General features: G+C 38.2%; 2 protein-coding genes across 2 annotated transcripts; one reads left to right on the top strand and one right to left on the bottom strand.

Annotated features, from left to right (window-relative positions):
• Positions 1-1,761: 1,761 nt before the first annotated feature.
• LOC149012908 (trans-cinnamate:CoA ligase, peroxisomal-like) lies at positions 1,762-3,753 on the bottom strand. Its single transcript, XM_089158931.1, has one exon. The coding sequence runs from the start codon at positions 3,662-3,664 to the stop codon at positions 1,925-1,927; it is 1,740 nt and encodes a 579-aa protein (XP_089015057.1). The 5' UTR covers positions 3,665-3,753; the 3' UTR covers positions 1,762-1,924.
• An 18,955-nt stretch (positions 3,754-22,708) lies between these two features.
• ETL1 (SNF2 domain-containing protein / helicase domain-containing protein) lies at positions 22,709-57,291 on the top strand. Its single transcript, XM_089159878.1, has 12 exons — positions 22,709-23,477; positions 23,609-23,726; positions 36,951-36,991; positions 37,079-37,329; positions 37,410-37,590; positions 43,709-43,894; positions 43,980-44,153; positions 44,232-44,390; positions 44,971-45,048; positions 45,132-45,268; positions 56,241-56,459; positions 56,759-57,291. Exons 1-12 carry the CDS (start codon positions 22,971-22,973, stop codon positions 56,919-56,921), a joined length of 2,214 nt encoding a protein of 737 aa, XP_089016004.1. The 5' UTR covers positions 22,709-22,970; the 3' UTR covers positions 56,922-57,291.
• Positions 57,292-58,542: the final 1,251 nt, after the last annotated feature.

Here is a 58,542-nt window from a genome sequence, read left to right on the forward strand (position 1 = left end):
TCCAAAGGTTCAGATTAAATTAAAATTAAAAAAAAAAAAATTCTATTATCTAAATCTTACTTCAACTTTTAGATTTGACTGATGCCATGCGTCCTTCATTCAGAGATAAAATTCCGGCTTTTGATTGATCCGACCTTTCACCAAGACCTAACATCGCATGGTGCACGCAAAGTAATCTTCTATTCGTGTATGTGTATGTTAAAAATGTTACTATACTCAATAAATAATATGCCGATGGGTATCGGGAATTATATAGCTCTGGCTTGATTAGTCAGGCTTTTAGAATAAAATGAATCAAACTCAACACCAAACACTTAACGAAAATCCTTAACCAACTCAATAACCCTCTTGATGAGGGTGACAAGTATTTTTCAATGTTTATGAAAATGTTATGAACCAAGCATACCTTGTTTGTGCGTGTACCTCTTGGTTTATTGAAGGCCACCCACTTCTAAGAAGTAAAAAGTAAGGACGACATGATGGGTCAACAATTTCACTTAAAATCTAGCCCCTCATAGAAACATGCCTCATTATAAGTTAAAGATTATTTGATGGTGATAGGATATTTGTTTGGTAAATGGATCATCAACAAGATGGGTGGATAGGTCATGTTCCTTCTCTACATTAGAATACACTTAGAACCAATCACCAGTTCTGGTTCTATAACACCTTATCCTTTGAAAGGATTTTAGCTTGTAACTCATCAATCAAGGTGTGAGGGTCCGACTCCTATAATTCATTGTAGTTGGTTTTATAATTGTACAGTTTGAAAGTGCTGTGTTTTGTTGTTTTCGACTTTTCGGTCTTTATGATAGAAGATTGTGCTCTCGTCACTTTTTCGATCCATCGTATCAATAGTTAGTGATAGACCCTGTTGTATTCAAGTACATGTATTGTTTGAAAATACTACTTCATATCATATGGGGTTTTACTGTGGGGATTTGTGAGAGCAACTTTGATAATTGAGGTCAGATATTTTAGGCTTCTATAAGAGGATTGCTAATAAATAATGGAACATATGATTAGATTCAAGACCCACCAATTAACAGATCTATATATAGTATATCTTTCTTCTATTCCCATGGCTTTATAAAATAAAGAAATTAGCATTCGCACCTCTATGAGGCTAATCCGGATCATCGTCCTATTAGGAGAGCACTCTGTGCTCCTTGACGGCTTTACCACCACAAATCCTGTGGGACCCATAGGTAAAATAATAAAAAAAAGATCTCATCACTCAACCCCTGGGTCCCCCTGTATTTATGGTGGTAAAGCCGTCGGGGAGCACACTATGCTCCCTTGACAAGTAGCTGATCCAAACTCAATTGTTTCGGATTCTCAGAACAATGGAAAATTTATGTCAAAAATGGACCATTCATTTCCTTGTAGATGTGTGACATGTATCCAACATCACATCATCAAATGATTGAAATCCATTTATAAGACACATCAAAGAGTTCATTGATGTGATTTGTAAATAGATTTCCACTATTTGATGTGATGTTAGGACACATGTCACACATCTACAAAAAAATGCGCCATCCATTTTCTTGTATGAAATAGACCTAATAATATTGGTCCACAGTTTTGTGCCTCTTAGAATTTAGATGGTGGAGACATGATTTTTATACAAGGAAGTAATTTCGAAATATTCTCGATGCCATCACTAAACCCTAAGAATCTGAGGTGAACTCAAGGTCCAAAAAAGAATAACAACTTTGAAGATTAAGGTAAAATTTGCAGAAACAGTACTGGTAAAACTAAGTAAAATAATTTCTATTATTGCTTAGAAAAAGAAAGCAAACATAACACAGATCGATGTATCTGCATGGTATCTTTACATCTTATTTATCCTTAAAAGAGAAAGGCAACTTAGGAAGAAGAAGAAAAAAAAATTCAAAAATGAAAATCACCCAAAAGAGCTTCACAGACGAGACATAGCCATAACTGCATGTTCCATAGGCTTATGTTTTGGATATTGTGACCTTTGATTCCTGCTTTGTTGGGTCTTCTGGTTGGTATTGCTCTCTGAAACAGAAAACCCTTTTGCCTCTTCTCTTAATTCAAATTTCTTAATCTTACCTGTAGCAGTCTTTGGAAGCTCTTCCTTCATCACAACCTTCCTTGGAGCCATATACTTTGGGATATTGTCTCTACAGAACAAGATAATATCTTGCTCCTTCACTCTTGCTTTCTCGCCTTCCCGAAGTGTAACAAAAGCACAAGGTGTCTCTCCCCAGCGTGGATGAGGCATTGCAACAACAGCAGCTTCTAAAACACTTGGATGCTTATAGAGTGCTTCTTCCACTTCAACACTATTAATGTTCTCGCCGCCAGAGATGATGACATCCTTAGATCTGTCTTTGATCTCGATGTATCCGTCTTGGTGAATGACTCCCACATCGCCGGTGATAAACCATCCATCTTTGAAAGCCTTAGCAGTTGCTTCAGGATCTTTGAAATACCCTTTCATGATACTACTACCACGTAAAACAATCTCACCCACACATTTCCCATCTCTTGGAACACTGACCATGGTGTCCAAATCCTTCACATCAACCTCTGCCAGCGTGAGCACACTGATGCCTTGCCGAGCCTTCAGCTTGGCCTGTTTGTCACGCGGAAGCTGGTCCCACTTGGCTTGCCATTCACACACCAAAGCTGGTCCAGTGGCCTCTGTCAACCCATATGCATGGGTTACGTGGAAGCCTAAATCTTCTATTTTCTCAAGCAAGGCTGAAGGTGGTGGTGCGCCACCAGTGAGTATCTCAACTGTAGACACAAGACGGCGGCGCTCAGCTGGTTTCGCCTCTAGTAGGATGTTGAACACAATAGGTGCACAACACATGTGTGTCACCTTGTGTTCGACGATTGCCCGGTACATATCAGCTGCGCATGTGTTGCGAATGCACACGTTGGTACCGCCGCGCGCGGCGACCCCCCAAGTGAATGTCCATCCATTACAATGGAACATAGGAAGTGACCATAAGTAAATTGGCTCTTCCCCCATTTTCCACTGCAAAACAAGGCTGAGAGTGCTCAGGAAAGCCCCTCTATGGCTGTAAACCACTCCTTTAGGCTTCGATGTCGTGCCGGAAGTGTAATTCAGGGCGATCGCATCCCATTCATCTGCGAGCGGCTCCGGAGTGTACCTCGGATTACCATCATGAATGAGTTGCTCATATTCAAGCTCCCCTAGCCGAGCTCCGGTGGGGGAATCTATGTCATCGATGACAATTACAAATGGCATCTGAGCTTTGGCATCAACAAGTAGACGAAGTGCATCACAAGCCAATGGAACATACTCATAATCCACAAAGAAGAGTTTAGCTTCAGAATGCTTCAAGATGGTGGCAACGTTGTTTGCATCAAGCCTTGTGTTCACACTGTTGAGAACAGCTCCTGCCATGGGAACTGCAAAATGCATCTCATAAAGAGCTGGAATGTTTGGAGCAAGAACTGAGACAACATCATTCTTGACGATGTTAAGTGATCTGAGAGAGCTTGCAAGACGAAGACAACGTTGATAGGTTTCCCTCCAGGTGAATCTAGTTCTGCCATAGATTATAGAGTAGCGATCTCCATACACAGCTGCAGCTCTTGAGAGGAAGTTCATAGGAGAGAGTGGGACATAGTTGGCTGGACACTTGGGTAACATATCCATTTTCAGGTTCTGGGTTTGCAGTACTGATGGAGGAGGAGAAGCAGAAAAAGAAGAAAGGGAGAAAGGCAGAGATGGGTTTGAGTTGTTTATGAGAGATTTGAGGTACATGGAAGTGAAGCCAGGGTGAGCAAGGTATAAATAGAGGGGAGAGAGAGAGAGAATTGTGATTACACAGGAAATTAAGAGAAATTATTTGGAAATTTGGAGGGAAGGTTCAAAGATGTTATGAGGAAAATGTGCTATTCTGGTCTGAAAAGAAGACTATTGACCTTTCAAATATTTAATGTCTCTACATTGTTCACAACATTGTTCACATCTTGTAGGGCTTCTTTGTGCTTGAGTAACACATTCTCGTCCCTTTTTATATTGAATGCGATTTTCTTATAACTTCTACACAGTTCAACTTCCATGCTTTTGTCTTTTTGTAATTTTTTTTTTCCTGGTAACCACCTTTTTGGTTCTTGACTCTGGGACCTGACTCAATTCTTTTAAGCCCAACTGGATCAAGACTTTGAATCTTAGTCATATTGAATTTAGGTGAGTGAATTGGTATAAGTCCTTAATTCATGCCGGCTAGACCAAAGGCTGGACCAAAAATTTGGTCTTTTAATTTCTCTTGTTTTTGTTTTTTTAATTTTCATTGAGGGGTGGGGGAAAATTGTTTTTCATTGAGATATATTTATTAAATTAGTTTCATACACGAATTTAAAATATATTTCAAGATTTTAATATTGAAAAATAAAGTTCCATTTTAACTCAAAGATTTACATCACATTTAATTCCATGGATGGAAGAATTAATTTAAAATTTAAAGTCTAGTATTACTTTTATGCGGGTGGATAAAATAGATAATATTTTCTAAGAACTCCTTATTTATAAATTAAACCTCATTAGAGAATTATTTAGGTAGAAGACAACTAAGAACCCAAAAAGTGGGGTAGTTGATTGGTCTCTTTCAAATAATACTCCACTCCTTGTATAATTTCACGGTACTCCCAAGTTAGATATTTTTTTCTTCATAAACTTTGGCAAATTGATGGCATTTCATGTCCCTTTCAGATTCTTTCACTATCTTTTTTTTTTTTCAAGTAAAAGATGTTGTTCCATTGGCGTAAAATGAAGGTGTTGTCGATTGTTGGAAACCCCCCAGCCGGTAACTTAACCGGCTTCGGATGATAATCGGAAGTTATTTTCTTGAATAAATTATTCCAAATGGCAATGAATATAGATTGGATTTCGCACAATTAGATCTTTACCACTTTATTTGTAGGTTAGGTTTCAAATATAAGAATTTAACAACTTTGTAGTTATTTTAATAAAAATCTAGAAAGAATACTCACATATTTCAAGTAAAAAATATATAAAATAAGAAAAACAAATCCAAATAAGAACAATCGGATAATTTTATCGGACGGGTAAAAACCGGGAAGAAAGGGGGGCCACAACCCGCCCCCTTTTAATAAAGGGGGGGGGGGGGAGAACCCAAAAGGGGGGGGGGGGGGGGGGGGGGGTTTTAACTCAAGAATTCCGTTGGCCTAAATTGAGGGTCTCTGTCATTGTTGGCAACTTAAGGGCTTTGTATGGAAATTAGATTTGAGAGAAAGAACCAATCAATAAAGAAAACTCAAGAATTCCGTTTTTGAGGGCCCCGGCCAGCGTTGATCAACCCTTTCATCGGATGGTCATACAGTGTCCGATTGAACCGATTTTTGGAGGAGAGCTTCATGACTTCTTGATCTTCAAATCCAACGGTGGGATTGTTCATTGGAGATCTCTAATTTAGTCCGATTGGTACGTCAAAACACTCCTTGTTTAAGTCAGATAGGAACTCTGAGTTTGACTCAAACTCTGAGTCCAGTTTTGATCAACCTCTTCATCGGATGGTCATTCAGTGTCCGATTGAGCTGATTTTGGAGGAGAGCTTCACGACTTCTTGATCTTCAAATCCAACGGTGGGATTGTTCATTGGAGATCTCGAAGTTAGTCCGATTTGTACGTTAAAACACTCATTGTTTAAGTCGAGATAGGAACTCGAGTTTGATTCAAACTACGAGTTAAATTAATCTATAAAAGGAGAGCAAAAGAGGAGGACGTTTTGAGGAGCTTGGGAATAGCGTGGAGGTCGAACCAGAAGACGTTGGTTGGCTATGGAGATCTGAAGCATGGGAATAAGAAGTCTTTTGTTTTGCTGAACAAGAAAGAAAGTGAAAGAGAAGAAAAGAAAAGCAGTAGAAGGAAAGAAGGGAACATGGTTGTATGGCTTTTTTAAAGAGAGAAAACTGAAAAAGATTGAAAAGAAAAAAAAAAAAAGGAGTTGGAGAAAAAGAGAAACAAGTATTGTTACCATGCATCTTACACAAGTTGAGATAACCCGTATTCACAAGTGATTGTCTATTATTTTCGAGGTTATGTTTAGTGATGAAGAATCTATCTCATGAATGTAATTTGGGGAACTTGAATTATTGGTTTACATTGTGACCTAGCAAGTTGGAGCTTGTCTAGGGGGTTGGGGTTGGTGCCTTTGTCTGAATTGCATTTTGACTATAACAAGGATTGGTGTTCCTGGACTGTTGTAGCAGTCAAAATAATGTGACCTAGCAAGTTGGAGCTTGTCTAGGGGGTTGGGGTTGGTGCCCTTGTCTGAATTGCATTTTAGACTATAACAGGGATTGGTGTTCCTGGACTGTTGTAGCAGTCAAAATATCTAAAAGTGTATTGAGTAATATACGAAACCCTAGGTAGGGTATTATTCCGTGGATGTAGGCAATTTGGCCGAACCACGTAAACTCTGGTGCATTGCGTTTTTGTTTATTTTTCTTTGTTGCACATATTGGAGTGCCTTGATTGCAGAGTGGTGGTACATTGTCTGGTAGACCCAGCCACATTGTGGTGAATTTTTGAAGACACTGATTCACCCCCCTCTCAGTGTCAATCTAGGAATAACAAAAGATTCTCTCTATTTAGTTACTACATATGTGGCCAGTATTCTTATCTGTCTTTGTATATGTGGGCTCCTATTATGTACTGTGATTAGCTCATGGTACCTTGTATTGGCGATTATCGTCGACATGGGGTGATTTTTTGCCATGTCGCTAGGGGGTGACATGAAACATTGAAACCCCCTAGCGACACCGATTTGTCTAAATATCACGATATATTGTTAAAAGTCTCGATATATCTCGATAAATTCTCAAAATATCGAGAAAATTTAAAATTCAAATTTTGGAATTTTCGCATTAACTAGTCTCTCTCCTTATTAAAATATCTTTGCGACCTGGGAATCTGCGATCTCTTTTATTTCTTTCCTTTCTCTCATTTAAAATTCCTTTCTCGCATTAACTACTCTCTCTCATATTCTTTCCTTTCTCTTTCTCTGCGGGACGGAAGCTGCCCGGAAACCATGGCAGACAGACCTCTCATCCCTGCGATCTCTGATGACTGATCTCTCTATCTCTCGGTCTCTCCCACTACAAATCTCTCTCTCTCTTGACACTCTCACGAGTCATGACTCTCTCCTGCTCTCTTTTCTCAGATCTCTCATCTCTCTCGGTCTCTCCCACAGTCCCATTGCAGATCTCTCTCTCTCTCTCTCTCTCTCTCTCTCTCTCTCTCTCTCTCTCTCTCTCTCTCTCTCTCTCTCTCTCTCTCTACAACGCTCTTGGTCTCTCCCACTGCAGATCTAATCATAGATTTTGTTTGATTTATTCTCAAAAAGTCGATATAAATGTCGCCAGCTGTATCGCCTGTGTCGCTGGGCACCGACACGACGACACTCGGCGACATTTCGGTCCATGGATTAGCTATTGAGAAAAAAATACAAAGAACTATTTTCATAGTGTCCATTGGCATTTAAAGATTTTTTTTCTGATTGTTAGACCTAGTTAGAAGACAGATTCACTATACTCATTTGGAGAGAAAAAATCGATTTTATAAGTGACAAAATTTATTTTGGAAGTGTTCCTTGACCATTTCTATAATGGAATTTTTTTTGCTAATTGCGGACAAAAAATGGAAGTTCTTTTCTCAATCAACTTTTCAAGTGTTTTCCATCTCACAAAATGGATTATCTTTTTTTATATGGAACACCACGTGGTTTGTAGTACTTTTATGAGGTAAAAAGCATCATTATTAGGAATTCTTGGTGAAGAAAAGTTTTATGATGGACATTCAGATGGAGTCGCCTGTTCAATGGAGAAGTAATGATGTGGATTCAATTTTTCTTTCTATCTTTTGATACAAGATTAGTATTAGACCCCAACCTTATGCTGATTCTTCGCCACGTGGGAGTCACAAGAAAATAAAGTTACAAATTCATAGTGGGGTGAGAAATATTGGTAGTGAGGAAGAAACTATCCTCTCGTCCTCCCATCCTCTTACACTTACATAAGATCTGCCCAAAGTTTACAGACAGAAATTGTTGAATTCTTTGTTAATATCAGGAGTACGAGATAATAGCGTGAAAGCTGAAATTTACATAAGCTTCGCCCCTCACAAAAGGTGCTATGAGGTACCAATGAACCGTCTCCCAGGATACAAAGAACCCCAACTCAAAGTTGTTTTCCCTAAGTTTTGCAAAGCACAGACAAAATTTAAGAGCAGAGAAAACTTCGGATTTTTTTATTTACTTGCTGTTGAGAAACTAGAAGGTATTTATAGACAGTGGCGGAGCCACGTTGGGACCGGAGGGGGCCATGGCCCCCCGGATTTTTTGAAATTGTAAATATCGTTGTTTTTCTTCCTTATTTTTCTATCTTTAATTGTGAAATACCACTATTTGGCCCCCTCCAAAAATTAAAAATAAAAATTTAAGATAAAAATGATGGGTATAAATGTCATTCATAATCTTTATCTATTGGTTATCATTAAATCCCTAGTTTTAAGGAATAAAAAGTTAAATTCTAATTAAAAACTAGCTCATGATCCATGAATTTCTTCTTATATATTATCTCCTATTTTCATTTCTATTTATTCTCTCATGAATCTCCTCTTTTATTCCTATTTTTTCTCTTTTTTTTTTTTTTCTCACATGTCTCACAAAATATTGAAATAGTTAGCAAACTTTGGAATTTTCCTAAATCTTCTCCATATCAAGTATTCACTTTATCTCTCTCAAATTATTCCTTTCTCTCCCTCTCACGAATTTTCTATTAATTTACCTAATTTTTAATATAGACTCCACATTAAAATATAATAATATATTCTGAGATGGGACCTACAGTGGGTCCCACATTGGCCCACATACATTTGCCCCCCCAATGTTCAATCCTGGCTCCGCCCCTATTTATAGGTATTGAGGTGCCTCTATTGAACAGTTCATGACTCTGATCGTATGTGTGCACCTCTCTATAAGGATACAAATGCCAGCATTCAGATCTGAGCCGTTGGATCATTTGGCCACACGATCTAACGGTCCAGATTGAACCATTGAATATTTATGGGTCTACTTCCATCGCCCTAGATCTACTGTTAATCAAAATACACGGTTTAGATCTGATCTCGTTATGCAAGCATGCTAAGTGCATGCGCCATAAGCGCCTAAACAACCCACTACCCATGTCATGGGTGCTTGGACGGTACACTGTCCTCGCTCGTACACTACACACTCATTGGCGTGTCTTGTTATTATAAATTAAAGTTAATAGGCAGTATCTATTAATTAAATTGGATTCCGACATCTAGGTTTCCAATGTGGGACTATATAAAAAATAATTTCCTAAAATAAATAAAGGAAAGTTTTCCGTACTTATAAATCAAATACAATGAAATGTTTATTATTTTATTATATTAAAAAAATAATACAACAGAAACTTTATATCAAGGCTTATCTGAGTATAGAAGGATGGAAGAAATATTCGCTTAAGTAGAAATGATCTACACTTAGTAGAGAATGCGAGAAGTGTGGTGAGACTACATAAGAAAAAAATAATATGAGACGAAGAGAGAAATAGATTGAAAAATAATTTCTCCTCAAATAGCAAAGAGTATTTAGTTGGGACTGTTAGAATAAAAGGAAGGATTCTTCTTGATAAGTATTTCAAAATTTTCCTCTGGATTTCACCCCTTACCCATAAATCTACAGATTCACGTATTTAGTGTAAAAAGGTGAATCTCTAGATTTCATTAATCTAGAGATTTTTACAACCAAACGGGTATAATTCTCAGATTCATGAATCCAGATATTTGAAATCTCTAGATTCATGTAACCAAACAGGCCCTACATCCATGGATGGATTTTAGCGACTTTTTAATTTTTATCCAAACTAAGTGATTTATCAATGTCTATGTAACTTTATTTTATCCTCTTTCACTTTCCAACACTTTCTCTCATAATGTTTTCTTTTTACTTTCCTTAAATGTGACTTTCCCCACCTTTTCCGTACGTTAGCTCGTGTCTCGTGAATCGTGTTTAGAAAGAGTATTTGGAGAGTTGGAGTTTGGTATGAAAGATGTCTAAGAGTCCACCTTTGCCATTCCTACTCCAAATTGTCATTCCAAACACCCAATAACTACAGCTTCAAGGAAGTGCAATGATGTTTTAATGTTTACAAAAAAAAAAAAAAAAAAAAGAACCAAAACAGAAAAGGAAGTGCAATGATGAACCCTTGTTCTCAAGGTAGCTCTCATGGGAATCCGAATCATCACCCCCGACGGAGAGCACAGAGTGCTCCCCGACGGGTTTTCCATCACAAAAAAGGTGGACCCCACCATTGAAAATGTAAAAAAAAACCCTCTCATCACCACCCCGGCCCCCCCTGTTTTTTGTGGTTTAAAGCCGTTGGGGGAGCGCAAAGTGCTCTCCAGACGGGTCGCAGATCCGGACTCCTCTCATGGAATTTGCATCCTTCTATTTTAGGGTTAGGGATATAATTTCGTTTTATATTTGAATTATACGTCAAAGTTACCGTTTTTCTAAAGATATAGTCAAAGTATGCGTAAAACTCATTCAGAACAAACCTCAATTAGACAAATTACACACAAAATAAATAAATAAATAAAAATGCACCCCTAATAGTAATATCTGAAATTCAAAAAATAAAAGTCTATTTGATGAAAGAAATATTTTGATGATATACAAATATACCATTAGAAATATATTCATGTTTCTTGAAATTTTATCAAGTCTCTCTTTTACTTTCTTAACTTCTTCTTGTATTTAAATAGGACAACAAGTGGTATAGGAATTGTAGCAAGAGATTGAAATGGAAATCCACTAGTGGCAAAATTGATTCCAGCAGTGTTCGGTGAAGCCGAGGTTAGTGAGGCGATGAGAATTAGACAACGGCTCTGGTTAGCTGTTGAAGAAGGATGGCTTCATGTAGTCATGGAGATTGATTGTCTCTAGGTGGTGAGGCTACTCTTACACCCAAATATCTTGTCCCATTTCAGCTTCAAAATGTGATATCTGATATTAGATATCTGGCTATGGCCCCCCTTTCATGTGTTTTTTGTTTTACTCCGAGAGAAGCCAATTATGTGGCTAATTCCTTGGCCTAGGAAGCCCTAGTGCTTGAGACTGCACTGGTTTAGCAAAATTCCACTGTCTGGCTGAAGGAACCTGTATCTCCATCAATATAGTCTTGTTTTCTACCAAAAAATAAAATAAAAAATAAAAATCAGTGCTAGTTTGCAAGTTCTCTAAAGTATCCTCTAAAATATATTCCCCTTCATAATCGAAACCAAGTTCCTTTCTTTTATTGGTAATCGCCACATCCTATCTACATCGTTCTATGAATCCTATTCTATCAAACTCAACTAAGAGGTTTTTTTTTTTTTTTTGAATTGAGGTTTATTTGGGTTAGCCTAAGTGCACCTTTATTGCATCCTAGGAGGATAGTTTTATGTAATAAGACTTTGTCTTTAGCGCTAAAAATATCCAAACTCTTGACCTCATACTATAAAGCATTGGTCTTTCCCAACCAAACCAACCCTTTAAAATCTAAGCTAAGAGGTTAGCTAATTTAATTGTAGTTTCATATTATTTATTTTTTATGGTAAATCAATAAACCTTATATTAAACTAATTAAATATGTAAATGAATGTTTTATGTGTGGGGCCCACTTAATGCAATATATTATGTATGGGTCCCAACCAGATCCAACATTAAGTGTATTCAAATTTCAAATGTGAAGGGACTAAAATGGCCTTCAGATTATTTAATACATTGTGTTATTATATAATATATATTTTTAAAACCATATAATTAACGCTTATTGACCAATTATCTCTTTTTAAAATAATATATTAACACAATGTATTAAATATCTTGAGGGGCACTTTGATCCCTTCATATTTGAAATTTGAATATACTTAACAGTAGTTAATGATGTTAGTCTGATTGAGACTCAACACGTAATATATTACACTAAGAGGTCCTAACATTAGTTTATGATTCACTATAGAAACCACATGTAAAAAACTTTACCTAAAATTATCTTTTTTATTTTAGGAAAATTATAATTTGCTTGTGTAGAAGAATTTGGTTTTCTAAAAAAATTCCTTACCTTAAAAATAATAAATGCAGTTAGCCATAATGAAGATAAAATTGAAATTTTCGTTAACTTGAAAAGAATAAGGGTTTAGAAAGAGTTTTTTTTTTTGTGTGTACGAAAGAGTTTTATTAAGCCGGAGATGGAGATATTAATATGCCTCAGCGAAAGTTAAACCCACGACCTCTTCACTAAAAAATGTTGGTTTCAACTACTAGAATAGCTCTACGTCGGCAAGGTTTAAAAATAGATTGATGTGATGATTTGTAATTTTCTAGGTGGATATTGGATTAGTGGATCATAAAGAACTGTAGACCCCATGATTACTACCCACTGTATTGTCTGTATATGGAGATGAGGGACCATATTATTGTGAACCTCAACTTTTGTACAATGGTGATGTTGCTGACTTTTATTTGGCGATTTTTAGGTGCTTGATTAGCAAATGAAATATGACCACTAGTAAACATTACCCATATATGGTGGGAATCATATGGGCCATAGAAACTTTTGAGAAGCCAGTTAGCTCCATGTCCATTAGCCATCCAAAACCAACAACTGACCAATGTGGTGAGCCAAAATCGGTTTTGATACACATGTCACATCCAAAGGAAAAAGTTGTATCTTTGCTGGTTCAGACCTTAACAAGACCCTAATAATGAATACCTTAACCATTGCAGGTGGCGGTTCAGCGGTTTCAAGTTCACTTTTAAGTGGTTTGGTAATCCTTATGTCACAAGTTTGAATTCTTTCTATTATACTAGGCGTATGGTGGGGTTGTGCTTCAGTGCTGCACATTAAATACGTAGCACGGTGAAGCCAACGGTGGAGATCGAAATCTCGACCGAGATTTCGATCTCGACCGTTCAGCTGCATATGCTGCGCATTTAATGCACAGCATACAAGTCACAACGCGTATGGTGGAGCTACGTTGACGGGGCCATAGCGCAAGATGCTTGCATACTACTGCATCCTCCTTTTCGGATTACCCAAAAAAAGAATTATAATAAATAAATAATAAATCCCTAATATATATTGTTGACATTAACCCCTAATCTTAACTCTTCAGGATCAGATAGAGCTAAATATTTAATTCTAATTGTAATATTGTTTTGTCTAATTCTAATCATAATCCTAATCATGTACAAAACAAATAAATGGTTGTTATGCATTTATCATAAGATTTTCTATAAGATGGCAGGATAAGTTGGATCATGTCAGGTTGGACACACAATTTAGACCTAGGCCTATAATTTTGATCACAAATCCTGTTTAAAGTCTGGACGAGTAACCATCAAGGTCAAACTTACATCCCTTAATATTTTAAAAAAATTATAAAATACACACTTTAGTGGGGCTTAAATAATGGGTTGCATGCTTTAGTACCATAAATTACATATTGCACATTTTCAAAATTTTATGTTGCACACTCCTAACATTCCATTCAATATTCTATTAAATCATGAGTAAAATGATCATATTACCCTCATTGTATGATAATGACCAATCTACATTATTCTTTCCCCCCCCCCCTTCTTTCAAGAGGTTTGACCCCTCCCCCACTCAAAGACCTACCGGTTTAGGTGAATATCTTATGCGTTCCTTAACCGGAGAGGTCATTTTAGAGGAGAAACTATGTGCTTTTGGGATCTCTGTGCTCCCTGGTTGGAACCTCTAAAGGGTCCCCCACTTAAACCTTTCCATACCCAACCCTTAGATGGTTGAAGGAACTCATCTTCTACCTACACCTAGTCGGTAACTATCCACCTTCGCCGGAAATCACTCTCTCTCTCTCTCTCTCTCTCTCTCTCTCTCTCTCTCTCTCTCTCTCTCTCTCTCTCTCTCTCTCTCTCTCTCTCTCTCTCTCTCTCTCTCTCTCTCTCTCTCTCTCTCTCTCTCTCTCTCTCTCTCTCTCTCTCTCTCTCTCTCTCTCTCTCTCTCTCTCTCTCTCTCTCTCTCTCTCTCTCTCTCTCTCTCTCTCTCTCTCTCTCTCTCTCTCTCTCTCTCTCTCTCTCTCTCTCTCTCTCTCTCTCTCTCTCTCCTCTCTCTCTCTCTCTCTCTCTCTCTCTCTCTCTCTCTCTCTCTCTCTCAAAAGATAGCTTTCATTTAACCCTCTCTTCTTCTTCTTCTTCCTCATCAAGATGACTCAGAAACCTGCGTGGGTAACCTAGAGAACACGTTGCAAGAGCGTGGTAATTATCCCCCTCACGTTGCAAGAGCATGGTAATTACCCCCTTCTCTCTCTTTAAATTTCAAATCCAAGTAAATGATGAATGAAAAACAAAACCAGCAAGGAGGCAATGGTGGTCGATGTTATAATTGCGGTGAGAGGCATTTGGCCCAAGCATGTCAGCAAGGAGGCAGAAGGTACGACTATGGAGCTGGTGGTGGTTGTGGCTACTGGCTACTACAACTATGGGGAGCAAGGTCCTTTTGCGGGGGAATATCCTAGCAGTGGCTGTTCCAGAAATTGAATGAAGTAAAACCCCCTCTCTCTCTTTTTACTTTGTTTTTGTTTTTCTCTATTTCATTCTGGGTGAACCCAGTGTGACCGGATTTCTCTTGCACAGGGTTTTTTCATATTAGGTTACCTACGTTCTTCAAAAGTTTGCGGTCCAGTGATTTTTGGGAGAGACTGGTCTATAGTCAATCCCTTTGTTTGAAGATATGGGATTGAATTTTCTAATTTCCATACCTTCTCTCTCTTAGAGAGATGGAGGTCTTAATCTCTTTTGAGAAATTTTTTCTAGTAGGGGACAATGATTTCCAACAAAATAAGGTGGGCAGCTTCCATCATGGTGTAGGTAAAAGATCACTTCATCCACCTAAGGGTTGGGTAATAGAAGGATTAAATCAATGTGAATTTTTCATTATACTACAATGAGAGTAATATGGTCATTCTACTCATGATTTAACAGAATTTTGGATAGAATATTAAGTGTGCAATCTGTAATTTAGGGTATTAAAGCGTGCAACTTAGAGTTTAAACCATACTAAAGCGTGCAATGTATTCTTTTCTTTTTGTAGTGAAATATCTTAGCATCACCTCTATGGATGACCAATAAGTGTGTCACCTTGTTATGTTCCTATTTGTGACATTATCATATGTAACCAACCTTCCAGATTGTCATTATTGTTATTATTTTTTGAATGTAAACAAAATAATTATAGATTTCATATCCCTTTCAAGTCCACACAAGATGATTGAGAAAAACCAGTGGTGGAGCTTTCCCTGGGCCAATAGGATTAGCTTTTAAGGTATTGAACAAATTTATAGAAATCAAAATGTATAATTCACCACCACCAAGACCAAATAATGTATTCCGCCCCCCAAGCAAAACTCATTTGCATGACATGAAATCCCTCTAAGAATGAAAAACACTTTCAGTCCGATGCTCAGGGAACCTTCAGGTCCACCATTGGTAGAACAAAGGCAAATTTCTTTTCCTTGTTGGAATATGAGTTTCCTCTTTTCCAGAACTTCACCAAAAGCGTGAGGCATGCTTTGAGGGATTGAAAAGATGGACTTCAAAACTGGCTGGGAATTGTGATTTTACCAGACTAAATGTGTATTTTAGAGGCATTAGCCACATCAGAAGTCACTAGGTGTTCCCCATTTAAGAGGCAACCTTGCTCTATGGAAGGTGAGCTAATGTGAAAAGGACTAAGAACTTAAGAAGGCAACCTTCCCTGTATAGCCAGCCATGGAAGGTGAGCTAAACGTGAAAATGGCTTTAGTTACATATTGCTTGTAAAAAATTTGGATCATCAATCTAGTGTTTTCCCAATTCCTGTCATATAAACGTGCGGTGATATCACATCTAAAATTTGACAAGTTGATCTCATCAGATATAGAACGGTGGCCTTATATGAGAGGAAGAGAAAAGATGCCATGATATGTGTGAAAATGGTGAATCAACTAAAATGATATATTAAAGACAAGAAAGTCAGTAATGAATTATGAAGCTGCTTGTCCATCTCCAGCCTCCCAAACTTTGCAGAAATTGCTTCAGTCCTGCACATTTAATGCACAGGACTGTCAAGCAAATATGGATCATGGGATTCAAAATTATTTGCTTGACAGTCCTGCACATTTTGCTTGTGCAGAAGTTTTTAGCAAAGTTTAAAGTATATCACAATACCATACGATACATATCCATATTCGACCCAACCAATGCGATACATCTCTCCATTAAATTACACTAAAATATATTAGCCAGAGCGATACAATACTCGATAAAGGGCGATACGTCTCTTAAAATCACCTAACGATACTCGATACCGATACTTTAAACCTTGGTTTTCAGCATAAGATTTGTCTTTTTTTCTTTTCCTTTTATGTATTGAGATGTGGAAGTAACATGCCACACAAGTGAGTAGAGAATTTAAAACCATGGATTGATTAATTATGTTCATATTACAACTAAATCAATTTCATGATAAACCCAAGAAAAGTAAAAGCTATATCAATTTAATTCTGGTTAAAAGACAATTTCTGAGATCCCTCCGTCCATTTTAAAGTCACCAAGTCCTTACTTATTCTCAGGCAGTTCTTCAAAAGAAACGGAAAGAAAGTTTTCTCTATTGCCTTCTGATCTCTTTGTTTGGCCCTTAGTAATCTTCGTGTCTCAATCTTCTATTTGTGTGACAAACGTGATTCTGAAATGACTTTCAGTCTTTAATTAGTTTCCCAGTTTCTTCTTTTAATTTATGCAATAGTTTTCCATGTGAATTCCATGCATGGGACCAATATTGACTTAAATATTAAATGCATTTCCGTCTTCTGTCAAAATCATTTATTTTCTTTCTCTCGAGTACGTACTTGTTAGCTCAACAAACCTAAAACTTGCCTAGTTAGGTTCATAAGGAGTTTGAAGATTAATATGTTTGGTGACTAACATGTTTAATTGACTTTAGATTAAAGTTAAATAGTTCTGATTAATTTCTTAACTTGTTAGATTTTGTCAATGTGTGAGCAGGTAGAGATTGTCAGTTTGCTAATTGTCTATTCTTCATTCTATTCATCAAGTAGTATTTGTTCTACTTAGATAAAGAAGTTTGGATTCCTAAAATTAATTTTTCTGTTAAGTTATAAAATTGTTTTTAGTTGGTAGCTAATTTGCTTGTCTAGTTAGAAAAATAAACAACAATATAAAGGGGTCAAAGAAAAGCACAAAATATAGCTAATTTATTTTAAATGAGGAAATAATTATATATAGTGTTGACATGTTCTAATTTATTGATTATCTTTACATTACAATGATATCATTAATTTAAAAAAAATTAGGCCTTTTAATATTATATTTTGAGTAGTTAGAGAAAATCCAACTGTGAAGTCCCTTACAACATATAAATATAAAGTTTCCTGGCTTAAGTCAAATGTCAAATTTGATAAACCATCTAATCTTAGTTAATCTACAAGCCTTAATTAGCTCACACCAACTATTGAGACTTGGATAAGAGTATTCTTTTCATTAATTAGTCGGTTCCCAACTTTGACATCAATTTTAGTTGATAATCTAATGCCCTATTCTTGATTCTTGATGTGACCAAGTTTTTACAAAATACTAATTATCTAATTTATTTTCGAACAAAGTAACAAGTAATTTCCCTTCTTCACCTATTGTTAAAGGAAAATCCTTTGATCGACAGTTTATACTGTGTAGAAAGTATTAGAGAATACTATTAGGTGTCTATATATGGATTTTTTTTATTGATAGAATTGTAGACGAGTCAAGACATTTATACAATCAAATAAGTTTACTTTTCCAATGTTCAAGGTCAAGGAAAAATTTTGCTAGGAAAATATTATTCATACCCATATATTATTGGGTCCCTATTAAACAAAAATCTAAGATATGCAATGCATATGGACTCAAGCAACTATTTAATATGAGTTAGCTTGTCTAATAATGTGAAAAGAGAGAAATCTAAACACCTTCAATTTTGGTAAACAATTGCCATACTAGATTTGACTCATATCAAATTATTATATATTAATTGCTTTAGTGATTAAAACCAAGAGATTGGCTTAGTTGATAAAGACTAATATTTTTTTATAAATTGGAGGTTAAGAGTTCAAATCTTCTTCGAGCTGGGCTTTCTCCTGCTATATATCTTTGTAGGCGGATAATTTCCTACACCATAAAAAACTCCCCCTCCTCCACCCTCAAATAGTTTTTTTTTTTTTTTTGGTAAACGGATTTTTAATTAGAAGACGGATAAGAAAAGCCCAAGACATCCTGATTACAAAGACTAAGAAGCTAATGAGTGGAATTAGACCATACAGTCCGATTTGCCACGAAATGGGCCTTTCTAGCTAGGGAATCGGCTACACAATTAGCCCACCTAGATACGTACCGAACCGACCAAGACACTTGTGGCAAAATGCTTTTCACCACACAATTAAGACACTTGTGGCAGAATTTTCAACTTACTTCTCTAGTAAGCAAAAGAAAGAACTTTCAATATCTTTTCACGTCCATTTCATGGTTGTAACCTAACTTTCAAGCCAAAAGAATGGTGATTAAATTACACAGAAGTGATGGACAGCAAGAGACAAAGGGACTTCCATTATACTTCTTTTCAGCACGCCATGGTTTGTGAATTTAAGTAAGACTCTAAGACCATCTTCTTCTAGAGAGCTGCATATATTTCCATATTTTCCACAAAAAGCTGGTCTTGGAACAAGAAATTCATATTCAAGTATTCTTTTCTTTTTCCAAATTTCCTAGCAAATATAAGAATGTTTCTTGGCTTCTTCTGTTAATTTTTTGTGTTCCTTCTTCATAGTTGAGAGATTTGAACACTATATTGTTAGAAGGAACTTCCATGCATTTTCCACAAGGCCATGGTCAATTTGGTCCATGAATTTTGTTTTCGTTTTTATTTTAACTTAAGTGAGTTTCCAATGGGATTTTGAATTTTTTTGATAGAAAAATCTTGAGGATGATCTTTCATGGTTGTTGAATGTGAATTTCATCGAAGTTGAGAATTAGGAATAAAGTTGGATCTTGATTCAAGTCCAGAGTCATGTTTGAAGTGGGCTATTCTTCTTCCCAAGGATAGACATTGTATGGTGAACATCATTTTCCAAAGTGGGAGGCTGACCAGTTAGGTTGGACTAAGTTTGAATTCTTCAAAAATTGTTTTGAGTTTGGATCCGATCATATATGTTCCTCTCATACTTTTCCATCCCTCATTTAAGAGGAGAGGGTCCATTTTTAACCACTAACAAGATGGACCGCCTTCATAAATATATGATAGAGGGGTGTCACAGGAGTGGAATTTTCTACTGCTTGCCAATTATAAAGCATTCAAATGGGTTAAGGAAAATATTATAAAACAACCTTGAGTGAATTACAGATTGTACGATGTAATGAAGCTTAAACTCCACGTTGCACGTTTAAGTGCCGTAAATTATAGATTTAATACTCTCAAAATTACAAGTTGCATGCTCATCACTTTTCCATTCAAGATTCTGTTAAGTTATGAGTTAAATATTCATCTTACTCTCATTATGGTATAATAGTCAATCTAGCTGCTCCCATTTAAACCCTCTCATGCCCAATCCTTACGTGGGTAAAGGGAGAATCTCTTCACCCATCTTCTAACTACACCTCACTGAAAATTGTCCACCACCACCACCTGAAACCACCTCAACCCTTCCCTACCGAAGACCACTGCCCTCCTGCGCGTCCCTTGCTGGAAAATCTCTGATCTTTGGTGAAGGCATATCTCACAATCTTTGAGATCTCCATTTTAGACAATTTAATTAAATTGCCTTTTTTAATAAGATCAACCATATATTGAACCCCTTCCCGATTCCTCCCTTTTTGTGAGGTAGAAGTCGTTGCAGTCCAATCAAAAATTATTTTTTTTGGAGAAAAGGAGACTTTATATTAATAGAAATAAATAGAATATAAACAATAATACATGATTAGGTTCTAAAGAACCTATGACCCTGTCGCTCTTCTACAACATATTGAGAGGGCTGAGTAGACAAAGAAAGAGGATCCAACAAAATTTCTTGGTCCGACGTTGCCAATCCGGCTAAAAAAATCCTCGCACCTATTAGTCTCCCTAACACCATGCACCAAAATATACTCCTAAAACAAAGATCTCAAGTGAAGAATATCCTCAACAATGTGTAGTATCCCCCAATGTAGGCGGTAAGTACCCAGTAAAGTCCTAATTGCCACTTCGGAGTCTGAATGCACCAAAACCTTATTGCAGCCGTATTGCTGCGCAAATTGCAAGCATCTCAGCATGAAAAACACTCACATTAGCACAGCCACCAGAACAAAGCAAAAATAACATCACCTCTGCATATAAATCTTGGTCCTTCTACATATAAATTGTCCACACATTTCTTGAGGTTCAGAGGGTGTTGTTTTGCCCAGTCAATAATATGACCATAATCATAACCAACTTGAACATACTCTTCCTTATCTTTGTTGTTGCTCCTTGTACTAAGTTCTCAGACTGTTAGCTTTAGTTATGGCTTCATCGGCTTGACTAAACCAGTGTTTTGCATCATCTGATTCTTCAACACCTTGTTGCTTCTTGGCATCTAGCTTCCAGTTTTTCTCGTTCGTCATTTCTCTTGGCATCCAGCCTCTCTGTTTTCCTCCGTAATTCTTGAATATGATCCCTAACTCTAAGGTGTCGAAATCTTCGAAACCTAGCTTAGATGAGATCAATCACATAAGAAGAAACTAATCCAAGTATTGGGCTTACAAAATCCATACTTCACATAAGAGATGGAGGGATTTTTCGGTAGGGACAGTGAAGGGCGGTAGTCGCTAACAGGGGAGGGTTGGGGTGGTTTCCGGCGGTGATGGTGGACAATTTCCGATGAGGTGTAGGTAGAAGAGGGATTAAGAAATTCTCCTTTCACTCACCCAGGGGTTGGGTGTGAGAGGGTTTAAATGGGGGTATATTGGTCATTATACTATAATGAGGGTAAGATTGACATTTGACTTCTAACTTAACAGAAACCAAGGTGCGAAATATCGCCCTATTCTCCAGGTTCTCTACCCAGCGAACCGGGCGTTATGGCGAAATCTCGTCGATATTTCTGCGAGATTAATATCGACGAGATTTTGCCAAAAGATTGCCAAATTTTGATCCCAATTCGGGGTATTTTTGGTCATTTTGAGCTCAAATTTGATGCCTACCCTAATTTAATGCCAATATGTGGTAATTTGAATTATTTTCTATAAATTATTCCATTTAAATTCTCCTGTCTAGCCACATTTAACATGTTACATTCTAAGGCCTAAATCATTCGGACATAATTGAATGTTTACCCGTTCACTCTGAAGATTCTATTACAAAAACCCTTCATAATTTAAATTGTTTCCATAAATTATTTCATGTATATACTATTCCCTAACTATATTTGGCATCTTGACTTTTGAGGCATAAATCACTATAATATAATTGGTAAGCTTGCTCATTAATTTTTAAGATTTTGCTATAAAATGTTATCATAATTTGAATTATTTCCATAAATTATTATATGTAGATTCTCTTCCTAATTACATTTAGCACGTTACCCTTTGAGTCTTGAATCATTGGGATAGAATTGGTAAGATTGTCCACGTTGTTATAGAATTGCGAGAGAAATCGCCTAAAAATTGCAAGAAATAGCATAAAAATCCCCAAAAAAGGGGAAAATGTAGATATTTTCTTATATATCGTGATATATAACAAGAAATAACGAGCTGGATCGCATATTGGTGTTGGGTTTGTTTCGCCCAGCATCGAAATAGCCGAATTTTGGCAATATGTCGCCTAAATTTGGTGATTTTGCGCACAATGACTGAAACTGAATGGAAAGTGATGAACTTGCAACTTGTAATTTTGAGAGTGTGTAATTTGTAATTTATGGTACTAAAGCGTGCAACCTAGAGTTTAAGCCTCACTAAAGCATGCAATCTGTAATTCACTGAATAACTTTTTATAAATGAAATTATGCTAGTCTTGAAACCCAATAGGCCCAACAAAAGGTTGAGAAACTTGGGCTGGGCTCAGGTCCTTAATCGGATTCTTGGACAGGAAACAAGCTACTTTATGGGCCGGCCCAAGCTTACATTCCTATTTTGGTAGAGGGCCCAAGTCTATATTTCACTACTTGGACTAGTCTGTCTTTGCTGGAAGGCCAGTGGATCCACATCTTCTGAAGGTGAACCCATGGTCTGTAACCTTGGATTGGATTGACCAACATTGGCCGGAACGGATCGAAGCGTTATCGGCTGGAATCGGTCATGTACCAACCATGGTTAATCGGAAAGAAAACTGGAGCGTACGTTTCTTTTCAGTCCGATTCTGGGCAATATTTTCCCGAGACAAAACCGATCCGACCGGATACCGATATTTTAAGAAAGTGTCAACCCACAATTTTTCCATTTTCTTTTCACACCACGAAAATGAAAAAGCCACGGTTGGACAGCCCACAGGTGGCCCAGGCCCAATATGCTTTGACTGGACCGCTCTACTAAGCCCACACATTTCCAAACTTATGCGTTATACGCATCAGGAATACGTTAGCCGGTGTCCGGCGCCAAATATCCCCGCGCTAGATCCTGTTTAGCGCCCTTTTTACATCTGCTCTCTGCTTCAATTACTCAAATGTTGAAACTTGCAAGTCCACAACAGCTTTGTGATGAATTGCGCTTCGTTCTTCTCTTTTCTATCTAAAACCCTAATCTATCAACCCTTTAAGTTTTCTTTATCTGCAAATTTTAGGGTTTCTCATTTTCCGTTTCATCGATAAACCACAGAAGAGCTTTTAGAGTTTTACAGAGTATGACGAAATGAAGCGTACGTTCGAAGAAATCTCCGATGAGGAGTGGGATAATCACTCGTTTGATGCATCGCGAGTACTTAAGAAGGAAGTAGTTCCTCCTCCACGGATTGAATCTTTCAGTTATAAGTCGAGGAATCATGTGATTTCTGATGATAGTAGTAGTGATTGCGTGGAAATTAAGGAGAGTTTAGAAGACGATGACGTAGATGTTACAGAGGTAAAGCCTCAGAGTGGTCGTTCACGTAGGTTTGTTGTCGATGAGGATAGCGATGAGGATTTTGCAGATGTGTTTGATGTTCGGTCGACTGAGGAGAACCAGCCTGTGATTTTGGAAGACGACGTGGAGGAGGAGGAGGAGGAGGAGGAGGAGGAGGAGGAAGATGTTGTTGGTAAGGCTCTTCAGAAATGTTCAAAGATATCAGTGGAGCTGCGGAGAGAGCTTTATGGTTCTTCGACGACATCTTGTGATAGATATGCTGAGGTTGAAGCTCCTACTGTGAGGATTGTGACTCAGGTGCTTTTCTTTCTCCCTTTTTTCTCTCTTTCTTTTATATAGATATTTTATTTTTGGTTGTGCCGCCGGGGTTGGCGGTAAGGTGCTTGTTCTGTATTGCTCATTGGTTCAGTTACGTTGGGCTTCTGTAGGATGATATTGATGCCGCCTGTGACACTGAAGAGTCAGAATTTCAGCCTGTTCTTAAACCATACCAGCTTGTTGGGGTGAACTTTCTTCTGCTGTTGAATCGGAAGAATATTGGTGGAGGTATTGGCTTTTCGTCTCTTTACTCTTTGGTGTACTGTTGGCATCCAGTGTTTTAGTTAATGAATTATAAGTTTGCTTGCTGCACTGCGGATATTACTGATGAGGTATGAGCAATTTAGCTAATGCTAAAATTTACAGTGAAAGCGCATAATTTTAGTTTGTATTACACCAGCTGGTAAGGTGTTAGATGCTTTGTTGATAGTCCAAAAGCCCCATAGCTAATGGAACATGTAAAGCCAAGTCCTTTACTCCTATAATTGCTTTGGAGAATAAGGTTACTGTCATATTTAGGTAGCACTGGCTGGGGAACCTTTAAAGTTGAAAACTATTACATTAAGTATAATTTTTGAAGGGTATCTGCCTTGGGACCGAACTCTAGAACTCAAACTAGACACTACCTCCTTCTTGAAGAAAATCCTTAAAAAGGAATTTTGATGTTGACCTGAACTCAAAACTAAATTCAAGTTCAAAACTAAAATGACCATATAGATATTGCTACTAAGTACTAGTACAAATTGAAAAATTATAGAACTCCTATTTCTGGGTGCAAACAAGGGAAATTGAACTGAAGAATTATTGCTTCCACTTGTGCCTCGTATCGAAGTTTAATAATCTATTGAGCAAAGAGGCTAAAAGCTAAAACTTGCAAATGAGATCCACCAATGAACATGAGGCACTGAGGGAAGATGATCAACATGTGCTGCAACTTGCATCTTTGCTTGTAAAAGGGGTAAATTGTGTTTTTGGCCTTTGAGCTATTGTAAATTGCTGTATAGTGATTGTGTTCTGATCACAAAGTGATCAATTAGAGGGTTGATAATTTCTGGAAATTATTGTGTGGTTGATCATGGGGTGACCTTTGTGGTTGGGTTACTTGGGTACTTATCCTACCATACAAGGAGATTGGCTTACTGGGATCCCAAGCCAGCAAGGGCTTTGGAAGTGGATGTAGGCTGTCATTGTGGTAGTTCAATACCACCGTAAACCTTTGTGTTCACTCTCTTCTCTTCCCATACTCCTTTATGCATCTTATTGTGTATGTGTTTTACTAACCAGTCATTTGAGTTTTGAGATGATGTGATGGAAAAAAAAGGGAAAATTGGGCTAACATACGATGTTAACCAAATTCAGATAAGTACAAATCACTAAACACCATGGTAGGAGGGTGGTAATGACATTTGTTCTTTCATTTGGATTATATTCCTTTAGGCATTGTCTAGGCAATGCCATGGTATCTAGGTGCCTTAGATGTAACAACCCAAATATGAAGGGACCTAGTTGTCACGCAATTAAACATTTGAATTTTAGATTCTTTGAAGTAATGGAATTGCTTGACATATGGGTCTAGGTCTCGTGAGATCTTCATGATTTTGAAAGAGATTACATGTGATATCAAGACATTACACGGTGAGATCTCAGCACAATATCTCGTTTTTGTATAGATGGTATCAACTCACTTTGTATGAGTGAATAATGTTGAAGATTCTTCAAACCAGAACTTAGATGCAGAATGCCAATCTTTCTTAACAAACCCCCCCCCCCAAAAAAAAAAAAAAATCCCCAAAAAGGGTGGAAAAAACCCAAAAACCATAAAAAGCCAGTGGAGCACCTCAAAAAAAAACTACCAGGGCTTCACACTCCTAGGTGTTGTTCGGATCAAACACCAAACCCACCAACAAACTACCTGGATTCCTATTGCTAGGTGTCAATTTGATAAAAAATTGAACCTACCTGCCTTGATCAAACACAACAAAAATATGAGAAAGAGCAACCGAAGCTTTTCATTAACCAAATTTGTGTTCAGTGTTTGCCTCCTTCACAAACCTTATATTAAAGACTTAAAAAGTTTTACCAAAAAAAGAAAGACCTAAAAATTAGACTTCTGTACTAACATGGAAAGGCTTATCCAATCCTTAACCTATTAGGTGACTTAAAGTGACTAGGATAAAGAAATAAACTCAGAATCAAGTCCTAATCCAGCCCAACTGAACATTTGAAAGGAAAACTACAAAGTACTAAAGTCACTTAAATCAAACCACTGGTTCAGAACAACTTTGGATAGGTTCAGGTTTAAAACACACAAATAAATTTTAAGTTCAGGTTTAAAACACAAGAATAAAACTAATAAGTACTAAATATGAAACTAATACATCTAATCCTGAATGTAACCTAATTACGCATATTACAGGCCTATAAAAGGGGCCTAGCACATAGAAAACCCATGGGATCAGAGGTGCAACATGTATAGATCATTAGAACCCAACACTAGACTTTTTCACATTCAAATAAGCCTCTTTTGTTGATGTAACTTGCGTCATGGTGGGTTCTGAATGTGAATTCACAAAGACCCCCCAAATTCTGATGTTATCACTCATCATGCACAAGCAAGCCCAGAGCAGTGAATTTTTCCCCCCTGAATAAAAAGGAGGGTTTTGGTTGATAATGGAAATTTTATTCATATTGCTTGATAAACTGTTATATATGTGTTGAAGTAGTAAAGATTGTGTGTAAGATCACATATTTATAGTATTCACTACTATCCTATCACATATTTATAGTATTCACTACTATCCTAGGGTACTCAGTCAAACTACCATTTTTTTCTTCTTTCTTTAATGAAATAATAACTATTAAGGGTTCCACTATGTTTTTAGACCCTAATATGTTGGCTGTCCCGCAATTTTCATGACCTAGGAGGTCATATGGTCATCAAAACCTAGGGCTGATAGTTGACATGAGAAATTAATCAACTTAGCTGAGTTATTGAGTTTGCTCTTCTTTTTGGCTGACAGAAACCAGTTGAGAAACCGAAATTTTGAGCCTTGTAGCTTGAGTGGTTCGCCAACATAGTGACTGTACCAAAGAAAGATGACTGAGTACAGCTGTATGCTGACTTTAAAGAGCTAAAGAAGGGTAGTCCTCCCCCCGCCCCCCAAACACCAAACATCAATATACTACTCATCCTCAATACAGACAACCACCTCTTCTTTATAGACCATTTCCCAAGGTATGACTTGATCAAAATGGCACCTAAGGATATGTAAAAGACATATTTCCTCATTTATTAGGGAACATACTGTTATAAGGTGATGCAATTTGGGCTGAAAAAAATTGTAGGAGCAACATATAGGGCTTCCACCACTATCATGACTTAATGCATGACAAGGTGGAGGTCTAAGTAGATGACATGATTGTGAAATCTAGCATTTTAGAACAACACATAACAGCCATACGAAAATTTTTTTGTGAGGATAAAAGGATGACTTAAGGGTAAGTTCCCAATGTGTGTATTTTGAATAATTGCATGTAGGGTTCCTAGTTAGTCTCAAATGTATAGAAGTGGACTGTATAAAGGTAAAGGCAATCATGGAGATGTCACCACCAATAACCGGAAGAAATCAAAGGATTCATGGTAGGATCCAATATATTAGTCGGTTTATTGCTTGGTTAACCATGGGGATGTAGGGTTAAAGACATATGCTAGAAAAAAAAAAGAAGCTGGGTCACAAGGGTATGACACAAATCGGCCCATGGCTTTCATGGGCTAAGACTATTTTGGTGGGTTTAAGTTTGCCCACATGTTATGACCTTCATGGGCTAGACCTAAGCCTAAGTCTAGTCCTTGAGAAGTTCATCGAAGTCAATAAAAGGGGCTGGAGTTTGAAAATAAAGAACTCATTATTAGAAGGAGTTTTTCTTTGTCAAGAGTATGTAGTGGTTGATAGTGAGTGTTAGCTAGTGGCATGGTTGTCAAGGTGACCAAAATGATTGGGGCTCCGCCTAGGCGATTAGGCGACAAAGCGGCGCCTAGGCAGCAATAAGGCGACCAAAGCAGTTGTGTCAAAAATTTTCAATACAATTACTTTCTATAATAAGCTAAACAAACATTCAATAGTCACATTCATAAAAAAAAAAAAAAAAAAAAAAAAATCCAAGAATCACAATTAGAAAAATTATCCAAAAATAGAACACAAACATAATCTCATCAAGCATCATAATAGTGACTATGTACTATATCAATGTGAAAATGAAAGTAATAATTTTACATTTTTACTTACTCTATGATAGTGTGATGCCAAATAAGTGCCTTGTGCATATACCCTACGAGCATTCAACAAATGACCTCACTTCTCATTTGACCCTGTTAGTCTATACTTAACACTGGAGTTAATATAATCTAAAAGTAATAAGTAAGCAAAATAAACTAAACTAAAATGTCAAAAATTTGTATCTAGTAACCCTTAGACTTAAAACTTAAAAGTCTTAAACAACCAAATACTTAATAAAGAAAGAAAAGTCAAAATCACAAGTCCATGCTACTCCAAGTTCCAAAAGCAAATGCTAATTGTTTAGTTCACAAATCACAGCTTCAATAAAAAACTTCAATTTCAATCCCGCAAAGCGAAATCGTCATCTTTTTCCGCCTCTTGTTGTCTTGCAAGATTCTTTGGTCGCATGCCATAGTCATCCTCAACATAAAGATCATCATGCACATTTGGCATCATTTGTTGATCTTGTTCTTCATCATCTGAAGACTGCTCATCCCTAACCATATTCCTGTTAGTACTACGCCGTTGATAGGTAGTAAGGTTACATGCAAGTTGTGCAATTGCGGCCACTCCACTAGTTGACCTTTCTTGTCTCCTTAGTCTGTTATGCCCTTGGAATGAAGAACTTGCTCCACTTGCCATTTATACCATTCTCTAAGTGAGGTCATCCTTAGAATGAACTAATTCATCATCAGACTAACCAGTCATCCACTCACTAGTCCGACCTAACTCCTCAAGAACCAATGGATTATAATTTCTACCTTGTTCCCTTCTTTCTTGGTATCTTCTTTGAAGATGCCGATTAAATTGAATGTAAATAAGATCATTTAAATGCTGATGCTCTAAGCGGTTCCTCTTCTTGGTGTGAATCTAAAAAATAATAAACAAATAATAATATAAGTATTTTAAGTCTATTCTTTTCATAAAATTATATAAAATGAAAAAATAAAAAATATTAGTTTTGAAGTACTCACAAAGTCAAATGTACTCCAATTGCGCTCACAACCAGAAGATGAGCAATAAAGCCCAAGTAAACGCATTTCAATGCTTGTGAGTCAGGAGTAGAGGTTCCATGTAATTGCCACCAATCCACTATAATATATTTAAGGAAGGAAGAAAAAAATACAACGGTTATAAAAAATCAACAACTGAACTTATAAATTAGAATGTGAGAAAGTAAAAAACACAAGTACTTGCTAGGAGACAGTTTTTCCCTTTGTCTTACGGCCATCTCATGCCCAAAATTCAATTTAGGTGAAACATAGGCAAGCGTCTGCTCAATGATCTTATCTTGCAAGGCTACATCAGGCACCAACTTGGCAAGAATGTCTTTGAAGGCATCATTTGCTTTATCCGTCAAAGGGGGATAGAGACTGAGACCTGTACTTGAACTAGATTCTACATCCAATGCATAAACCTTAAAGAAATTGCTTGGATTTAGGAAAAATGAGGCTAAATATATAGGCCGCTCCATTTGATTTGTCCAACGCTTCCATTCTCAATGATCTTGATGATCTTCTTCCATTTTCTTTTTACCCCGTTAAAATTTGTTATGATGCTCTTCTTTGCCTCTTCCAGTGCTGAATATACCTCAGGCATTGCAGGCCTCTCATCACCATTTACTATCCTTAACACTTGAAAAAGAGGTAATGATGCCCTTAAGCAATCTTGCAGGCCATTCCAAAATTGTACAGCAAAGATGATTTCGACAACTTGCTTCCCTGCTTCTATGTGTGAGAACTTAGAAGAATCCCACTCATCACAGAGGAATAGTCACCTCAAAGCTTCCTTATGCTTCAATAAGCTCTGCAGCGTCAAAAACAAAGATGCAAATCTGGTAGCAACGGGCCTCACTAATTCTGCTCCTCCTGTCTTTACCCTCATAGCTTCAAGTACACGAACATGCTTATAAATGAAGCTTGTAATTTTTCTTGCCTTTAGGCCCTTTACAGTGATGGACTTGTATGACTTTATATTCCCTATCTTCTCCATCAAAAGACCTATGCAATGAGCTGCACATGGAGTCTAGAACAATTTCTTTCTCTTCTCCATCAACAATCTACAAGCAGCAGCATAGTTGGCAGCATTATCTGTTACCACTTGGATGACATTCTGCTCCCCAATTTCTTCCATCTTACTATCAAGTAGCTGAAATAAGAAATTAGCATAATGTCTTTCACTGGATGCATCAACAGACCTTAAGAAAAAAGTCCCTTATGGACAGTTGACACGAAAATTTATTAAATGCCTTCCTTTCTTATCTGTCCATCCATCAGACATTAGAGTGCAGCCATGCATCCTCCAATAAGTCCAATATTGCTTCTTCAAATCATCAGTTTTTTCCTTCTCGGACTTCAATAGGGGAACTTGTATATCATGGTATGAAGGGGGCTTCAAACCTGGCCCGTATTGCCCAATTGCCTCAACCATCACCTTGCCTTGGATGCATTGAAGGGAATACCGCATTCACAAGCCCAAGTAGCAATGTAAGCTCGGACTTTATTTCTTTCATCCTCGAATCTTATGTGGTTTTCCATGGTTGTTTGATAAGAACCTTTTAAGTGCTTCTGTGCAACTACATCTTCTAGAGTCTGCCTTGCATAAGCTGTTAGGTTTATCCTAGGCAATATATGGGCTTGGATTAATTGATGGGGGTCTCAACACATCGGGCACTACCATTAGGTTTGAGATGGGCCAAACCGGTCCATTGTGGAAGTGGACTAGGGTTTGGGATTGCTATTTAAATAGTTATGATGGGGTCCCTCCAATCTCTCAAGTTCTTTTGTTCTCTTCTCTCTCCACAAGAAAGAGGTATGGTAAGAAGACGAGGAGATTGAAGAAGGCTTTGTCACTCTGCATATTTGGCCTTCAAGGTTTACATCAATCTTCTTCAATATACTGTCTGGTGTAAGGTATGCCTAATACTTCCTAATATATTATTTCGCATTCTAGTTCTTGCATGGTTTTATTACTGTTTAGGGTTTTGAGGAAAATCCTAGAAGTTCTAATAATTGGCATCAGAGCCTTCCTTGCAAAATTAGAATCGATTGTTCGTATTTGGTTTGGATCCAATGGGAGAATCCATGGTTTAATTGAAACCTTAAATCATTAAGGAAGTAAATTCTGTTGATTTGATTTTCCATTGGGATCCAAAAGGGAGGATCGTAATATTTTGTGTGACTTGTTAATCCATGATTTTTATTATTTATTTATTTATTTATTATTATTATTATTATTTTAATGTGGGTTAATACATTATGATGTTTTGGGAAACATAATTTAGAAGTTTTTTATCACCCAAAGGTGAAAGGAATTTTGTAAAGTTATTGTTGTCCCGCGGTATTTGCAAGTTACATGTGAGATCTTGTATATTCTAACCCAAAGTTTGAAATATTACTTGGTCGGCTTATGTTGGCTAAGGTTTTTGCCTTTAGCATGTTTGGTATGGTGTGATTTTCATAAGTTTCTTATCATCCAAAGGTAAAGGAATTTTAGAAAGTCATTACTATCCCGCAGTATTTGCAAGATTACATGTGGGCCTTGTAAAGACAAGATAAGGGCAAGGCTTCCATGACCTACAACAACAACCCCTACTCAACCCACATTTTCTACCCGACAAGATAAGGGTAAGGACCCTATGACTAGTGGCAGCTAAGCACAATGTTTTCATTGTCAAGAGGTTGGACATTATGCTAAATATTGTCCACACAGTAAAAGATTAATGCAGTTTCTGAGATAGAAAAGTCAGCTGAGGAAGAAGATCCTGATCTATTCCCATACCCGCTTGATGATGACGACTATGATGGAGCTGCATATGATGAGGATGATGCTAATAGAGGTGATGCTTATGGCATTCATATAGTAAGCCGCATCTTGGTGGCTGAAACCAAAGGAGAGGACTGGCGGCGCAATTGTATCTTCTACAGCCGTATGAAGTCCGGAGATAATACTGCTTTGGTGATAGTTGATAGTGGGAGCTGCGTCAACGTTACTTCAAACACCTTTGCGAAGAAAGCAAACTTGAAGGTGGAGAAGCACCCTCAACCATATCGGGTATCCTTGCTAAATGGGAATACTCTGGAGGTAAATCAACGGTGTTCTGTACCATTGAAGCTCCATCGATATGAGGAAGAGGTATGGTGTGATGTAATCCATATGCATCTTACTGATGTTCTGTTTGGTCAACCATGGATGTATGACAATGATGTTATGGTCGGGGGGAAGAAAAACCAGTGTGTATTCAAGTTCAAAGGACTTCACACTGTCCTCCACCCAGTCAATGTCCCAGCTAATATGTGTCAACGGAGGTCCTTGAGGACCAACCAAAAGGGGACCAATGAAGCACAAAAGTTATTGTCCATACTGCAAAAGAAGTTGCTGGTTGTTCCTCACAAGGAGTTCATTCACACTAGCCATGATATAGGGCTAGTATTGGCTCTTGTTACAAGGGAAGTCACGCCTCCACCTGAGGTGACATTCCCTCCACTCATCAAAGAGTTACTTTTTGATTTTTTTGATGTGGTTTTTGATGAGTTGCCTAATGAGCGACCTCCTATGCGCGATATTCAACATGCCATTGATTTGGTACAGGGTTTGGTGTTACCAAACCTACCGGCTTATCGCCTTAGCCCAATAGAGCACAATGAACTCAAAAGACATGTGGATGAGTTGCTACATAAATGATTCATTCTGGAGAGCTTAAGTCCATGTGTTGTACCAGCACTACTGACTCCAAAGAAGGATGGTTCGTGGCGCATGTGTGTGGACAGTGGAGCAATCAACAAGATTACAATCAAGTATAGGTTTCTTATACCATGGCTTGATGACATGTTAGACATATTATCTGGGGCTAAGATCTTTTCTAAATTGACTCTTAGAAGTGGCTATCATCAGATTCATATTCGGCCTGGAGATGAGTGGAAGACTGCCTTCAAGACCAATGATGGACTATTCGAATGGAAAGTCATGCCTTTGGTCTGACAAATGCACCTAGTACATTCATGAGGGTGATGACACAGGTACTTGTCCTTTTATTGGTCGATTTTTGGTTGTATACTTTGATGATATATTGATCTACAACAAGCATCCAAATGATCACATCGATCATCTACGGCAAGTCTTGAGAGTGCTTCGCCATGAGAAGCTATACAACAATCTCAAGAAATGCTCCTTTATGCTGCCAAAGGTTGTGTTCCTTGGTTTTATTGTCTCATCAGATGGGGTTGAAGCTGATCCAGAGATGATAAAAAGTATAACAGATTGGGCTACACCAAAGACAATCACTGAGGTTCGTAGTTTTCATGAACTTGCATCGTTTTACAAGAGATTCATTCGGAACTTGAGTGCAGTCATGGCACCTATTACCGAGTGTTTGAAGCAAGACAAAGGTGAGTTCAAGTGGACATCAGCGACAATCAAAGCCTTTCATCTTATTAAGCAAAAGATGACAGAGGCTCCAATACTTCACCTGTCAGATTTTGACTGTATATTTGAGGTAGCAATTGATGCCTCACATATTGGTCTAGGAGGTGTATTGATGCAAGGAGGGCACCCCATCGCTTTCTATAGAGAGAAACTCGATGATGCCAAACGGCACTATTTGACATATGATTTGGAGCTCTATGCTATTGTCCAAGTGTTGCGCCATTGGAGACATTATCTCATCGGTAAAGAGTTTATTCTCTATACTAATCATGAGGTGCCGAAGTATTTACATTCACAAAAGTAGATCAGCAACAGGCACGCTAAATGGGTTGCTTATCTCCAAGAGTTTGCGTTCGCAATGAAGTACAAGGCATGAAAGGAGAATATAGTGGCTGATGCATTAAGCTGAAAAGTACTCACTCTTAGCACATTCTCAGCACATGTAGCTAGCATTGATTAGATACGTGATGAGTATGCATGCATCGACGAATATTTCAACATGCCATACAAGGAGTTATAGCAAGGCATGCAACATCATAAATACTCACTTCACGATGGGTATTTGTTTTTGGGAACTCGGTTATGCATTCCAAATTCTTCCCTACGACATCACATCATACGGGAGTTGCATGGCGGAGGTTTGGGAGGTCACATCGGCTGGGATAAAACTATCATACAAGTTACCGATTAGTATTATTGGCCTCATATTGCAAAGGATGTTGATAATGTAATCAAAAGATGCAAAGTCTGTCAGCTAGCCAAGGGAGCCAAGCAAAATACAGGTCTGTACTCACCATTACCAGTTCCTCATGCATCCTGGATTGATATTAGTATGGATTTCGTACTTGGGCTACCATCAACAAAAGAGCAATACGACTCCATCATGGTTGCGGTTGACCGATTCACAAAGATGGCTCACTTTATACCATGTCGCAAGACCTTTGATGCATCTCACATTGCAAAGATATTCTTTAAGGAAGTTGTACGACTACATGGGCTACTAAGTAGCATTGTCTCAGATCGTGACGTCAAGTTCATGAGCTACTTTTGGAAGACTGTGTGGCTGAAAAGTAACACAAAGTTGTAGTTTTCAACCACATTCCATCCACAAACTAACGGGCAAACAGAAGTGGTGAATCAAAGCTTGGGAAACTTACTGAGGTGTTTGGTTCGTGACTATGAGAAGATATGGCCATCCATACTCGACATAGCTGAGTTTGCTTACAACATCTTAGTTAATCGTACGACAGGTCGTACTCCTTTTGAGATTCTACTTGGAGTTCAACCTCGATGGTTTATAGACCTCATTCCACTACCACCACAAGCATGCGTGAGTATTGAGGCTACGAGGTTCTGCGCCATATTACAGAGGTACATGCTAATGTTCGCCAAAGAATAGCTCTCAGCAATGATGTCTACAAGGCTACAACAGATTGTCATCAACGATGTGTGGAGTTTCAACCGGGAGACATGGTGATGGTTCTGTGTCAACCCAGAAAGGTTCCAACATGGGGTCAACAACAAACTCCATCCAAAGAAGATGAGTCCATACAAGGTGTTGAAACGCACTGGACCAAATGCTTATGTACTCGAGCTACTAGAAGAAATGAACATAAGCAATGTCTTCAACGTGGCTGACTTACATCTTTATGTAGGACACCACTTTGATGATGGAGACACTGAACAAATGTTGAGGCTGCCCCAACTCAAGCCATCGATCACTGACATCATTGATGAGGTTTTGGATGACTCTTACAAAACCACTTGTCGTGGCACTAGATACCATGCTTTCCTTGTCAAATGGAAGAATCGTCCACAACATGATAGTACTTGGATTCATGCTAATGATTTTAAGAAACTTGATCCCAATTTGTATGAACGTTACATGTCATTCATTCATTCATTCGTTGGAGACGAATGTTTTCAAGCCGGGGAGAGTTGATGTAGAATTAAAGACATATTTGAGGAAGAAAAAACCCATTGGGTTAGGCCATCAAAGGCTTAAAGCTATCACTTGAATCAGCCCATGACTTTCATGGGCTAGGACTGTTTTAGTGGGTTAAAGTTAGTCCACATATGTTGAACTTTATAGTCTAGACCTAAGCCCAAGTCTAGTTTTTGAAAAGTCAATAAAAGGGGCTATGGTTTGAAAATATAAGAACTCATTGTCAAAAGAGTTTTCATTTGTCAAAGAGTTATGTTGTAGTTGAATTATTAATAGGTAGGTGGTGTTAGCTAGTGGTTGGATGTTACCATTAATGTTTATGTCTCTTTAGAATGCTATATAAAGAGACTTATGTAAGAGGTGAAGGCATAACTTATCTATTGAAATCAAATTGCTTTGTTAGCATTCCTTCTCTATGGAGACTCCTTGTGTTTGATACTTTGATCAATGTAGGTTGGTGTTCAATCCAATCGACCCACCTTGCGGTGTGAAGCCCGAGCGTTATATTATTATTTTCAACTCCCTTATATTGTCCTTTCAATTTCTTCATCATAGTTCTATCCTGTTTTGAAGATCTATTTAGCCCATTTTGTTATGCTATTATCCTTATAAAACCACTCTAGTTTCAGCCTTCTTTCACATCTAAATTTTGTTTCATCTCAAGTCTATCAAATCTAAACTTGATTCCCTGTGAAAGGTCCTATTTGGCTACTGTTTTGATCAAACAAATACAGTACTACATTACTAGCTGTAAGCTTGCTTGGAGTCACAATCAATTCATGGAATGAACAGTTTCAGTTGCATCTGGCATAAGCAATTACTATTTGATGAATCCTCTGGTGTTGACACCCGTCACACCCGTCACACCCCTTCAATACGGGGAAAACCAACTATACATATATTTCAATAATAGATAATGCCATGGGGGCTATGTCGGCACAACACCTAGATGATGAAAACTTGAAAAGACAGACAACAATTTAGTATCTGAGTAGAAACTTCCTCAGGTATACGTCACTTGAGAAGTTCTGTATGACACCAATATGGGCCACGGGATGTCTAAGACGCCTTGGTGACTATGGTTAGGCTTGTTGGATTTCAGCTTGTGGTGAAGTGGTCTCAACTCAAAGATGACCATTTATTAATTGTGTAAAGTATTACAGCCCTAACAGTATGACTACCTGTTTGTCAGTGGGTTCTGTCTCTGTCTGTCTACTATGACTTATCACACTAGTGTCATTAGTTTTGTGTAAAACGATCATGCTAGTTCCGTTAAAACCAATGTTATATAACTTGTCTTATTAATTTTTTTATTGGTATCAATGATTAATTTGAAGTTAAGAATTAGAATCCATATCTTGTATTTAGATAATAAGAAACTCAAACTTCTAACAAACAAATTCAGTTTGTCAAATGGGTGAGTCAAGTTATAAATGGTACCCTCAGAAGTTCAATTCCCTTCACTGAACTGTGTTTATTTTTTGTTGTAAAAGTCATATTGGGGAGTTTTAGCATCTTAAACTTTGTGGAATGGGTGTCCTCATACTGCCGCGATCAACAACCCCAACTAGGCTAAACTTACAAATTTATACTGTAACTGGTTCTTCCAGCCTCCTAGTTATGTCTAGTACAGTATTCCTGGAAAAACATGCCTTGAGATTCAAGTGGGTGACCATGTATGAATCACCCAAAAAACAAAAACAAAAAGATAAAAACAGACCAGTACTTCTTGTTCTTTAATTAATGCTTTGATCCGGAGATGATATTCATTCGGTTCCCCTGAATTAATTTTCTTATTTCTTGCAGCCATCTTGGCAGATGAGATGGGACTTGGTAAGACGATACAGGTATGTGGGCCTCGTGATCTTTGCTTGTGCATAGTGCTAGTTACTCCCTTGAATTTGTAGGTGATTGTAACCTTTTTATTCTCACAGGCTATCACATATTTGACGCTGCTAAACCACTTGGACAATGATCCAGGTCCGCATTTGGTTGTTTGCCCTGCTTCTCTTTTGGAGAACTGGGAAAGAGAGTTCAAAAGATGGTGCCCTTCATTTTCTGTACTCCTGTATCATGGGGCTGGACGGGCAGCCTATGGTAGGGAGCTAAGCTCTTTATCCAAGGCTGGTCTTCCACCTCCTTGTAATGTGCTTCTAGTGTGTTATTCACTTTTTGAAAGACACAGGTTTGCATGTTTCATCTCTAACATTTGCACTTGGTTACTTGTCTAAAATTAATATTTTTAGGCTAACACCATTCTTGCAGTATGCAGCAGAAAGATGACCGCAAGATCCTGAAGCGTTGGCGATGGAGCTGTGTGTTGATGGATGAGGCTCATGCTTTGAAGGATAAAAACAGCTATCGGTGGAAAAACCTAATGTCTGTTGCACAGAATGCAAAACAGCGTCTGATGCTGACAGGGACACCACTCCAAAATGATTTACATGTATACCTTTGAGTTATATCCTTTTTCTTAAATTCATATATAGTCATGTAAATCCAAATGAAGAAATTGTTGCTTCACCTTGTTGTTCTCCAGCATCATTACCTTGAATATTGTGAGGCAGAATTAGAACAGATGGGTGAAAATATTGGGCAATGTTATGAATATGAATCATTATATGGTTGGGCCTACCATCTGTATGTACGTAGCATATTAGTTGTCCTTTAGTAGTTTTTTTACGAAGTCAATCTCTGAGTACTTTTCAGTAACTCTGTAGTCTGTCTTTTGCATGGTGGGAGCGAGATGTTGCCACCTGGAAAATCCAAGGTCTCGACCAAGATGGTGAGATCTCAGTTGAGACATGCTATTTTTTTGGCATCAACTTGGTGGCCCATCATGGTGGGGTTTAGGGCCCAAATTGGGGTGGACCTTGGTATTTAGCATATTTAAGGTTTTTTGAACACACTGGTGGCCTTGGATTTGTGAGAAAATAACCTAAGTATGTCTTCTAAGTCGACCCTATGAGTGAAACTGAAATGTTGTGGAATGCAAGATTAGACAACATGTAATGTAGAACATTTAATGCATATAAGTGAAAAGCTAGTGTACTGTGTATCAACTTTCAAATACATCAAACTATTAAAGAACTTAAATGTCTCAAAATTTTACAACCATAAGAAGTTTTAGTAAGTAGTAACTAGTAAGTCATAAATCATAATCCATAAGTCATAAGTTCATAAGAGAACAAAACAATCATGGAATGGGAATATCAAATATGGCCATATGGGATCAAATCATAAAAATTCAATCAAGATCCTTAGCTCTAGCTGCTCGACCACCAACTCCAGGCTCTCTAACATCAGCTCCACCACCAGCTCCAGTAGCACCATGACCACGAGGTCCACAACCACAACATCCACCAATAGCTATATGTCGGCCCTCCATCTCCATGAGGTGGGCTACCATATATTCTCTCACAAGAGTAGGGACAACACAACACATGGGTGTATCACAACACCCACCATCCAAGTGTTTTATTGAATCTTCATTTTTCTCCATAGAGGGCTTTTCTGCAATAGTTGCATATGATCCTCTAGCCTCGTGAATCTGCGGGTACACTGTGTTGCCACACAACATTATTATCCTCCTGCCTATTAATAAAACTATAAGGCCACATCACATATTCAATTGAAATCAATGGTAAGGACCTAGAGTACTATATTAGATGTACACAAGTACACAACTGTACATATAAAAGTCTAAAGCTTGAATATTGAAACCTGATGACTGATTTACTGGTTGGTTACTTGGTATCACTCCGCATTCTCCATCAACTGATTTTGAACGGTGGCCCACATACGACTCCTAAGTCAACTCATAACTATCGTATGTCATATATCGGTTTATATGGCTCCGATATGTCTCCATGTCAGAATACTGGAGGAATAACACTATGGCGTAACCATAAATCATGGGTGGGTGAAAGAGCCATTGCTGCTCGTGTTGCTACTGAATATATGGGCAGGGGTTTCTAAACCAATCAATCAACAACCCACCTTCACTCCTATATGCATACCCTCTAGGTGCAGGGTCTTGAGGAATAGCATGATCTCCATAAGAAGAATACCTAGTGTAATCTGACTCGGTGGTGTGATCCCCATGTAAGTACTCCAATGACTGCCAATTGGCCAAACTTTCTTGTTGTGAACCATTGTGACTATAATCTATGCTCATGCTTCCCATGTTTAATACAAGATCCTGCATGCTCACATCATCATTCCTTTGTCCTTGGTTTGATCTGGTCTTCTTACTCCTAGTATAAGTCTTGGCAGCAGGGGAACCACGACCTCGTGTGTGTTGGATGACTCGGACCTGGTAGAGGTGACCCCCTTCGTTAACTAGCTTGACTTCCACTGGCAACACTACCAGCCTGATTGCCTCCATGACTCGAAGGCTGACTTGGAGGGATAGTATCATTGGCATCTTATGAACTCCCACTACTAAACCTCACCTCAGCTGTTTCAAGCAACCAAGTGGCTCCACAAATGGTACACTTGGTCTTCTTGATGCAACTACAACAGCCTAACCCTCATTAGAAGATATGTGCTCAGCCAAAGCATCTGAGCACATGGCAGCTACAATAGTAGGATACGGCTGCCTAGATCCCTAACCCACTGATATATGACATCATCCTTTACAGGTGGCTCAGGGAATATATTAGTTAACTCAATTGGTTCCTAACTTTCGTCATCCATGTCATCTTCTATGTGCCTTACTCATGTGCCTTACTCTCAACCTCATGTTGTAATGCGCATACATGAAGTCCTCGAGTCTTTTACTCTCCAATCTGTTTCTATGGATAAGTGAGAAAGTGCTTTAGTTCCTCTTGCAACCAGAGGATGAGCAAGTCTATGAGAGGACTTTAATTACTATGTCCCTGAGATTTGGTGAACTAGATCCATATAATTTCCATCAGTCAGCTGCTTAACCAAATATAAAAATGCATTAGACAAGTAAATCTTAATACTTTATACTTATATAACACTTATAGTAATGGACCATTTACCAAGATCATTTTTATGCTTAGTTGCAACTGCAAAAGGCTTTCCAAAACTCTCAAGAGGCATCCTCAAACTCCCTTATCTGTACACCATTTGTTCAATTATTGTATTGTATTGTATGCAAGAAGTTGAAACAATTGGATACGTTCTCTCCTCTTCATTAATTGTCCCCTGCATGACGGGATCTGGCACGAGCTTCTCCACCATGTCTTGGACTGCATTCATCAACCTTACGTTAAGCCCCAGATCATTGTTTTAGTGGTACTTTGGGTTGAGGTAGTAAGCTTGTATTGTGGAAATAAAACATTTGGTTAGTGACTTAGTTGTTTACTTGTGTATAACAATGTGAATTAAAGTATACAACAAAAACTTAAAGACTTAAAGTGACTCACCAACCAAATGCAAATGATGCATCAAGTTCAACTCCCATCTATCATCGATGATCTTGGCATAGGATTTGAAGGAGCCAGGGGCGGCAGCTCTAACCAACTCCTTCATTTACTGGAGAGCAGCATATATGTGGGCCATTATGAGCTTCTTTTCCGAACCCATCATCCTTAAAAAACAAAATAAATAGGCTTTAAAATCCCCACTATCCTATTCAACTGCCTCCAAAAGGAATAATTAACAATGGTTTGTTGGACTACTACTGCATTAAGATGGCTAGATCCAAGCCCACTAAACCACTCCTCCCTTGCAAACATGTGGCAAAGACCTACCACTTTCTTCTGGAAGCTTTTCAGAGCCACGTAATTGGTGGCAAATCTAGTCAATCCAGGTCTGACTAGAACACCTTTATAATGGTTCCTCATCATCTTCAGCACATAACCATGGTTCTAATTACTGACCCTTGTAGCCCTCTCAACCACAACACTAATTGACTTCCTCTTCCCGAAGTCCTTCAACGTGAGATCAGTTGTGTGTGCTGTACATGGTGTCCAAAAGAGGTGGATCCTGCTGCTCTTCTTCTTCATCAACATTTCACTAGTTTTTTTGAAGTTAGCACTGTTATCCATGACAACTTGGACAATGTTGCTTGGCCCTCCTCGAGGACCACCTGCCTAAGAAGCTTGTAAAGGTAGTCAACATCTTTGATTTTATTTGAAGCATCAACTGACTTAAGGAAGGTTGTCCATTGTAGTTCACCATGAAATTAATGATGGACTGTCTAGTAGGACTAGTCCATCCATCAACCATCACAGTAACACCATGTGTTTATAATTCCTTTAATAAACCAATGTATTCTTCCACCTCCTTCTTCACCTTTGGTAAATATTTGGTCATCACTTGCCAAGCTGTTGGGCCTTTAACCCTAACACCTGCCCTAGCAACTACATTCATTGATCATCCCCTGGTAGTATGGTGTTTTGGCTACATTGGCTGCAATGTTGTTGTTGAGCATGAATTTGTTGAATCGCCAACCTAGCTTTCTCCTTGTCTCGAGCAAACATATATGGGATGCTTCTTTAATAGGTGTCTTGATGCCTAAAGATGGAGGGGTCTTGGTCAAATGTGGCATCGTAACGTGCAATCTTCCTCCTTTCAGTCTTCTCACTTCCCCCACTTTGATGAAAACTATGTCTAGGTGGCATGGATTCCCCTGACCCTAAACCACCTGCTCCTCCTGTCTGTTCATATTGTCTCACATTCTCAAAATGTAAGGACTGTCTACTAGCTTCCATTGTAACCTTTATTTGTCTCCATTTAGACTGTAACTCAATACCTATATGCCTCCTCTCCTCATTGTCGTTTGACTCCTCATCAATGTTAAGAAGAGGTCTCTTTGTAGCACTGTATCCTCAAATTCCCTTTGCTTTTGTGCCATCTCATCCTTTTTGTCTCCTTCCCTTTAAAGTTACTACAACTGTTTGTTGCACTTCATAAGAAACCTTGGGGCACTTGGCAACATCTTTGTGGCCACCAACCAAGTGTTGGTATAATTTGGTTGAACCACCAGAATTCAAGGTCTTAAGGCAATACTTGCATCAGGATTTTTTCTTTTCGGCAGTTAATGGATCCCCATGGCTAAACAATGTCCTGGGTCCTACTATCAATGCGAGTCCCACTACTTTGAGCTACAAGCCTACAACACTCAAATACCTACATGAATGTTCCCAAATAATCATTAGAATAATTTTTAGATAATTAAAAAAATGTAAAAACAATTTATAAAACAAAAAAAAAATACACACTTTGTTCTTAGATAACATATATACAATGCTCAAAGAGACATGTTTGAATTTTTAAAATAAATTGCATAACATAAGCATCATTTAAAAAAAAATTCATTATGAAATCTAAAATAAATAAATACAAATACAACAAACATGATAATCAAAATATGACTGCATGAGGTTGTAGCCCTCTCAATGTCGTCCAACATAAGTTAGTATTTTTTTTATATTTTGTAATTTTAATTTTTTAGAAATTATTTTCTTTAAACACGAAAATTTATAAGATAAATTAATAGCAGAAAATTAAGTTTGTATCCACGAAAGTGTAGATTGAAGCTAGTAGATCAACATATATTTACATTACACTCACACACCGATTGTAGAACATGCTATTTGATAAAATTCAAATTTGGGAAAAAATCGTACCTTTGTTGAAGATCTAGTTGAAATAGGCTTGTGATGGTGTAGATGTGTTAAAGGTGCTTGGAAGTTGAAATCCAGCTGAATCTCCAAAAAATTCCTGCCGAAGTCAAATTTTCTGGCGAGATTGGTGGGTTGCAGCGAGAAAGAGGTGAGATATGCCTCTCTTGTACGAGATTGGGGGTTTTAAAACCCTTTAAACAAAGTGGTTGGACCACTATAGGAGAGATCTCGCAACGCTCCCATCTTGATCTCTATCTTGTCTCGGTTTCTTGAAAAACCGAGATATCTCTGCAATCTCTCCCACCATGGTCTTTTGAAGTTTGTGGGGTAGACTATCGGGTATAATAAAGCTGGAACCTGAGACATCTTCATTTTCTGGTTTGCTGCCTTCAAGAATAAAGGAACAATTCCTACTTGGTCTTAATTTCACAAGAAACTTCTTAATCTGGATCGGTCATTGTACTTCAATGTTGATTACACTAAGTAGTTATGGAGGTTGAAAAAAATTCTATTAAATATAAGGCAACTTCCTTTCTAGACTCTCTCTCTCTTTAGTGCTTGTTGATGCATTTTAAGCTCTAATATTTTAGGATTTGACTGTTGTTGGCTTTCTAACATTCTTATCGTCCACTTGTTAGTAACTTATTGACAAAAATAGTTTGTTGTCTGGGACCTTTGTTTCTTATGCCTTTGTAGTCTGCATTTTGGGTCATGTAGCATGCCTCAAGTATTGTTAGTGAAGGAGGAAGGATAGCTTAATTGATTGTTTGTAGCTTGAATATGTTCTCACATGCTCTTATATATCTTCCCAAATGAATATAAAACATTTTTGTTTATATTTTTCACTATTGATATTTTGGGCGATTGGTTGTGAGCATTTACATGTTGAGTTTGTATACCTTTGCATGCATATTGTTCAATATTTAGATGTCAACTCAATGGATCTAATCATTTTTCTTGCAGGAGCTCTGGTCATTGTTGGAATTTATGATGCCTGATATTTTCGCAACTGGGGATGTGGATCTCAAGAAACTATTAAATCCAGAAGATGTAGATTTAATTGCCCGTATAAAATCCATTTTAGGTCCATTTATATTGAGGCGTTTAAAATCTGACGTGATGCAGCAACTTGCCCCAAAAATACAGAAGGTGCGTCAGGCTGTTGTTTCCTGTTTCTATTTCATTTGCATCCTAAATCTACTTTTCCAAGAGAGCTAAGAAGTTGTTGCTTTAGGTTGAGTACGTATTCATGGGCAAGCAACAGGAAGATGCATATAAAGAAGCCATAGAAGAATATCGTGCAGCTTCTCGAGCTCGAGTTGCTAAACCTGTAGATATTAATTCAAATAGCATTGTAGGGACTCTTCCACAGCGCCAGATTTCTAACTATTTTGTTCAATTTCGCAAGGTGAGACCTTTTTCTTTATTATTCCTGCTGCTTTAGTAGACCCTTGAATCTCCTTACATTATTTGATGCTTCTGTCAGATTGCAAATCATCCGCTACTGGTGAGACGCATTTACAGTGATGAGGATGTTCTTCGTTTTGCTAGAATATTGCATCCAAAAGGTGCATTTGGCTATGAATGCAATTTGGATAGAGTTATTGAAGAGCTTAAGAGTTACAATGATTTTGCTATCCACAGGGTAAGTTTGATTTTATTCTGCATTATTTTGCCTTATTTGGTTCGATAGTTGGCTCAATGATAGATCTGAGCTCAAAATGCTATACCATTCATACTATTACTTGATGATTAATATACAATGTGATCATAGTTGTGAATGCTGAATCAAATTGTAGAATCCTAATGAAGTCTTTTTGACTAGTCTTGGGGTTTGAATGATGAATCATGGGAGTCATCCAGTTGGAGTTCTTCCCTTGGAGCCATCAGTTTGCAGGCATCGCCTTCTACTGTGGTCAGACACTGCCTTAGTGACGTTTTCTAGAATGGAAGATGAAACGGGAGCAGTAGAAAAGGCAATTCCTGTAGGAGAAATGGCATCATATGATACAAACTTGCTATAGGATAATGAGATTAGTACATGCTCTTTTCCCAAGGGTCAAAAGAGTTCATATTTTCTCTTTTTAAAATCTTAATTTAAAAGATCAAAACCACAAGGTGAGCTCTATGAGCTGTGAAAACTGTCAGTTTGAATCTGGCTTCTTGATACAGAGTCCTCTAAAATGCTTGTCCATATAATGACTCGTATATTTAACTTGTTGCAGCTTTTAGGTTTGTATTGTGGCACAAATGCAAGGGATATTCTTCAAGATAAGCAGGTTTTGACTTCAGCAAAATGCCGGGTATGCATATTGTTAGGTCCATTTAATATTTATGCTGTGGCCTTACCTAATTTTGCTATTTTTTGACAACTGCTGTGTTGCAGGCATTATCTGAGCTTCTCCCTAAACTGAAGAGAGATGGACATCGAGTTCTGATTTTCAGCCAGTGGACTTCAATGCTTGATATTCTGGAGTGGACTTTGGATGTCATTGGAGTCACGTACAGACGCCTTGATGGCAGGTTCTGTTATTTTCTATGTTCATTGTCATTAGTCTATGAATTTCTTGGCATAATTATAGTCCACATGCATAACAACATAATACAGGGGTGGAAGTCACCATTTTGCCTGATATGCACCCTACCAACATTGTGACCTGGTTGGGCCTTTGGAGTCATATCTTGGTCATAATGGTTCCTAGTTTTTCCAAAGTATTGTGGAAATTTCCACTAGAGAGCACCCTCTGAGTGAGGTTGGAGTCTTTGAGATGCTGGTCAACCCTGTGTTGGGAGGCAGCTCCATTCGTGTTCAAATTTTGTTGACATTTCATCATCAGCATCTGGATAGCCCTGTGTTAGGTGGTCCTTTAGTGCTTTATTGGCCCCTTAGGCATGCACGCTTGATTCCCCTTTTGAGATTGATCAGAGACCTTCCATCAAGCCAATTACCTATTGCTGGCAGTACCCCGTTTGGCTAGTTTTTTGCCCAAATTTGTTTCTGAAATTAGTCCAAATCTGATCATTGGATTCAGTTGATTTTCCAAGACCAAACACATGGCTCCCCTTGAATTCAATTGGAAGCATCAAACGGATGGCTACCTCCCCCATGGGTCTCTCTTGTGTCTGGCCTTCTCTCTTCACCACTCAACGCTTGCCCTCCAGCCACACCATTTGATTACCCAACTCGTCCTGGGTCGTCTCCTCTTTGGCCTGGAATCTCTCCCTTAATCCTGGCCATCTTGTCCCTTAGAGTCCTTTGGTTTGTGTTATTTTGAGAAAGAATAAGGGGAAGAATAAGGGAGAGGAGAAGAAGGAATCCACGATTTAGTTGTGGAGGCTCCCATCATACTTGTGAGCACTCCTCAAAATAATATCACTATATATAGGCTAATTTACAAATATATTCTATATAGGAAAGCATTAACCAATTTCGATTGGTATAAAACTCTTGATTACCGCCTCTTTTTCCTATCGAGAGTTAGTGCTACTCTCGATGGATCTATCATTTCCCAAATTGCCATTTCCTAACACTCCCCCTCAAGCTGGAGCATATATATTACTTATGCCCAGCTTGTTACAAATATAGGTAACTCTTGTATTCCCTAGAGCTTTGGTGAACAAATCTGCGAGTTGTTCTCCAGTCCTCACATGCTTGGGGGATATTATGCCTTGTAGTAACTTCTCACGAACAAAGTGGCAATCAACTTCAATATGCTTGGTACGTTCATGAAAAACTGGGTTTGATGCTATATGAATCGCAGCTTGATTATCACACCATAACTTCATTGGTGTGTCATCAATAATTCCTAATTCCTGGAGTAATTGTTTTATCCATACCATCTCACATGTTACCTGTGCCATAGCATGATACTCAAATTCTACGCTTGATCTTGCTACCACAGTTTGTTTCTTACTTTTCCATGATACAAGATTTCCTCCAACGAATGTGCAGTAGCCTGTAGTCGATCTTCTATCAATAGGTGATCCAACCCAATCAACATCAGAGAATCCTTCAACATTTCTATGCCCATGATTAGTGTAAAGAAGTCCACGTCCTGGTGCTTTCTTAAGATACCTCAGAATTCGTATAACTGCATCCCAATGTGATGTTCGTGGGGCAGACAAAAATTGACTCACAACACTGACTGGAAAGGCAATGTTAGGTCTAGTCACAGTAAGATAATTCAGCTTTCCAACAAGACTTCTGTACTTCTCTGGATCATCAAGAATGGTTCCATCTTCTGGCATTAACTTTAAGTTACATGCCATGGGAGCGTCTATGGGTTTTGATCCCAACATTCCTGTTTCAGAAAGCAAATCTAGTACATACTTCCGTTGAGATAAGAAGATGCCCTTTGTTGATTGGGCAACTTCTATTCCTAGAAAATACTTTAACTTGCCCAAGTCTTTGGTCTGAAATTTCTCTTGCAAATAGGTCTTTAACCTATCAATTCCTGAAGTGTCATTTCCTGTAATGACAATATCATCAACATAAACTACAAGAAAGATTTTGCCTGCATCAGAGTTTTTAAAGAATACAGAGTGATCACTTTCACAACGAGTCATCCCAAATTCTATTACAACAGTAGTGAATCGTCCAAACCATGCTCGAGGTGACTACTTGAGACCATATAATGATTTGCGGAGGCGACAAACCTTATTCTTCTCCCCCTGAGCAACAAACCCAGGTGGTTGCTCCATATACACTACCTCATGTAAATCTCCATGAAGGAAGGCATTCTTCACATCCAACTGAAACAAGGGCCACTTGTATGTAGCGGCAAGAGAGATTAAAATATGGATGGAAGTAAGCTTGGCAACAGACGAAAAAGTATCAACATAATCTATGCCATAAACTTGAGCATAGCCCTTGGCAACGAGACGAGCTTTTAGGCGAGCTAAAGAACCATCAGGATTAACTTTCACAGTGAATATCCACCTACAACCAATAGCTATCTTTCCTGAGGGTAAAGGCACAAGATCCCAAGTCTGATTGTCTTCTAAGGCTTGTAATTCTTCCTTCATTGCACTGACCCACCCAGGATTAGACAAGGCTTCAAGAACATTCTTAAGAATAGGATAAGTCTTGATAGTAGATAGAGCAGTAGAGAACCCAAGTGATAAAGTAGAATATGAAATAAAGTTAGAGATGGGATACTGAACACAAGAACGAGTACCTTTCCGAAGAGCAATGGGAATATCAAGGTCAGATTTGGCAGGAACGTCCACAGGATCAATAGTTGAAGTCGGCACAGAGGTAGAGACCATAGGTGCAGAGGGGGGAGCTGGTGGTTTTGGCCGGCGCATGTACACTTTGGTGATGTCTGGCAAAGGTGGAGGGGAAGGAACTGTACCCTGTGGAGACACACTTTGAAAAATACATAGATCATCATTTAGGTCAGTTAAACTATGAGATTCAGTGAAAAAAGGTGTTGACTCAAAAAATGACACATCTGCAGTAACAAAATATCTTCGTAAGTCAGAAGAATAACAACGATACCCCTTTTTGAGTGCGAGAGTACCCCACAAAAATACACTTAAGTGCACGAGGATCAAGTTTAGAGATCCCTGGGCGATGATTACGAATGTAACACACACAACCAAATACTCGAGGAGACAAAGTAAATAAGGGAGATGAAGGAAATAAGAGAGAATGAGGAATGCCACCTTTTAAGATAGATGAAGGCATCCTGTTAATAAGATAACAAGCAGTTGAAACTGCATCAGCCCAAAAGGATTTAGGAACCTTCATCTCAAATAAGAGAGAACGGGTGACCTCCAATAAGTGTCTATTTTTTCTTTCGGCAACCCCATTTTGTTGAGGAGTGTCGACACATGAGGATTGGTGAAGAATCCCATTAGACGCCATAAATTTACAAAAAGGATTAGAGAAATATTCTTTGGCATTATCACTACGAAAAGTACGAATTGGAACACCAAATTGAGTACAAATTTTCAATAATGAAATTGCAAAATATGTCAAATAATTTTGAACGATTTTTCATTAAATAAAGCCAAGTGACTCTTGAAAAATCATCCACAAATGTAACAAAGTATCTGTAACTTGAAGTAGAACTAACAGGATAGGGTCCCCACACATCAGAATGAACTAGAGAGAAAGGGTGGTCTGATCTGGTATTTATACGAGGAGGAAAACTCACACGATGAAGTTCTTACAAATTGACAAGACTCACAATCCAACTTTGACAGAAAATGAAAACTTTTATTTACCAATTTTAGGGTTTCCAGAGAGGGATGCCCCATCTGACAATGTATTTGATGGGGGATGGAAATACTAGAACAAGCAGTAGAGGATATCTCTTCGAATAGATACAACCCCCCCAGACATACGGCCTCTACCAAGCATCTTCTTCGTCGTAAGATCCTGAAATAAACAATATCCAGGAAAGAATTTCACCAAACAATTATTAGTGGAAGTAAATTTATGAACAGATAATAGGTTAAATGGCAAATTAGGTACGTAAAGAATTGAGGGTAGGGGAATGGATGGGGTGAGTTGAATTGTACCCACTCCTTTAACGTTGATATGAGAGCCATCAGCAAGTGTAACCAAAGAGGATGATGGAACAAAAGAGGAAAATATACATATAGCCCCGGTCATATGATCAGAAGCTCCTGAATCAATGATCCATGGGTGAGATGTGGTTGAAAGGCAAGCAATAGCATTACCTGTCTGAACCAAGGTGGCAGTGGCTGATTGTGGTTGAGTGGCCTGAAACTGAGTGAAACGAATATAATCTTCCTCAGTCATCTTTACAGTCTTACCCTCAGGATGAACTTTAGTAGTTGTAGACGCTGATTCAGAAGTGATAATTGCATTCGCCATGTGTGGGGGCTTCCCATGAAGCTTCCAACAGTATCGTTGAATATGTCCTGGGCGACCACAATGATGACAAGTCTTAACTTGTCATGGGCTATCAGTAGAGTTGTGTGAACCTGGATATCTTCCAGTATTATTTCCTCGAGTTCGTCCTATATTCTGTCCACCATAAGTGCCTCGAGAAACTGTTGCCAAAGATGGATTTTCTGTAGAATTATTGGTATTCTCCTTGCAACACGAAGAACTCTTGAAAATGTGTTAGCTAACGTGGGTACATGATCACTACCAAGAATCTATGCTCTAACTGCCTCAAACTCTTTTCCAAGACCTCCCAAGAAACCCATAACAGCTAATTGTTCTCTTTGATTTTGCATAGTTTTGACATCAAAGGAGATAGGTAGAATAGAGTTTAGTTCTTCATACATTCTTTTAAAATCTGCAAAATATTGGGTAATATCTCTGCCTTTTCTATCTACTTGATAAAATTCCTGGGACAATTCGTAGATTCTAGCAAGATTATTTTGACCAGAATACAACACATTCAAATACTCCCATAATTCCTTCACAGTTTATAAGTGAGTAACCAAATCTATAATATTATCGGCCAATGAATTAAACATCTGCCCAAGTATTCGTGCATCAACAATTGCCCAAGTATCATCATCTATGGGTACAATCTTAGTCAAATGATCTATCTATCCCTGTCCAGTAAGAACAATTTTAACTATAGCCCTCCATTGGTGGAAATTTGATCCACCCTCCAATTTCTTCTCAGTTAACCGATGAGAGGATGAAGAAATAATTTAAGTCATGGTGTTTTTACTTGAAGTTTCTCCCATATCCAACACAATTAAAATCAAATCCCAGAAATCAGAATCGGAAATCAGAAATCAGAAATAGAATTAGAATAAATTCCAGATTAATCCCAGAATCAGATTAATCTCATAACCATAAATAAACCAACTTGATTAATTTGGACCACTTGAACCAACCGAACCAGAAAACAAATTAAAACCAAGTGGAACCAACCGAACTAGAAAACAGATTCAAACCAAGTTCGATTACTCTTCTCTTTCACGAAGATGGTACCATACTCTTCTCTTTCACGAAGAGTCTCTCTCTCTCTCTCACTCTCTTTTCGATCTAAAGCACCGATCAGAAACCAAAAATCACACTGATCTAAAGCAGCGTCGCAGGTCACTCTTCTCTTTCTCTCTCACTCTCTCTCTCTCTCTGATCTCAAACAGCATCGGAAGCGAGAAGTCATAAACAAGAGAAGTCACACCAACCAGCAACTACTCCGGTGGCTTCTTCTTCTCCAAAGAATGGTTATTCAACAGATCGAGAGTGAGGAAGACTACAGACACTCTTCCTCAGCCCCAAATCAAAAAACAAAAAAATATCTAAAAGCGCAGTTTATTTGTACCTGAAAAAAATGCAGATCTGGGTATTATCTTGTATCGATCTTCAATACCAATCACCGATCTTCAATAAGGAGTTGCATCAAAATAAAAATCACCAACAAGTGCAGCGTAATTGCATCCTTTAATTTCTGGAAACGACTCTCACCCAGGTACGGTTTCTTTCCCTTCTATAGAACTGTTTGTACTAGTAATTCTTAGAATCGAAAGGAATAAGAGGACCTATGGCTCTGATACCATGTTATTTTGAGAAAGAATAAGGGGAAGAATGAGGGAGAGGAGAAGAAGGAAGCCACGATTTAGTTGTGGAGGCTCCCATCAAACTTGTGAGCACTCCTCAAAATAATATCACTATATATAGGCTAATTTACAAGTATATTCTAGGAAAGCATTAACCAATTTCGATTGGTATAAAACTCTTAATTACCGCCTCTTTTTCCTATCGAGAGTTAGTGCCTTGCACTAACTCTCGATGGATCTGTCATTTCCCAAATTGCCCTTTCCTAACAGTTTGGTTCAAAGGTTACGTTCCTTGCATGCCTTCACTGTTTGGAGAACAAGTAATGATTTACATTCGACGGTGACAAAATACAATGAAGCATCCTGCCTGAGTAAAGTCAAACTGGCTGAAGCAATAGGGGTGGCTGAATGCAAAGAAGCATCTGCCTGAGTACTGGTCCAACCTGATAAAGCGATGATGTTGGCAGAATGCTTCTTGGTAAATGTGGTCTTACCAGATTGACCAGTCGATGTTGGCTGCACGCGACAAACTCATTCTGGTTTGAAAGGTAGTGGAATTGGGCTGACCGGTGACGGTGAGAAAAGTTTGGGGACAAATTTTTATGGCTATTTTCTCGGGGATCTCATAAACTGCCTACAGGTCCATAAAAGAAATGCAAGGAGACAATGCACGAGAAAGAAAGAGAGTTTTGGAGTGGCTTGAGCAAGGAGGAGCTCCAAAGAAGGAACCTTGAATCCACTACCTACAATATTCCAGTGAGTTTTCAATTATTTGTGTAAAGGGTTGGTTATGTGCATTCAAGAAGGCATTTAAGGGTGCTGATAAAGAGGCTGTAGAGAAGAAAGATAAACCTAGGATTTTATGAGAAGCTTCAAGATTGTTCACGGGCGACTTGGTTGAAGCTCTAGTGGCAAAGAACGCTTAAAGAGATTGAGCTGCAAAATAAAGAAACAACATTGGTTTGATATGGCGATTTATACATAGGCAAATTTTGATGAAATTCCTTCAGTATTTTGTGCTTGTTACTGGGACTTTTTAGGCTTTCAACCCAATTGTTTGTAAGCATTGTGGCTACACTCGGGGCTTGGCAGAGGGATTGTAGCTTCTTTGTGGTGGGTGCCACATAAACATTTTTCTAGTAATCATTACATGGATCATGGTTGTACCCCCTCTCAAATAGGAGGCTGGAGCCACATAAACTAGCGATTTGGTGCTTCTTGGGGTGTGGCCATTGTTAAACATTTAATATTGGTAGGATCAGGGTTGTAGCCAAGTTACCATTTGTATCTGGATGTATGAAGAATGTAGAACCATGTGTGACTTGTCACTTTTTTGATTTATGGCTTTGTTGATATCTGTGAAGTGTTTTGTGGGGTGTTATGAGTGGTTGTGAATAAATGGTTGTGAGTGGGTGCAAGGTGTTTGCTAGTGAATCTCCATTGGTAATCTTTCCAGTGTTGGTATTGGTAGTAGGGGTGCAAGTTTTGCCCTGGCGGCCCTGACCCGCCCTAAGCCACGCCCTGAGCCCGAATAGGGCTTAGGCTAAAGATTTTGGCCCTAAGGGCGGGTTAGGGCCAAAATATTCTGGCCCTGAATTAGGGTCAAGGGCGGGCGTGGGATTACTCTTTGGCCCGCCTAGCCCATCCTGGCCCGACCCTAATTTTTGGCCCTGACCCAAGCCCTGATCTTGGCCCTAACCCAAGCCCTAATTTTGGCCCTGATTTTGGCCTTGATCTTGGCCTTGACCCAGGCCCTGATCCTAGCCCTGATCTTGGCCCTGACCCAGGCCCTGATCCTAGCCCTGATTTTGGCCCTGATCTTGGCCCCGACGACCCTGATCCGCCCGATTTTGGCCCCGATCTTGGCCCCGATTTTGGCCCCGATCTTGGCCCCGATTCTCGGCCCGATCTTGGCCCGATCCCGGCCCCGATCCTGGCCCCGATATTAGCCCCGATCCGACCCCCCCGATATTAGCCCCGATCCTGGCCCTGATTTGAGTCTAAAGACTTTGGACCCTCCACCCACATGGAGAGGAATTAATTGTAATACATATGGGTGGATACTTGACATGTGTCAAATTTTAAAAACATGATCATGTTTTGTAGAAAATTAATAAAATAAATTATAACCTCATTACCAATGTAATAAGCATCTATTTGATTTTGGCCCTATCCTAACTCTAATTTTGGCTCTAATCTTAATATTAATTTGACGATGATCATGTACTACAGTACTAGAATTTTACCTTGATCTTCATACTAACATTGATATGAGTCTTGATTTTGACATTTAGTCACTTTGATCATATTAGACTATAAATTCACTTTTTATATTATTTTTAAGGTAATTTTTATTTTTCCAACAAAGTCATTTTTAGTTAAATAAAATATTGATTTTGTTTTTTGACTAAGGCGAGATAATATATTATAAATAATAAAAACTATTACATAAAGAATTAATATCTAACAAATCTATACCCCAACTTTTCATCATGAATATCTAACAAATCTACTGTGATATTTCAAAAAAATTTATTAAAAACATATAGGTTTGTAACTAAAACATCATTTTCTTTAACTATGAAAAAAATACATTTTATTTTGTTGAATACTAAATTAACATCGATTTACTTGTTAACAAGGTTTTGAATATGAATCTTGTTGTATTGAATAAAGATATCAATTTATTGAACAGTTGTGAATGAAAACATACCTACCTACGGCTTAAGTTCTTGACTTTGAAGATAAAATTTTCATTTATCAGATTCCTTTTGAATTCTGAATCTCTGATGTTTCTAATTTTACAAAAAGAGTTTGTGTAACATTCTTTATAATTGATTTGACTTTCAAATATGCCTATTTAATTACAATTCTTCTCTGGCACCTATTTCAGGAATAATTGTAGACGAGAGAGAGAGAGAGAGGGGGGGGGAAAACCAAAGGAAATCTTTTTCTTTTTTCCCTTCGAGCTTACATATAATAACCATAATTTTCATCGAATAGCAAATTAAAAAACCCTAGAAATTTGGATTTCTCTATTTCTCTAAAATTTAAATGGGTATAAATAGTTAAATACATATTGAATGGGATCCCTTTCAATATCAAATATAGAATGTAAGTTTGATCCCTTTCTCTCAATAGATGTATCTGGTCTGATACGATCTAGTATAATACGAGACGATGGAATGCAATGGGATGAATGTGCCGCTTATTTATTGCTTCTTCGTTAGCTTATTTATTCCCTATCCTGCCTTTGTTGCCGGCTTATCCTGGACGGATGGCGGTCTCGGGGAGAGGGCTGCTGAATGATAGCAGTCACAATTGGATGAAGGAGATCATGTCTTCCTCACCCGCTTGAGTTTTGGATTATTTGTTGACATCTTTACTATTTTATTTTCCAGAACTGAGTTTGGAATTTAAGAATTTAATTACTTTAATATGTATTTTAATTACTACCTGTCTTACATTTGATATTTACGACCAAAGATATGGCCAATTAAAGCTAGGGACAAGGCCAATTAAAGCCTGGGCCAATCAGGGCCAATCAGGGCCAGGGACAATAATCATTGGCCCTGAACTAGGGCCAGGGCGGGAATGGGCTCAAATTATACCATATAGGGCTGGGCTTGGGATTGCAAAAGCCCGGCCCAACCCGGCCCAGTTGCAGCCCTAATTGGCAGTATCCTATGTTTTTCCCATGTGACTCCTATTAGTGGATTTTCTTCTAATGTGGGGATCACAAATAACTTTAAGGCTGAATTTTCTGGAGCTCTTTGAAAGAATTAAGATAGCAAAATGCAGAGTGCTGAAGAGATTATTGCTTGATTGTGATTCCAAAAAGGGTATGTAAACTGTAGATTGGCAAATTATGCATTTGCTTCAGAGAGGTGAACATGGTGGCTGAATATTCCTGCTAAAAGAGCTGCTTATTCTAGAGCATATTATTTTTGGGATTCCCCTTCTTATGTGCTTCATGAGATTGGGTAGGATGCAATGGACAACCTTGATATTGGTTTGATTGATTTTTATTTAGATGTTTTTAGTTGGTTCTCTTTTTGCTGATGCCAATGCTGAAGGTGGAATTAGGAATCAATTGCTTGCATTTTTTGTATATTCTGCTGTTCAGCAGTGCCTAAACGTTAATCCTGTGATTTCCTTTTCTCTTTTATAAATTCTGATATTCGCTAAGAAAAAACTAGTCAACATTGGTACAACAGCCAACAATATGGCTGTGGTTCAAAAGGACTTAATATTAGGATTAGGGGCCATGTCTGGTTGTTCTTTAGAGAAGGCCTCTTTGAGCTCATTTATGTATCTTAGTCTAGAAATATGGATGTAGTGAGCCTACTCAGACGTGATTAAATCCATAGGGTGTTCTTTTATGGTAGTCCACCAGATCATCAGGTACTGTTGGTTTGCAATTCCTTTGGACCCAAGAAAGCCGATATAGTGTCACATATGATTTGTGAAATGGACCAACCTCTGCCTGGCCAGGGATGTTTGCCAGGCTTCAATCTGATGCATCATGAGTTAATTCTCCAATGAGGGTTTCTTTTTCTTTTTTTTTTGGTTGGGGGGGGGGGGGGGGGGCGATGCTGTGTGAAGCAGGGGGCCAATCTCATGACAGTGACAACCTACTAAATATATGGTGACATTGTCATTGCTGGAAAGTGTTCTCAAAGTGGTTATGCATCTGTGAAAATTCTTAACATGCCTGTCTCAACCCTCAACCGTGCTTTCCACTGTTGCTGGCTTATCATCTCTACTTACCCTGTCACCATGCTTCTCCTTCCTCTGCCTTTGTGTCATAATTTCATTTATCAATGTGTATCTTTGACTCTGTGCAGAAGCCTTCAGTACTCGGTTAAAATGTGTATCTTGGACCATACCAGTGTCATCAAATTTTTCTTTCTTAAATATATTTGTTTAATGTGATGATTAATGTCATCATTTGGAATATGAATTTTATTTTTGTTTCCTTTTTGCATTCCAGTACTCGGGTGGCTGAAAGACAGACAATAGTAGACACATTCAACAATGATACTTCTATCTTTGCATGCTTGCTATCAACACGAGCTGGAGGACAGGGATTGAACTTGACTGGAGCTGATACTGTTATAATACATGACATGGATTTTAACCCACAAATTGACCGCCAAGCTGAAGACCGCTGCCATCGAATTGGCCAAGAGAAACTTGTGACCATATACAGGTACTTCCCCCCTCACACACCCCCACGCGCATGCATGTGAAGGACAAAAGAGGGTTCACATTTTAGTCTAGGGTGCATCCCTTCTTTGTTTGTCTAAGGTTTGGTGGGTTCAGTACCCTCTCATTTTTGTAAATTCCTCTCGTATCTGTTAGGTCTTCTCTCTTTCAAAACATTTTGATTGACGTTTGGCTAAAACCCACACAGAATAGTTCCAAATTTTTTTTTGTTTCCCTCTATCCTTGAGCTGCTGCAAAATGTACCTCGTCTTGAAACTATCTAAAATACTGAGTTCCTCACAGGCTTGTAACAAAGGGCACGGTAGATGAAAATGTTTATGAGATTGCAAAACGGAAGCTAGTTCTGGATGCTGCAGTGCTTGAGTCGGATGAGGAGCTGGATAATGATAGTGGCATTTCTGAGAGGACCATGGGAGAGATTTTATCAGCACTTCTGCTAGTTTAGTATACTCCAGTCACTGAACTGCCAAGGATAAACTTATGATGTTATTTCAGTCATCTCAAGGATGGAAGCCCCTATTCAAAGAATGAGTCGATGCTCCAAGATCAGAGGGCTTTGAATTGATTCTGCTTTTCATGAATAAAAGGTTGAGATCACAAGACATGAAGCAGGAGCTGTGAAAAGCTTCCTGGCAACTCAGCTGTTGTAACTTCTATTGTCATATTAGGCAGGATTGACTTAAATTTGCCTCCACTCTCCACTTTGCTGTTCAATCTGAGCTCTTGTACGCATAGTTTCATATGATTTACACGATTTTACTTGTACAATTTATTTTACAGGTGAAATAATAGGGTCCTTACGGTTTTTATAGAAATCTGAATTTCAATTGCACCTCGTTTTTTGTTCAGTTTGTGATTTCATGGAAATTTGTTTCAGTTTGTGGTTTCATAGAGATCCAACTTGACATGAGTCTGGATTGCTTGGTTGTGATGACAGTCGTTGTGGTTGTAGTTCTCCTGATGGTCCAGGGGTGGAATATGGATGTAGATTGGTAAAATGTGTCTTTTGAGGTCATCAAATTTGGGCCAATCCCATCTTGATTAGGTCAGTTTCATTTCATATGTTCTCCTGATGGTCCAGGGATGGAGCCGCTATACGAGGAAAACAAAAAAAAGGGCAGATTGCTGTTTTTATGGAGATATATACAGGTTCTGCTGACAAACTGAAATTGATTTCTTTCATCGAACAAACAGCAGAATTGATCAAAACTTTCTACTGGATCCCTGTTGTGATAAGAAGACATTAAACAACTGAAGTTTCAGTAAGCTTGAATTGGCTTTCTCCCAAGAGGGGTCAAATGCAGTTCTCCATATGAACATTTCATATCTACCGTGGTCTTTTCTTCATTTTAGCAACTTGGTGTATGCTGTGTCAGCTCTGACCTCATACAGATTTCAACATTAGGCATTTTTCGTGGGTTTAGCTTACCTTTTTGCCAGAATCCAGTCTAGAAAGAAGGCCGGCCTGAAAAAGACACTGGCTTCGTTAAACAGAAATAAAATTCTGTGCGAAGTCTGCCTTTTGTGTTAACAGGCTTTCCTCTAATCCCACCATGCTAGCTAGCCTAGTTAGTTTTCTTTAACTTCCTAAACATCTAGAAAAGAAATCTCAGGGAGAAAGAAGCTTTTGAAAATAAATCAAGCATAGAAATGGTCCATGGGTGCAAGATAATTAAGAAGGAAGTGGGCACTCATGGGATGTGAAACTTTTGGCCTGTATGGGCTACAAGAACGTTAGGATATATTTTCTTTTTGGAGGTGAGGGAGCTTTCAGAGTGTATGATTATAAATATCACAAGCATCTGCGGCAACATTTTCTTTTTGATCTGAGGTTAGTCTGGGACACGTTATGCGCACCTCAACTATAGTCCTGAGAGTAATTTTTACATGTAACATAAATCTATAAGCTGTTTGGTTACATGAGTTGGACTTCCAAATCTAGAGATTTCAAATCGAATCTGTAGGGTCTGTAACGTCATCCAAAAACTGATAAGCAAGATAATTTTGTTTTACTTGCAATAACATTTTACAAGATAGAATTAGTAAACAAAAGCTCGGATAGACAT

This window comes from Hakea prostrata, chromosome 6, assembly GCF_041222555.1.
Source record: "Hakea prostrata isolate BN-2017 chromosome 6, UWA_Hpros_2, whole genome shotgun sequence".
Classification (NCBI taxonomy): Eukaryota; Viridiplantae; Streptophyta; class Magnoliopsida; order Proteales; family Proteaceae; genus Hakea; species Hakea prostrata.

What these genes read in the sequence shown, in the direction of transcription:
- LOC149012908 (XM_089158931.1), bottom strand. Translation starts at nt 3,664, where the DNA reads ATGGATATGTTACCCAAGTGTCCAGCCAACTATGTCCCACTCTCTCCT.
- ETL1 (XM_089159878.1), top strand. Translation starts at nt 22,971, where the DNA reads ATGAAGCGTACGTTCGAAGAAATCTCCGATGAGGAGTGGGATAATCAC. An exon ending in TCACTTTTTGAAAGACACAG is followed by an intron (nt 37,330 to 37,409) that starts GTTTGCATGTTT and finishes CCATTCTTGCAG; the next exon opens with TATGCAGCAGAAAGATGACC. An exon ending in TACAGACGCCTTGATGGCAG is followed by an intron (nt 45,269 to 56,240) that starts GTTCTGTTATTT and finishes TTTGCATTCCAG; the next exon opens with TACTCGGGTGGCTGAAAGAC.